Genomic DNA, 70603 nt, shown 5'->3' with positions numbered 1-70603 from the left:
TTATATATATCGGTACGGTATCCGGTATTTCTTTTTATAAATCAATAGATGCATAAAAAATATCGCAATATCGAAACCGCGGTACCCAAAATTTCTGTTTCGGTATATGGTAATTCAATATCTACGAAAGTATGCACACTAGGGTCTACAAGCCTACATGTGTATCATGCATTCACTAACTGACATCTCATTTGGTGCCCTCTACGGTAATCACAATGATGCAAGCTTTGTTCTGAGTAAAAAATCCATCGTAAGCAAGGAAACAATACAGTGGACATATTGAGCATGATGGTTGGTTTGCAGGTAAGTCTATCTCAGTAAATAAGCTTTTCCAATGCTTTGTATGTTGACGCACACATTGTTGAAGTTATTATCAATCATGAATGTTACTGCTCCCACTTTGATTACATTTTCTCTTGCTCATTTACCATGAACAAATCTTTTATGGTTAACAGTCTTCACACTTTCCCAAACTTACTGCCTGAATTCAAATTTTCTACTTGCTCTCTGCACATTTTATTGGCTATACATGTAAAATTCTAATAGAGAGGTGAGCATTTAATTCTTCACTTTTTGGTTTAAATCTCAAAGGTATAGGGTTCAATTTGGAACAGTTATTTTAATCTTCTTCTTCCAATTCTAAGAAAGTTTTTGTTGATCAAGACATGGTAAACCTGCCCTTTCTCTATGGCTGAACTTTGGAATAATATCATAAAGGACCACAGTCCAGAAGCCCACTTGATAAAAAAAAGAAACTCTGTTTGGGTACTTACACCAAACTAGTAATGACAAGGGACAAAGGAAGTAACAAGTAAAAAACTAATAAGGATGTGCGATACAGCCTCAAATGTATATTCCTAAGTAGAACATCAAAAAGCTTTCTGAAAAGCCATTATGAAGCAGCATGCCTATTAGTATAACAATATCCACCAAATGCATGTCAAAAGTTGCTTTACGGTTGAATGTCAAAAGCAAGATCACACAGAAAGGAGTGTTTATCCACACCAATGTCCTGTGCATCAACTTAGTCATCCTTTTTCAGTTTCAACTTTGCTTCGACATCGCCACTGTAAGGAGCTACGTGGTATGCATATTGCTGCAGAACAGAAAAGAAAACCATCTCCACGCAAATTAAAACATTCTGAATGGCTTCCTGAAGGTGCTCCACATCCAACCAAAAATGGTGAGATTTGATAACGCCCAACGCAACTAGAATTTTAACCACCAACCCCTGCAAAAGACCGAGATGAATAGTTTATTGCATAAGTGATGCTAAAAACATATTTCAGTCAAGCAAAACATCAAACGGAAAGAGGCTTCCTTACAGAAACAACACAATAAAGAACAAATACCACCTTTTCGAGAAGTTGAAAGAACTTTAATAGTAATGGCATGGAAGTAAAGAGGGTGTTAACAGGATTCAACTTTTTAATGGTGTAGTTTTTGTATCCTTTACTTGATGACTTGCTTGCTAGCAGGACTCTTTTTTTCTTTTTCTTTTTTTTTTTTGATAAACTAGAAATACCCAGAGCCAGTGGCTCATGATTTTGATACTCGGTGGATAATGGATCCGCCCTCACACAATGGGTATCCAGCAATCAAACTTCAGAGGAGATGACTGGTAAAAGAGTAAACAGTTATCTACTCCTAATGACGTAACCTTTTAGAGGAGGGTGGAGGCAGACATGTTGAAGACCTTTAATTCTCAATTGTTTGAACAGATAAAATGTGACAGCCCAATCCCAGAACCCTTCAGTGTGCCTTATAAACCCAAAAACTTCAAGGCATTTCGACATCTTGTTGTCGAAATAATGAAACCAAGTCCTCTATATAGAAAACATTTTCCCAAGCTACAGATAAACCTAAAAGTACATAGATGGTACAGTGTCCCTTGTTGTGTTTTGGTTCCATTACTGGGTTGCACACGCATAAAGAGGATAGCAGTAGAAGGTTTGGCATGAGGCGAAACCAAATGAAGGTGTTCCCAGCTAATAAGCAAACTCTATGCCCGTTGCCCATCCCACTCCCACATCACAAAGACACAGAATGAGGAAACAGCATTGGAGGAAGTATTCAAATAAAAAATGCACAAACTTCCACGTCGGTAAAACAAAATCTGAAATTAGTCAAAGTCCTTCGATATATAGCTGGTAAGAGAAGTCCCTTGATGGGTTTGGCTCCATTGCATATGGTTTCAATACATACAACTACAATGAGTAATCGAAAGCTTGCGAATAAAGCAAATGTATGTCCCCTAAACTTCCTGTAGGCAAATCCAAATCTTTAATACCAGCTAGAATTGCAGTAAACACTAATGTTTTTTCAAGCCTAACATACCAAACAACAAAGAAAATAACCTTCTCAAAAAACTCTTTCCAGGCATATCCTAACAACGTCCCTTGAAGATCATCGCGGCCTTGTGGGCTGCTGATCATGTGTATATTTTTAAATGACAAGTAGCTGAGTAAGCTTTCCCGCATCTTGATTAATCCAACTGGCAGTCTATCTGCTATAGTGCATAAGCACATGTACCGGCCCAACTGAGAAAGCAGATAAGCTTTGCACTTTGTACTGCGGATTCGAACCTAGAATCTCCAGCTTGTTACTCTTACACCTCAACCACTCAATCCTGCCCTTGGGACTACGGCTGCTATATCCTTATGCTGCGCCTTTAGATTACAAATATTTTCATCTTTTCTTTCAAATCACGCTTTTAAAAACGAAAAGCAAAGAAAGCGACAACTGACAGGACCGTAGAACTTAACACAAAATAAATATCATTAAATAATTTTATAATGCCATTAAAAGATAACTATGATAATCAAATTAAATTTCAATGTTTAGTTGATTAACCGTAAAAAGGAATTAATCTGCAGTAATCAAGTTTATCATTCAATTGCTTCAGCTACTGTACTTAGAAGGTAGAAAGATAAGTCCAAAGTGAACATTTCTGCAAACTGCATCGCTTCACCCACGAGCCAACAACCCCTCGTTTCATAGTAGAAGCAAATGAATCACATACTTCGAAGAAAAAGAACAACAACAACCCAGTGAAATCCCACAACGTGGGGTCTGGGGAGGGTAGAGTGTACGCAGACCTTACTCCTACCAAGGTAAGATGGCTGTTTCCGAAAGACCCTCGGCTCACTTCGAAGAAAAAGAAGAAAAAAGTAAATTTAAAAGAAAAATAGACATAGAAGTTGTAGAAGAGGAAGTGTTACAAATTCAAGAAGAAAAGAAGACAACAACGACAATGAATTGATCAAGCAGGGGCAACAAATAATCATAGCAGTCAAATACCAAATGACCCTATTTATTCCCTCCGTTTTCTCTTTTTACCCCGGTTTTTTATTCAAATTCAATAAATCAAGAGAGTTTGTAAAGCGCACATTTCTGCAAAATGCATCTTTGCTCCCACGAGCCAAACAACCCTCCATTCATATTAAAAGTAAATAATTAAATAAAAAGTAAATTAAGAAGAAGAATAGAAAGCAAAGTTGTAGAAGAAAAAGCAGTACAAATTCAAGAAAAGAAGACAACAACGAAAATGAATTGATGAAGCGTAGGTGAAGAATAATCTTAGTAGTCGAATACCAAATGATCCTATTTTTTCCCTCACGATCCTACAACATATGGCTCTAAGCAACGAAGTGATGGTTTTCAATAACATTACTTTCAAGCATAAAAACTGGTGGCCACCTTATCAAAAAAAAAAAAAAAAAAAAAAAAAAGGGAAAAAGCTGATGGCTCTTCTTCAAATAAAATATGAGAAATTGCTCTAAAGATTCTAGTGTGTCATATGCTTCTCAGCTAAATTTGCTAGACCTCATCTACTTTTCATATTTAATAAATTCATATTATGCCATCAAAAGATAACCTCCTCCAATACCTGTCTTGTCCCTTTTTTTTCTTTCCGATTTTCTGCTTCCAATTGTTCTAATTCAGTACGACTTTCTAAAGAAGAATTTCCAACATAGTCATATAAAATGAATATATGTAAAACAAACCCTTGACCAAAATTACAGGAGATGGGTGAGGAATTTTCTTTCGGCCGGGGGGTGGGGGATGAGTTGGACCTCTACCTGCCAAAAGCTGAAGAAAACAATCCCTTTGATGCAGATGAACTTTGAAACTGGTTTGTGTGGCTGCAGTTCCTTTGAAAAAACATGATAGAAAACAACCAAAGAGTACATGGCCACTGTGAATGAAATATTGAGAATGATGGTAAACGTCCAGCTGAGCCAACTCGGATATAACCCAAGAATCTGTAACGTGATCATCAAGATAGAGCATGCTGGACGGATGATAACAAATTGCCATGTCCAATGCTTCATAAGTTTCAGTGTCCGGTGATCTAAGTGGGCAGTACGAGGCTGCAATTGGCAGAAAGAATATTAGTTCAATTCACCATACCAATACTAATTTATCAATCATTCTAATGAAATAAAGTAAGAAAGGCATAAGCTCAATTGAACAACTGCCAAAATTAGGAAGACAAACTTCAACCTAATTTCTCACATCAGCCACATTATAAGAAAATTTACATAAGCTATCAGTACTTGAACTCCAAGCTTAGACAGCATATCAGTACTTAGACTGGATCTGATAAATAATTTCTTTAGGATTTGCAGTCATAATTATTAATCGGTTACATTAGGCTAATAACTCAAATAACTTGATAAAGTACATTAGGCTAATAACTCAAATAACTTGATTATCTATCTTAGACGACTAGAACCATGGGCTTCAAAACAAAAAATAAAAGATACTGGGGCATGGAGTTTTCCTTTCACTAAAGGAGGAAAGTGAAATAGTGACTAGATCCAAGCACAATGGTTATCAGATATAAATACATGAATGCATTATTATCTGGCACATATATTAAGAGAAAAGGTGAAGCATAAGTATAATCACACCTGAAATAGAGTCATTGGAAAGGAATGATGAATTTCCCTCCCTTTGATTTCATCAGGCACAATGTTTTTGCTGATGGATATATTCAAATAACTATACATCAGGGCCAAAAATTTGGCGATTGCCTGCAAATAAAACAACATCAAATTCTAGAAAACAAGCTGGAAACCTTTTTTGCTGTTAATGACACGATATAGCAACTTACCACAGCCTCATAGCATTCTTTAACTGAGTCTAGAAACATGAAAAATGCTTTGCTTCCACGAATATCTAACAAGCCCACAAACGAGTCAATGGCATAAAGGGGGGCCATAACTATAATCATGATTATCGCCTTTTGCTCCTTTGGATTTTTCCAATAGAAGAGGTGTTGTGACAAGAGCTGTATCGTGAAATGCATTGAAAGCAAAGCAGAAAATCCCGATCCCACCATAGTAAGCTGTGCACTGTCCATACTAGCGAAGTCCATATTTTATCAAGCCTTGCAAGAACACAGAACTCTTCCTGCATATATATTGGCGTGCACTTATTTTTCAATTATCCGATACTAGTAGGAAGTCGAGCCAGTTTGAAATGTAAATATATTGGCTGGTGCTAAAAACATGCATTGTTAGAGAATTTTTCAACTAGAGCTATATTCAGTGTTGCTAGTTCAAGGGCAATGAGAACAACAAATAAAGTTATCAACTTTATTATAATTAACATGCAACTGTTTAGCAGAATATCAAATTCAAGAAACCTAAGCTTGATATTTGAGCACCAATTTGATTTAAATATCAAAGGGACATATTATCCAAATTCAAAACCAAATCTTTAGTTAAAATACAGATTTTGCATTTCGGGAATCAAAATAAAATGCTTTCTTGAAAAACAAAAAACAACCCAAACCAATAATTAGCAAATTGAATCAATACAAAATACCCATATCCTCCAGGTCACCAGAAATTTAAGAAGACGACAAGAAAGTGATACAAAATTAAGATCCAGAGAACTTATTATCATGATAGCACACGAAAAGAAACAAGGAATTAAGCAAACATGACAGTAATCAAAGTTCTAAACAAAGAAATTGAGTGTTACAAGAGAAATTTTGCACTTACAGTGAATCAATCAAGATTAGTGAGTTGGCCGTAGTATTGTGAATCTACTTCTTATAATGTCACCTGCTTTTTAATTTACTCTCTACTTCATTCAATTTAGGCGTGTAGGATTTTTCAACTTTACTCTGGCCACTTGGCATCAAATATCATTTAAGTATTGATTTGGCCCCGGTTTGGATGAGATTATGGCTTTTGACTTATGAGATAAAACTTTTAAAATTTTTAGCTTATGACTTTTAATTTATTTTTGTTGTTTTGACTTAAAAATAAGTGTTTAAAAGTATATGTTTTTATTTTATTTAAATATTATAAAAGTGCTTAAAAATTATTTTGGCTTAAAAGTGCTTAAAATAAGCCAATCCAAACAGGCTCTTAAATATTGATTTTAAGAATGGAGTATAAATACGCGTGGTTCTGTTTTGTTGTGGCTTTTACCTTGTTACTTTGATTGGATTTATTTAACTTAAATAAATGGGTGATAATTTTATGATAACCTTAATTTGACTTCAAAAATAAAGTTCCTCAATTTTGACCAATAAATATTCTTAATATTTTAAGTTAATTGAGTTTTTAGATACCTATTTAATCTTTTACATTACAACTTTTGTTTTCTTACTTTTTTAATAGAATAACTTTTTTTATTTTGTTTCTAATCTAAATTATGAGCTTACTTATTGAACAAGAATTATTTTTGAAACGTATAAGTTAATGACGTCCAATAATGAAAAAAAATGAGCATAATGAAAAAATTTAGATTAAAAACTAATTTGGCCGTATCAATTGTAATAACAATCTAAACTCAAATTGTAGCTACACAACTGAGAATAAAAGAGAATGAAAACTTTGTAAAACATATACTCACTGCAAATAATATATAAAAAGTATTTATTAAAAGTGTAGGTGGATTTTATGACAAATCTTAAAATATTATCTATGCATACTTAAATGAATTACAATTGAGAAAAAATTTCATTGATGACAATTAAAAGTCAAAATTTCTTGTATGAGCTTTTAAAATTCTAGCAAAACACCTACGTACAAAAATAAAATATCACATAAAATATATAAATGTGTTACGAAAATTGATAGAAAATGTCAAGGAAAAAATATACATTGTGTAGGATATTAGGGGAAAATTGTCTATTGTGTAAGTTGAAGAGGAGTTTGATTTTTAATGCAAAATTAAGAGATATAAATAATTTTTACCCTAAATAAATTGACAGGACAAAAAACGTGTATATAGTTAGTGTAATTTGACATTTTCTACTAGCTTATGTGTTTCAGACTTTCAGTCTCTATGTCAACAATCACTTACTAGAAAATTACCCATAATTATCTTTTAAATAGTGTAACATTTTTTTGCAAAATCAATTTATAGAAGTTAATTTAACTCAATTGAGTTTGGTTTTAGCGTGATTGATTTTGATTAGGTCAAAATATAACTGGATGTGCTAAAGTCAATATACCTGCATTGTCAATCTAATATATATATATATATACACATTTCAATATACTTTAATTTGTAGTAGAATGTCAGTTACTAATATTAACAGGTTACATAAGTTTTTGTAATAGAAATTTACCTATAATCGCCTTATAAAAAGATCTTACACTTTCCTTGCATAAAACTTGTACCAATTTTTTTTTTTTTGGTCAAAATTTAAAACGATATGAATATGTATTCATGCTGACAAAGAAAAAGAGGTAAACATCCTACTATAATGTGTATAATTGCACTGATTGTTACATGGGAAAAATGGCTAGTATCCTAGTATAATGTATAAATTTGCACTGATTGTATTTAAAGAGTTTAACTAATATACATAACGCAATTTTTTTTTTTTTTTACACAATCGGGTAATATGTACCGTCAATAAAAATAGGTACCCCTTAATTTGTTACCATCCTATGTTCCTAATTTTTAGTTTCGTTTATTTTCTTCCTCTTTAACACTTCCTCTGTAATTTCCCCTCTCTACCCTTGACCCTTCTATAACTCAGAATGACAAGATCTTTAGATCTGCAGAATCAAGTCCTAACACAAGCTTAGTCAAATTTGGCGTTTTAAAAAAAAAAATATATGGGGTAGGTGAAGGGCAGATGAGGGAGAGAATTACAAGACGGGAATCGAACCCTCACCAACGAGGTCATAATTAAGGTAGCTTGGTAGAACGCTCACGTTGGGTACTGGATTTTGGTTATAATTTGATGACAAACCATCTTTGGATTAGAGCTTTTTGTTAAGCTTCTATGCGTGTACAATTAAATTAAAGGGATAAACTTATATAAAGAGGAGTATACCTTTTCCAATATGTATTTCTTTTGATGCCGATGTTAATAGAATTGCAGGAATCCAAGAGAATTCGAGTAATTCAATGCTAATACAGGAGTTACCTAGAGATAACTTGAGTTGATTAGCTATAGAAATGGAAGAAAAGAGATGGAATAGAAGTAGAATAGTATTTCTGTATTGTATTTTCATAAATGTCTCTAATAGAATGTATTACAAGTATTTATAGGAAAGGAATCAATGAACTAACAACTGATTACACCACCAAAGGATGTGGCGCAGCAGATGAGGCTGCTCCACCCTTAACTAGAGGTCTCGGGTTTGAGCCCTGGGAATGGAAAAATCCTGGGTAGGGAGCGCTTCCCTTAGAATGGGGCCCTACGCGGCGCGAATCCGAATATAGTCGGGCTTCAATGCGGGTACCAGACACCGGGTGGGAAACCACAAAAAAAAAAAAAGGAACTAACAACTGATTACAACTGTCTACAAGTCATTTGACTGAATTACCCAACTAATAATTCCTAACAACCTGCTGACATGGCTAACTAACTAATGGAAACAGTTAACTACCTTTTGAACTTCAACTACTAAAGACTGATTCATGCATCAGCCGATTGATGTATACTTTCAGTAAAAGATTCCTACGATTTCAATTAGTCTATCAGCTTTCTTGTATCCAATCTCAACCTCTTCACACATTGCAATGTTTTTATTTAAATCTTATTGATATACAGATAATAATCATAAACATACTCTTTCAACATGAATAAGGGGTCATAACGCTATAACTTTTTCTTCAACAAATGCTGGTTCTTGCTTTAATAGTTTGAAACAACAAATGAATTGTAAAAATGAATGTCATGAAAACAAAGAAAAGAGCTGATGAAATACTTGGATTTATTGGTAAATAAGATCATAATTCTAAACATATTCCGGTAGAATAAATACTAACATAGAGTTCAAGGTGCCTTATATTACTACTTTCCTTATGTAAAAATCAGATGTTAAAAAAGTGAAAATATTTGAAATTTATTGGTTATAGGCTTAAAAGTTGCCTGATTGTGTAAAAAAACTTTACACCGTCGGTGGATATTAGTTAAACTCATATTTAAAATAGTATATATACAACCTAAATTCTTTACATACTTGGTCCCCCATTTTCTCTGATTCAATAAAGCGTTATCCAACCGCATAGCTTCTTGAATTTTGACATTTCTCTTGTTTTATATCTTGTAGCCTAGTTCTTGAAATATACTGGGCTTTATCAGTACTAGAGACATCACTTGAATCCAATATTGGTACATAGTCATCATCACCTCTGGGTAAAAAACTAAGAAAGATTCATCATTTTCAATGCCAACACCTACTAAGGACAATATCATCCTTACAACAATTATTGGTCCAGAATAATAACTGGATGTTATAAAGTCAGTGCTCTGTTCTTGCTTGTGACCATCCAGCTGAATTATGGAAAGAAAGAAATTGTTAGTAATAGTTTTGTCTATGGTATTAGTTTTTGAAGGCTATTATATTGAAAGCGGGGCTTCAACGACAGTAACGTATGATCACAAGGCATTGGTTATTGATGGAAAGAGGAGAATTTTGCAATCAGGTTCAATACATTATCCAAGAACTACCCCTGAAGTGAGTATTATCTTCTTACTTCTTAGATTATACTAACATTACTATATGGCACATTATGTGATATGGTTTTAGGGTGTTTTCCTGTTGAATGTAGATATGGCCAGAGATCATTAGGAAGGCTAAGGAAGGAGGATTGAACGTGATTGAGAGTTATGTTTTCTGGAATTATCATGAACCTGTCAAAGGGGAGGTATGAACTTCTTTCAATTTTGGTAAACAGCTTTAAATGCAACTTTTCATTAATAAGAGATTACCTGTGTTGAAGTGTTAACAGAAAATCTGATTGTTCATTCTTATGATGCTCACAGTTGGTATTTACTGTACTTCAGTTTTGCTTCAAAGCTTCATATAATATTGGACAGAGATGAGCCTAAATGGAGCGCTATGGACAGTGAGGATTCATATAGTTGTTTAGTTTGATGTTTCACTACAAAAGAAATCGTTAAGTAGCTAGTAGAAAAGCTTTTCTGATGCATAAACTGCCACTAGGTTCATGTACTTCTTGGTTTATATTGTTTGCTTTTTCTTTATTGCTGCAAAAAATTGCTAGCTTGCTGCATAGATGATAAGGTTTTCATGGACATTTACATGCTATAGCATGTTATGTCTTTTTCAGCTTCTTATGATACTCTTGCTACTTGCCTTAGCTTTTACGAAATGTGATTTGGGTCTAGAATACTCGGTTTCTGGTGCTTCTTCATATTCAAACTTTTATTTTCTCATCTCTGAATGCAGAATATCTATCTATTTAGCAACTCATATAAAGTTGTGTTACCTCATCTGGGACAAAGCGGTTTGTTAGACATATAGAGCAGTGTATAGTAGTCTCGTGACTCGTTGCATATTGCTGTAGTTAAAAATTTCTCCTCTCATTTTCTCCATAAGTAATTATACTTCCAACTACTACAGTACTACTTCAAGGGCAGGTTTGACCTTGTACGGTTTGTGAAGACAGTGCAAGAAGCTGGCCTATACGTGCATCTCCGAATTGGTCCATATGCCTGTGCTGAATGGAACTATGGGTTAGTTCATCAAGGCAAACTCTATTTTTCCCGGTTCATTGAACTGTGATAGTAGCTAAAAACTTGTTATTCTCTAAAGTTGTCAGATTCATTTCATTAACTTATTTGTGCACTTCACGGCAAAGTTTCCATATATAGAAAAAAAGGCAGTGATTCATCTCCACCAGTGGATTAAGGACAAGTCATTTTCTTATTTTTATAATGCACATCTTAACGGGGTCTTAACCTTTTTGTTTAATAGCTCCGCTATTTTATCCGAGCAGGGGCTTTCCAATGTGGCTACATTTTATCCCTGGAATACAGTTTCGCACAACCAATGAACCTTTTAAGGAAAGTGTTGACTAGTTTTTTATATTTAGCTTTGGACAGCTATTCACCGTGTCCTCTTTTAGCTTTTCTGTTTTTTCTTTCAAATATTCAGTACTATTATATGTCATTAGTTGAAGAAACCTGTATTGATTTCAATGCAGAATGAAATGAAGCTCTTTCTTGCCAAGATTGTTAATCTTATGAAGGATGAGAACCTCTTTGCTACACAAGGAGGTCCAATTATTCTCGCTCAGGTTGTTTAATCCTCTCTTTTCTTTTTTGATATTTCACCATCACACTCTTTTCCAATTTTTGAATAATGGATATCTTTGTTGTATTTTACATCTTCCTCCTGGATTCTGAATAGTACACTCTTATTACTTGATAGTTAGCTATCCTCTTTTCCATTTCTTCTCTTTGCTCTTTTTTGGTGTTAATCAGTGATCTATCCACTTAACAGGTCGAAAATGAGTATGGAAATGTTGAGTGGGCATATGGAGTCAGTGGAGAACTGTATGTAAAATGGGCTGCAGAAACTGCTGTTAGTCTTAATACAACCGTTCCTTGGGTGATGTGTGCGCAAGAAGATGCACCTGATTCAGTTGTAAGTGTTTATGGTATTCATGATGGCATATTCCACCTACTACCTTACTATCCATTCCTCCGCAATCCATACTATTTGCAGTGTGTCAGAAGCATTTTCTTAGCTATTAGTAGGATATTGCTAAACTGCTGTTTAGAATAGATATTATAGTATGTTACAAAGTTCAGGCATCTCAAGACCTTTTGAACTAAATTTCCTGCTGATGTTAGTTCTGCATAAAATATCTGAGAGTAATTTCCTGATGATGTTACCATTAATAGTTTTGCTTCTTAAGCCAACAGTCAAAAGAAGGACATTTATAATTTAAGTAATAACTGCAAACATGTTGATTATGCAGATAAATACATGTAATGGATTCTATTGTGATCGCTTTACTCCAAATTCCCCGTCCAAGCCAAAGATGTGGACAGAAAACTATGTTGGATGGTAAATCTTCCTCCTTTTTACTATCCTCAGGAACTCTGACTGAGGATAGTAAAATTTCAAGGTGTTGTTTCGTTTGCAGGTTCCTTGCATTTGGTTATCCTGTTCCTTATCGACCTGTTGAAGACTTAGCTTTTGCCGTTGCACGCTTTTTTGAAACTGGTGGTACATTTCAAAATTATTACATGGTAAATGCCTCTTAATTTCCCCATGTTGTTCTTGACTCTTGTTACTTTTGGGATTTAATTCTGCCATCTTTTATATTTAGTACTTTGGTGGCACCAATTTTGGTCGAACGGCAGGAGGCCCTCTAGTAGCAACAAGCTACGACTATGATGCCCCCATAGATGAGTATGGTATGACCATGTCATAAAAATAAGAAGCAATTTGATATATATAAGCATCTCTTGAAGCTGCTTTTTAAGGTTCTCAATCTAATCAAACATACTTGATGCAGGTTTCATAAGTCAGCCAAAGTGGGGACACCTGCGCGACTTACACAAGGCGATAAAACATTGTGAAGAGTATTTGGTCAATGCAGATCCAATTCATTTGTCCCTTGGTCTGGAACTTGAGGTAAACAATACAGAGTGAGATGTCTTCCAGATTTCAGCTGTTTAATAGATTAAAGGTAGATAACACTAAAAATTGAATCTTAACCCAACTTCATTTCTACAAAACGTGAAGAAAATGGACCTGATGCCTAACTCAGCCCTAGAAGCTAGCTAAAAGAGAACATATAAGAAAACTTCAGCTCATACACTTAACCCTGGGATTCTAACACTTCCTGCACTGCTGTGGGCTGGATATATAATTTTTCATCATTAGAGTGATCTGAATTAGCTTTTTGCCAGCCAATGAATATATTCTTTAATGTTGGATAAATGTCACTTGTTCTTTTAATTGTGACACATCAGAAATGTCTGCCAGGCACATGTATATTACAAAACCTCCAATGACTGTGCAGCCTTCCTTGCTAACTATGGTAACAGTTCAGATGCAAATGTTACATTTAATGGGAAGTCATATTTTCTTCCTGCTTGGTCTGTTAGCATTCTTCCAGACTGCAAGAATGTCATATTCAACACGGCAAAGGTACTGCTTTCACATATGTACATTAATTTTTCCTACTCACAATGTCGCGTTTTATCTGTTTGGAGCATCCCCTCTATGATTTGGGTGCTATTATGGCATCGTATGAGCAATGATATATTTCCACGGTTAACCTTTATCTATTATCTGGTCCACTAGAAATGCATAGAATATCCTGATCACCTTGCTTATAACATGAAACTATGAAAAAATAACTCATGCTTAAGAAGCTTTATTGAAGTGTATCTATCTTACAAAAGTTTTTCCCTTTGCTCATAATGGAGAAAGGTTGTTTCACAAAAAACAACTGGAAGTGCAGAATTTACTCACAACACAGTTACAATTGAAAATTCCATGGAGTCAGATCCTTGGGGCTGGTACAAAGAAAAAGTTGGTATTGGGAATAATAATTCATTTGCAGCATCACACTTACTGGAGCAGATAAATACAACAAAAGATACCAGTGATTTCCTTTGGTATACTACAAGGTAATTAATTAGTTTTCCTTCACCTATCGGTGCTATTTTATATTTCTATACTAAAGAATCTGATTGGGGGATTGATAGTCAGTGAAGATGATAATATTTGGCTTCCACGAGAAACTAAAGGGCATACCCATATTCTTCATTTGTTAAAATAAATTGATAATCTTGGTAGAGCGGTTTATTTTATTTTGTTAAGATCCCAAGCTTGGTTTCTCTGGTTTAGTCATTTGTCCGATACAATAAGCTCTTTACTTCATTGATGTAATATCCCTACGTTGTTTTTTCTTTCTGTTGCCAGTATAAATGTGGAGGAGAACATTGAGAAGAGAAAAGTAAAAGAATTGCAGTTAATTATTGGAAGCTTAGGACATGCAGCTCTTGTTTTTGTAAACAAGAAATCTGTGGGTAACTATCTCATCTAATTTCTACTTCCTCAACCGTGTTTAATAACTTAGAAATTCCAACGTGATCTTAACAGCAACGTGAAAGTGTACTTTTCTGATAGATTGAGTTTTTTGATGGAGCTGTTCATACATGGTATTAGAGCATGTAAAAGTCCTAGTTCACCTATATGATAGATAAAGCTCTGGATGAGGTGGTTCATGCAACTCAACAGAACCAAGAAGAAGACTAATATACCTAATTTTACCTTCAGCATTCCATTAAGACTACATAGAAGTGCTTCTTATATAAAGATTATTCTGTGATTTGAGATGGTATCTCAGACACGATTTTGATTTTCTATCCGGAATTGGAATATGGTTCCATTATGAGTGCTAAGATAGCTGACCATTAAATCTCTTTTGTATTCAGCATCTGCAAGCCTCCATGTCTATCATGCATTCACTAACTGACATCTATTTGGTGCCTTCTTCAGGATTTGGCTACGGTAATCACGATGATGCAAGCTTTGTTCTAAGTAAAAAGATCCATCTTAAGCAAGGAAACAACACAGTGGACATATTGAGCATGATGGTTGGTTTGCAGGTAAGTCTATCTCAGTAAATAGGCTTTTCCAATACTTTGCATGTGGAAACTCATATTATTTGCTTGGTTACATTTTTTCTTACTCATTTATTATGTGATTCACCAGAACTATGGGCCGTGGTTTGACATCTCTGGAGCAGGGGTATTTTCTGTTATCTTCAGCGATTTGAAGAATTCCAAGAACTTTTCTTCTACAGAATGGATCTACCAGGTTCTTGATGATTATTTTAACATAAATCTTTTTTATTTTGCCATGCTATCCCGTCTTAATAATTTAACTTTCTTGTTTAAATATGATTTCAGCTTCCTAACTATTATTCTAGAGGTACAAGTAATTCAAATGCCAAACAGAAAATCTATTTGAGTACTTAAACCAAACTAGGTAATATGATAAGGGACAAAAGAAGTACAAGTGAAAATCTAATAAAGATGCGTGACAGTGCCTCAAAGGTATCTTCTAACAAGAACATTAGAAATATTTTTGAAAAGGCATAATGAAGCAGCATAACATTATCCACAAAATTCATGTCAAAAGTACGATGTGATTACACTCAGACTACTTGGAAGTCCAGTACAAACAGTTGTGCTTTACAGGAAGAAAGTCTATAATTTTAGCTTCTGATAACTGAGAGTTCTCCTTACATACTAGCTGAGGTCAGCACATCTGCTGCAACCAAAAAGATAGAAAGGGCAATAGTTGAGTTATATTTTGTCAACTGATTGTGGAAATACGTCCTACAATTTCATGGTCATCCTATATTTGCAAAAACAAGCTTACTAAGGACAGAATAGATGTTGATTGCAGGCTTTCTTTTTCTTTTTGCGGATTCTCTTGGGGGTGGAGGGGGTGCTTTATATTCTTCTCTGTAAATTTCGAAAGGTTATGACTTTGTTCTAATAAGATCCTAGGATAACTCGAGACTTTGCTTATTTTTCAGGTAGGACTTGAAGGTGAGTATCTTGGACTTGATAAAGTTAGCCGTGCAAATAGCTCGCTGTGGATTCAGGGGAATTCTGTCCCAATAAATCAGAGTTTGATATGGTACAAGGTGTGTAGAATTGCTTGTATTTCTGCTTCACTAGTCCTTATGTCAACTGCTTATTATTAGGTACCTTATGAGGAGTAGAGTGATAGTTAATGCCTATGCTGGTGTGTCTCTCCATTCCCCACTTCCCATTATAGAAGGCAAGGGTGGTCATTAGTTCCTTCTTGTATATGTCCTCAATGCTATTTTTGCCTTTAATCTCTTGCATGTAGTCCCTTTATTTGCAATTAGCATCTGATGAACATAGGTAATATGTTACATCTGTTGTATCTTTTGTCTTGATCTCTTATATCCAGGTTAGATTTTCTCCTCCAGAAGGAACAGGTCCTGTATCACTAAATCTCTCCAGTATGGGTAAAGGTCAAGCATGGGTAAATGGGCAGCATGTAGGGAGATACTGGTCGTCTTATCGTTCACCCTCAACTGGTTGTTCCGATAATTGTGACTATAGAGAGCTTATGATTCATGGAAATGTCTGAAGAAATGTGGTCAACCTGCTCAAGTGTTGTGAGTAGATAGAAGCGGCTAGTGCATTTTACTCTTGATGCCTTGCATCGTCATGATCCTTCTTGCAAATTGATCTGACTAAGTACTAACCATTAACGCTTCATATAGGTACCATGTACCGCGCAGTTGGGTGTGTGTGCCTGGAAAGAACCTGCTTGTGCTGCATGAAGAGCTTGGCGGTAACCCTTCAAAAATATCTTTCTCTACAAGATCTGGGCAAACAATTTGTGCTCATGTATCTGAGTCGGATCTTCCACCCGTTGATATTTGGAGGCCAGATAAAGATCTTACATCTCAAGAACCTTCATTGCGACTGAATTGTGAACAAGGATGGACTATTGCTGCAGTTAACTTTGCTAGCTTTGGAACTCCTCAAGGAGATTGTGGCGCATTCATTCAAGGGAGTTGTCATTTAGATGTGTTATCAATAGTTCATCAGGTAATATTACTAGCATTTCTTCATTTTTTTTTTTGCATCTATTAGTGATGACCACAGAAATTTCCCATGTACCACTCAAGCATTGTCATTAGAGCTCGAACTAAGCCAATGTTATGTAAACCTTATCACTGAATTGTTAAATACCACCTTAATTGAGGGAATGAGTTGTAATCTCCTTATATTAACTTGGACAATCCTCCTCTCATGACCTAGAATTTGGGGTTAAGTCCCAAGGTTCATTTTCTTCACATGCCAGATTCAAGCTAGATTTAGGATTGGGTTAAAACCCAAGGTCCATTTCTTCACAAGAATACATCACCTAACCCTTGGGGGGTCGCATAATGGTTTCTATCGGGTTTTTGGGATGCCCAATCCATAGCTTGGATGCTCGGATTCTTTTACACACCTCAATTTTGTTTTAAGTGTCAAAAGTAATCACCATTCTCGTATGTTTGGCTCTGAAATTCTTGAATGACTATGCAGGGGTGTTTTGGCAAATCAGGATGTTCCATTCCTATCACCATGGCTAAACTTGGTGACCCATGTCCTGGAGTACTAAAAAGTCTGGCTGTCGAAGCTTTCTGCAGTGCTGAATCATAAAATTCCATGGTCCTGGTAGGTGGTGAAATCATTGCCTTCTTGTCATTTTTTTCTGTTTCTGGCAATCAAAGGTAAAGGTCTGTATTATAAACCAGAGCCAGCTAGAGTGTGCAACTTGTAATCTATAATACTTCAGTATTCCACTTGTCTGATGATCCAAAAAAGTAATAAATGAAAACCTTTGCCCCCATTTTTCAGCTATACGTTCATGGCTTTTGTTCTCTTACTGGAATGACACGCACATTCATTCTGCAATCTGTATTTCGTACTTTAAACTTCGAAATAGACAGGAAATTGGAAACTACGGGGTTAAAATGGACTTGAACTAAATGTTGTAGTTGGAATTCTACTTTGAGATCTCCAGATTAAGTACTCAGCCATCCATCCCCACAGGGACCAGTAAAACACACACATCTATTTCACACGGAAAAAAGAAATTGGAAAGCAGGAGATAATAAAAAGATTTTGTCTTATTGGAATTTTACAAGTATAAAATACAAGGCGTATATGTGTCGCGGGATGCAGGGCTTTTACAGCTTATTTAACATTAAGAACAAGAACATATCTCTTTTACACATTTAGACAGTAAGCAGAATCTTCCCAATATGCTTGCTGCTTTCCATCAACTGATGAGCCTCAGCTGCTTCTGCTAAAGGGAAGTACTTGTACACCACCGGTTTCACCTTGCCTGCTGCTATTGCTGGCCAAACATTCTTCTCCACTTCTCTCACAATTTGAGCTTTGTTTTTTGCACTTCTACTACGCAAGCCAGCAGCGACAGAAAAGTCACAGATACACATAAAATCTACTGAGCGAGATCCAAAATGAGGTCCATGTCATTCATTCAAAGAAAAACTCCATGAAATTAAATTGCTTCGTGTCTTGAGCTTATTCTTAGAACTGCAGCTGCAACTGAGAACTATTGCATACCCATTAACCAACAGAATCTACATGCTAAGTCCAAGTGAATACTAGACCTTAAAGTCATCTAATGGCATGTGCAACTATATGAGTACATTCTCCGCCCACTCATTGAGCTAGTTGGGGGGAAATAGAAAGAAAGTGGAATTACAGTAGAGCGTTTTGAAATTTCCCTCTTCCAGTTCACTAACGGCATTCTTGTTTGAGTATTTGGTCAAACAAGTTCCATATCAAGCTTAAGAATATATTTCACAACAAAGTTCTAACTTTAGATATATCAGAGCACATCTATACTTACCCTGCACTGTCAGGCGTCTTGCTAACACACAGCCAAGATTTACTTGTGTCACTGTTCCTCCCATAAAGCCAATAATGAAGAGCCTACCATCAACATTAAGACTGTCAAGGTTTCGTTGGAAGTATGGACCTCCTATATTATCTAGTATGACATCAACACCTGCGTTGAACATTGATATTAGAATATGATCAATGTAAGACATGAAACGAAATTAAGTATATGATAACCATTGTACTATTCGACAGAAAAACAAATGATGCCTACGAGAAATGATTACCTTTGCCTCCTGTTTCTTCCTTGATGCGTGTGACAAAGTCTTCAGTCTTGTAATTGATGCAAACGTCAGCTCCAAGTTCTTTGCATGCAGCAAGTTTCTCCTCGCTTCCTGGTTAACAAGATTTGACATGGTTAGCTGGATGATTTCAGTTCCATAATGAGATAAGATATCATCATGAACCTGCTGTGATGAAAACTTTGACCCCAAAGCACTTAGCCATTTGAATGGCAAAGGTACCAATTCCACTAGAGCCTCCATGTATCTGAAAGTAACCCATGTAGCTATTAGTCATTTCATGTCCTTGAGCTTATTCCACGGGAATCAAGGATTTTGTGAAGATACTACCAAACGATTGTGCCAATTGACTAAATGGCTGATAATCTACAAAAAGGAACTACAGCTAACAAGAAATCGTATTAAAGAGTAGCTTTGGTCTGTCTAATCACCAGAAACGTTTCACCCGAGGAAAGCCTGCTCGTCATGAAAACTGTCGACCAAACAGTGCAAGCCACTTCAGGAAAACTAGCAGCATCTTGTAAAGAAATGCCTGATGGAACAGGTAGAACTTGTCCAGTAGGTACAGCTACTTTCTCTGCATAACCTCCTCCACCAACGAGAGCACATACCTATCAGGTGAATATTGTACATCATCAATGCACTAAATAAAATTTCCTTTAAACCAATTCATAGAAATGTGCTCTCCTAATCCACGAAAAAAAAAACATAAGAGAATAAACCTTACTCTTACTCCAGAGCAGAGGTCGTTGAGCACTCTACTCCTACTCCAGAGCCCTTACTCTTATCAAGATATAAAACTTATTTCCCCTCCTCGATACTTAATTATCTCCACTTCCACCACTACTTAATTTTACCAAATTTATGTTAAACCAAACACCACAAAATTAATAGAATATTACCCCATGGAAATATTCTACACCATACAACAACAACAATAACTACCCCATAATCCCAAACTAGGTGGAGTCGTCTATATGAATCATCTATATCCATTATGCTCTACTGGGGCTCATTTTATTTTCCAATTCTCATAAAAGGTTCTCTAATTCATAAATAATCCCTACACTGACATACAAAACTCTTAACGAAAATAAATAAATTCAAGTGCACCAACAAATGACTCAGCCTTAATCTAAAACTAGTTGGTATTTCCTTTATGGCTTTGGCTTCCTTCCTGTTCTGATCTTAGCCAAGTCCGCATAGGTTCCAAAAAATTGTAAGTAATTTAGACAATCTCAATGTTACATTATGCCATACCAAGAGCAAAACTACCAATTCAACAATACCAAATAGCAATTAGGCCTCAACCCTAGACTAGTTAGGTCTGCTACATAAATTCTTAACATCCATTCCACTCTATTTGAGCCCAAATTCAGAAGAAGAAAAAAAAAACTGACAATTTCACTAGACAAATCTTATACATTCAAGAATAAAGCTGACATCTTTTTTAAATAGAAATGTAATCAGACAAACCTGGTCACCAATTTTCCAGCGAGTAACATCCTTGCCAACAGCTTCAACAGTGCCAGAACATTCAAGACCAGGGTATTCACTATCACCTTTAGGGGGTGGGTATTTACCTTGGCGTTGAAGGGTGTCAGCTCTATTAAGTGCAGTAGCTGCTACTTTAATCAACACTTCATCTTCTTTAATTTGTGGATCTTCCACTTGTTGTAGCTTCAACACCTCTGGATCACCGGGACTTGTGATTACTACAGCCTTCATCCTTGATCACAAATTAATTTTACAGAGAGTTAACTCACTGAATTAACAAGGTTTTTGGGGTTGCTGAGAAAGTGATAATGACTATGAAGTGTGTGAGTACTTATTCGTGTCGAATTGGAGAGGCTTACACGACTTTCTTGCATACATACATACATACATATCCTTCAAGACAAATGCAAAAATCCAACCAAACCAAAAGATAACACTAAGGGTCGTTTGGTTCGAAGACACTGGGATTAGTTATGAGATTAGTTATTTTGGTATTATTTTTATTGATTGTTTAATTTGTTATATTAAAAGTAATACGCATCGCATAATCTTTAAGAAAAAGTCATTTGTTTACAAAAATACCATCCACCTTATTTAGTAGAAAAGAGATTTGAGGCACCTCAGGGCTATATTTGTCATTTTCATTGTTTTATCCTGGATAATTGATGTTGGATTGTTATTCCAGGGATAACTTATCCTTGTATTATTTTTAATATTGGGATAACTTACCTCAAAGATCTTAACCAATTAAGGGATAAGTTAGTCCTAAATATTTATCCCATGACTATTTTTCCTTACCTATCGTACCAAACGACCCCTAATAATGTTTTGGTTTGATTTGCTTTTCATTTTTCATTTTAAAACTTTAGCAAATAATTAATTACTCCATCGATCTTCTTTTTTGCGGCATTGTTTGTCTTTGCACAAAGTTTAAGAAATAATTAAAGACTTTTAAAGTTTGTGGTCTAAAACAAATCTTAAATATTTGTGCAGTTATAAATTATTTTATTAAGGGACGAGGAAAATTTTAAAGTTAAGTTATTTCTAATTATAGAATGTAACACTCTTTTTTTGACAGACTAAAAAGAATAGTTAGTTGCATAAATTGGAACAAAGAGAGTTGTACATATATATTTGAAATAGTCAATTTTGTCCCTTGAACTATTTGAAATGGTGTAACTTTACCCTCTATTTAAAATTCGTGATAAGTGCTTTTACTTGTAAGGACTTGAGCACAATTTATCTAAGACATTATAAATTACTTTAACTATTTTATGTGATAATTTTTATACTATGTCAATTTGTATAATATAAAGTCAATTTATGATATTAACTTTTCAAATTGAACATTTACTCTACAATTTCCTTCAAAACTACTATACGATCGAAATTTGAGATGACTTAAAGTTATTATAAGTAATATAACGTGCCTATTTATAATTAAATTTGATTTATTTTATTGCATCATTCTTAGAGTTAGTAAAATAAATTCATTATTATTGATATAAAAACTAATTTTTAAAATAATTATGTAAGAGATGAGAAGGTATATGATTTTATGTTTTAATGTAAAAAGTCAGTGTAAGGAACGAGAGAAAAAAAAAAGCTATATGTCATCGTTTTTTATTTGTTAAAATAGGAAGTCTAATACTAATTTTCTTATTTGTTATTATATCACTTACACATTCAAAGCAACTCCTACCCCCAAAAATAAAAATAAAACAATTCCCATTTTCAATACTTCAAGAGTAAAATTGGCTCTTTTTTTTTTTTTTTGGAACAACCATTAGTAAGAAGAATTTTTGAAGCTTTGGCTAGTTGATCGGTATTTTTGAGCTAGTTGACTAACAACAAGGATATTTTTAAGAGAGTGTTATTCGGATTTCGAGATTCAAATAATTTTACCATAATTTTTTAATGTCTTTTAAATATTTTGAATTATCAATTATTGTGCCTTATTGTACTTTTTATGTAGTTTTTAAATATGTAAATTTTATTTCAAAAAACTTAAAGCACCATGTTCGAATTCACGATAAAAATAAAACAATTTAACTCTCAAAATGCAAATTGAGCCACATAAATTATAACATGGTCCCAATACCCGACATTTATTAGTTAAACGCCTTAATTCCCGTATTTATACAAAACAAAAAGGGAAAATAACCGTCTATTACTATTTAGAAAAAATAATTACCCGAAATAGCCCATGTTTGGAATAGTACACGAAATGGCCCTATTTGTACCCCTACTTCAAAAGCCTATAAATGTGATTCCATCAGGCTGGGGTACTGTTACACCTCGTAGTTTTATACGTGAAATCTATTAGGCATTAGTTGTTTTAAGTGTAGACCTGGAGAACTTCCTAGGATATGTGAGATTGTATGCACCTATCTCATGATTACGAGGGTTTAAGTTCATATAATAAGCTATGGAAGGCTCCGGAACCAAGCAAATCAAAGAAAATAAGTTTGTCGAAAATTTGGAAAAAGTTGACAGAATTTTGGGTCAACTTTAGAGGGGTATATCTTCAGGTATATTAGGGGTTTTAAGGTGTTTCAAAAGCCTAAAATGAAGTTCGTCGAGTCTAGTTTCCAACGCAACAAACCCTCATCGATACGACGTCGGAGTAGAGAATTATGGACGTTACGAGTTAGGCGGGAAGAGCAGGGGACTACACCGCGCGAACGCACAGTGTCGCGCGCTGCTACATGCTACAGTGCCAACCGACTCTAATCCACTATATAAGGGCTAAAACCCCTCTTTTCTCCATAATAGCTTCTAAAAATATTCTAAAAAGCTCAGTAACATATGAGAGCTTACATATAACATAAAAGTGGGGATTTTCAGAGATTTCAAGTGACGGAATACTAATCGAGGTCCGGGTGACATGTAGTCACGCTTATAGTTTTGTTTTGCGTTGGAGTTGGCTTGGATCCAAAGTAATTATTGAAAAATATTGCTATTCTAACAAAGATAAGGTATGAATCTCTCTTTAATAATATTGATTTAGGAATATTTACGAGAATAAGAGTTATAATTATTGTGTCGGTGTTGTTGGCTTATAGATTGAGGTTTGAAGAAAGTTTTGGACGAAATTGTACATATTTGTCTTGTAGAATCTTGATGATGTTATTGTTGATATTGTTGGTATTGTTTGAGCCTTGTTTGGTATTTGGAGGAAGTAGATAATACAAGGAAGATGCTGCCCAAATTTTCGTAACCCCAAATTAGTCTTCGATAACTAGTACATATAAGTTGATGGGAAATATGGTGAAGGCATGATTAAAGGTGTATTTCTCAATATGTAGGTTTAGGTGAAGGGCAAGCATCGAAGTAAGGGATCCTTTGAGTGGAGGCTTGACGAATAAGGTATGTAAGGTGTTCGTTACCCTCTTTCTTTAGCACGAATCCAACTAGAACATAAAAACGAGCATTCCATAACAAATCCACTCCATTCCCATGCTTTATATTTCAATTCTTAATGTCTTGTTATTTGATTGAGTCTTAAAATATTATTTTACTTATCATCATCGATTACTTCTTTGGACTCGATACAAATTCCATACCTTATTCGGAGGCTACCGACCTTATGTCACTCCGAAAGGCCAAGGTCAGTTTATTGACTCCTCATGCATTGTATACATATATATGTATGTATTACACTATTTTACTACACCGTGCCGCGCGATAGTCTTCCGGGCATGGCGCGTAGATGCGCACACCACTACATTGGGCATGTTATGATATTGCCCCGGACGCGGGCTAATGATGATAACACCGAGCCTTAATGGCCGGGCCTGCTTCTATATATATAATCCCGAGCCTTAAAGGTCAGCCTTAAAATCATTTTTATGCATAAAAATGATTTTTATCATGCATTGCATTCGTACTACTTCTAGAGTTTCAGGTTTCGCTTATCCTTATTAATGTTACATTATATCTTACTTTGTTGTTGCTTCCTGCCTTACATACTCAGTACTTTTATCCGTCATCGTTGTCCCATTGCGCGGGACGCTCGTATTTCGTCGTTGGTGCCCCGATAGGATTATTGAGGAGCAACCGCATGGGAGCTTCCAGCCAAGCGGTGTTAGCAAGTGCCACTATTCCGGACTTGCTATCTTTTGGTACTTTTCTGCTTATGTAATATATGTTCATATGTATACTCTTAGAGGCTCATAGACATAGTGGGGTATGTAAATATTATGTATGGCCTTGTCGGCCTTGTTTTAGGTTCTTGATATTTTTCTGATAGCCTTGCCGACTTTATGATACTCGTGATGTTGTAGTGACCTTGTCGGTTCGCATTTGTACATATATGTTGGATTATCAGACATTTCTATGTTGGGCCTTTTCTGCGTGCAGGTGTTCTTTGAGTTACGGTATATGATGTTCACAGTAACCGCTAAGTCAGGTGGTTCCCGGCCAATGGGTCGGAGCCCGTCATACTCCTCGTTGGGGTGTGTTACTGGTACCTTAGATATAACAGAAGTGATAATACAATTTAAAAATGTCGTATATTGTTGTATACAAATGAATTTTCTTGGATATAAACACCTCTTATACATTATTATAAACTCTATACATTGTTATACACTTTTATACAAGGTTGATACATTGTGTACTCTAGATGTATAAAATTGTATATTGTTGTATGATATTGTATATTGTGAAAAAGTGGCTATGCGAGATGTAATTTAAAAATATGACTATGTAAATATAATTTTATATGCTAGATCTTACGTTATTAAAATTTCCCCAAACAAAAATAGTCCATCACCTCACCGCAAACTCAAGTGCTACTTAATTTGGGCTCATAACAGTTCCCTACTTTCCTTGTCCAAGTGCAATAGGGAATCTGCCACTATATATGTATCAATGGAGTTGGAGCAGCATTATCAATGGCAGATTCAAAGAGCAGAAAACGCAAGTTGCTGCGGGTTCCTCGCAAGAAGGGTTCGCTATCTATTTTCAATAATCTGACTGACGAACTCCTTAATGAAATCCTCATTAGACTACCAAGTTGCAAACAAGCAATTCGATGCAAATTGGTTTGCAAACGCTGGTTTTCCCTAATCACCTCCGATTACTTCGTGACTACCTCTGTCCACCACCATCGAAATAAGGATGAAACTATTCTCCCCTTTACTCTTCTTTTACATGATCGGGAAAATAATAGTGTAGAGTATGTAGAGTGCCCCAAACGGAAACGTGGTTTATCATCAAGCCATGTGGATTTAGGGTTTCTGCCGGATAAAATATGCTTAGAAGCATCCTATGGTGACTTAATTTTATGCTATGATGGAAGAAATTACTCTATCTGTAATATTCTGACTAGGCAATGGATTATTCTTCCCCCTTCCCGTTTAGGTATTAGTGGTGGTATTGGTTTCTTGGTTGAGCCTAATTGTGTGGATAATGTTCCATACAAGGTGTTAAAATATTCTTTTCGTGATGAATATAGGATTGACGTTGAGATTTTTTCGTCTGAGCAAGGAAGATGGACCAGATTTGTTGTTACATCTCCGCGCCGTTTGAATTACTTAAAGAGCAACACTCCACTTATTGCTTGTGGACGGATGTTATATAGATTGCCTTATAGGAGTTGTGACCATATGCCGGCTAACTTTGTTATGGCATTTGATCCATTCACAAATGATCCTGCACAAATTGTACACATTATTGATTTACCATTTGAGACTCGTGATGAACGTACCTTATTGTTATGCGGTCAATATGATTTCTTAGTGTCTTCTACATTGGGGGTGTGTCGAGGTCGTCTACGGTTTGCTCAAGTAGCTGAAAAATATGGTTTATTCCTAAGTGTATGGGAGCTTGAGGATTACAGAATGGGGAAATGGACATTGGTGCACAAGAGCTTAAGCAGACAACGACTAGGATCTGTGCTAGCTTTTCACCCAAATAATGAGGATCTTATATGTTCTCGTATAGGTGATTATCGCGTTGTCGTGTACAATTTACGAACGGGTAAAGTGGAAAGCTTTACCTACCCTCGTATACTCAAGCTGCCGAATTCGCCAAGCAGTGATGCATTACAAGTATTACCAATTACACAAAAATGGTGGCCAACACCAGTAAGAGGAGCTTCCTATCAGGAGTGAGTCTTGGTCCTTTGGATTGGAGTTGTTGATCGTTCGTATCGTTTTCTTTTTATTGTCCATATTTAGTTCTTCCAGGCCTATGATATAGTGCTGAACTCCAAACATGCTAACTTAGAATTGTTTTTTGTTTTGCTTGATAGTTAGCAAAGACCTTTATTTCAGGTTATTGTATTCATAGTTTTTAACTCCTCAGTTATCCCCACTGCTCAATATTTTTAATGCCTATGACTTTTATACTGTCAGTATATTACCATCTCGTTTTTGAACCAACGTTGCTCTCACTATTTCTCCACAATTTACTATATTAATTCTTAAGTTCCTTGCTCGTCTTGTACAAAAAAGTTAACAAAACTAGGGGAAGAATCACGATGCAGTATTTTTTTGATGAAAAGAATCACTATACACTAGTTTCCCCTACAAACCTACCATATATTTGTTCGATAGGTCCAGCTTATTTAAGTTTTTCAGCAGCAACCTGCAATCCATTATCATATGAGAATTTATGAATATTATTTTGTGCAACCAGCAATAACGGTTTTGTGACTAAATGTTAATTTAAACCAGAGTAAGATTAAGTACTCGATCTTGTGATTCTCGGTCCTTGTTTTAATCCTGGAGTTTGAGCTTCTAGGCATAAACTAGCATTGTTTGTGGTTCTAGGGAATCCTATTATCGGTTTCCCTTAGAAGTTTCTTATAGTGCTTCCTATGCCACTTTTTCTTGTTTCGCGCTTATTTACGCATTCCCATTGAAGTTCCGATTTTTGTGTTTTCTGATTTTACCAATAATCAAAAATAAATGATTGAACTTTATGTATATATTACTAAATTTATTAGCATTGCCATATAGTATTGTTAGATGTGATCATCCGCCATGGACCTGGTCAATATAGAGAGTAGGCATGAACATCTCAACAGTATCATCAGCTGGGGAACCTTTAACCCCTTTTGAACATTTGACTTGTTCTAAATCACTATCTTTTTAATCGGATACATGACCAGATCTACTTCAACAAAACTTGTGTCAATGTTGGAGAATACGATCACGGCTGCTAACACTAACAATAGTAAGCAGAACATACCAAAGTGTTAAATGAGAGCCACGTAACAGAGGTTCCTATGAACTTAAAATTGATAGGTCCTCTCTAGGGAACCTACACCCAAGGTGTATTGGTGGAGTGATTAGAAATATCATTGGATTATTTGATTCATGAAGGGAATTTCTAACACCCACAGATACTCTACAACTCTTCTGGAAACTGCTACTCATTCTATCGAGGTAATTAGAATGCTCAATAATGATCATCTACCTTACAGTTCTATTATCCTTGAATGAAGGTATCTGATACAAAGGCTAAAAAAATTGGCGATAAAGCTTGGCCCCTGGGAGCAGAATAGAGTTGTTGACCTTCTCGCAAAGGAAGGAGCTAAGGAAAACCTTTCAATAGAGTTAGATTTTTTATAGTTCTTTCAGTGTTTGCCAATGAAATGATTTGGACATATATTCTGGGGACTATTTTTGATCGGCGAATAATAACTTGTAATGATAATTCGGTAGTCAATACTGTAGAGCTACAGAGAACTCTAACGCTCCAATTGTCACGTAAAATTTGCTATCTTTATATATTATTTATCATCCAATTTACCAAAAAGGAGAAGTTGTTAAACACCTTCCTTGTTTGTTAAACTGCCTTTCTATGACAATTCAAACAGAAAACAAAGGAAATCCGGAGGAATCGAGAGTAAGGATGGTCTGAACAGATTTTTTGGTAGACTGTCGGCGTTAGTCAATAACAAGAACGAAAAAAAAAAAAAAAACATATCTAGTGTGTCTCACGAAAATGTACCATGCGTAACGTACGTCTGCATCTTACCCCTAACTCGGAGCAGTAGAAGAGAAAAAAATCAATTTCTGTATTAATACGGACATGTAATTTAATATTATCCGGACGTATCAATTACACGCCCTAATTCACCTATCAATTACACCCCCCCCCCCCCGCCACACACACACCAAAAAACCTAGTGAAATCCCACAATGTGGGGTTCGGGAAAGGTAAAGTGTACGCGGACCTTAATTACTCCTACCTTGGAAGGTATGGAGGTTGTTTTCGAAAGAATCTCGGCTCAAGAGAAAGCATGACAAAAAAAAGTCAGATAAGGACAAGCAATTCAAAACAGTATGAAAATGAAATAACGAAAGCGAAAAAATCATGGTCAAACAATTCATTTTACTAGACCCTTGTACTAAAAATAGATTTTTCTTTTTTACTTATCTATTTTAACAAATAAAGAAAAAATTATTATTTTCTGCCAATACTAGCCTTATCATTAAATAATTAATAAGATTCATTCATTAAATAAAACCCTAAGGACGTTGTAATTACAAAACAATCCCTCGCACCTCACACACAACTCACGTGAGCTCATAACACTTTCCTCCTCCTATATGCTACTCTCTCTATTTCAATTTATGTGAACCTATTTTATTTTTAATTCATGCCAAAATAAAGGACCTTTTTCCTAATATGAAAACAAATTCAATTTATAAAATAATTTACAGCCACATAAATATTCAAGACTCATTTTATATCATAAGTTTCAAAAGTCTTCGCTCTTTTAAATGTTGTTGCCAATCAAATTCATTCACATAAATCAACGGAGTGAGTATTGCGGAGGTAGGGCTATTACCTCACACCTCACTAGCTGTGGGCAGTGTCAATGGCAGGTTCAAAGAGTAGAACACGCAAGTTGGTGCAGGTTCCTCGCCAGAAGGGTTCGCTATCTAATTTCAACAATCTGCCAGACAACCTCCTTATTGAAATCCTCATTAGACTACCAAGCAGCAAACAAGCAATTCGATGCAAATTGGTTTGCAGACGCTGGTTTTCCCAGATCTCCTCCGGTAAATTCGTGACCGCCTCTGTCATTCACCATCGAAATAAGGATAAGACTCTTCTCCCCTTCACTTTTCTTTTACATGATCGGAAAAATAATTATGTAGAATACATAGAGTGCCTCCACCCTAAACAACGAGTGGATTTAGGGTTTCTCCCGGGTCGACCCGATCACTTTGCATAGTAGCATCCTGTGATGACCTTATTTTATGCTCTGATAGAAGTAATTACTTCATCTGTAATATCCTCACTAGGCAATGGACTGTTCTTCCCCCTAATTGCCCGCGAAAATTGGGTATTGGTTTCTTGATTGAGCCTAATTGTGTGGATAATGCTCGATACCAGGTGTTACAATATTTTTATAATGATAATTCTGGGATTTATGGTGAGATTTTTTCGTCTGAGCAAGGACAATGGACCAGGTTTGTTGTTGCATCTCCGCGCACTTTGAATTACTTAGGGAGAATTACTTCACTTATTGCTTGTGGACGGATGTTATATGGATTGAATTATAAGAGTAACGTTCGAGCTGACTTTGTTCTGGCATTTGATCCATTCACAAATGATCCTGCACAAATTCTACACATTATTGATTTACCACTTGAGGCTCGTGATATTCATGGCTTGTTGTGTTCTAAATTGGGAGTGTGTCAAGGTCGTCTACTGTTTGCTCAAGTAATTGATCAACCAAGCCGATACCCTTGTATAAGTGTATGGGAGCTTGAGGATTACACAATGGGGAAATGGACGTTGGTGCACAAGAGAATCCCTACAATCAAAGCGTCAAGAGTCCCAAAATTACGTCGTGATACCAAACATTTGGTTTCTGTACTAGCTTTTCACCCATATAATGAGGATCTTGTATGTCTTCGTGTAGGTAATTATCACGTTGTGATGTACAATATACGAACAGATAAAGTGGAAAGCTCTACTCATACATTGAAGCTGCCGGGTTTGCCACAAGTAATAGGAACAAACAATGATGGGTTACTAATGTTACCAATTACCCAAAAATGGTGGCCAACACCAGTAAGAAAATCCCTTTAATCTCATAGCTTCCTATCAGGAGTAAGTCGTGGTCACATGGATTAGAGTTGTTGATCGTTCTTATCGTTTTCTTATGTTGTCCATATATAGTTCATTCAGGATGTTTTAGCATATGATATAGTCTGAAATCCAACATGCTTAGTAGTAGTAAGCAAAGTCCTTTCTTTCAGGTTATTGTGTTCATATTTTAACTCCACAGTTGCCCAGCTGTTCAATATTTTTACTGTCAATATATATTATCATCTTTATCTTGAACCAAAGCTGCTCTCACTATTTCTCCACAAATTTACTACTGTATATTAAGTCTTAAGTTCCTTTCAAGTCTTGTACAGAAAAGTTCACTCACAAAACTAGGGAAAGAATCATATGATGTAATATTTTTTCCTACAAAACTTAGTATATGCGCTAAACTGATTGCGAGTTGATTCCCTTCAGGAAGACGATCAATAAGTCCAACTTGTTGAAGCTTTCCAGCAGCTACGTGCAATCCATTATCATATGAGAATTTATGAATATTATTTTGTGAGTAGATGTTAATTTGTAGCAGAGTTAGATTAGGTACTCTTGCGATTTTCGGTCCTGGTTTTAATCCCGGACTTTTAGCTTCTAGGCATGAAGTAGCATTTGTTGTAGTCTTAAAGAATCTATCATCGATTTCCCTTTGAGGTTTCTTATAATGCCTCCTATTCCACTTTTTCTTGTTTCACAGACAGCCTATTTGCACATCGCCATTTAAGGCGGAACTACCTTTTCAAATTTTTGGCTTCATAGCCTGTTAAGGGGTTTCAACACTAAAATCACCATTATTGCAAGCTTGAAATTGACTTTGAATTTCGAATATGAAAATTTAAGGCCCCGTTTATCCATAGATGATTTTTTTTTTTTTTTGAAATTTTGGAGTCGGAGTTGTCCATAGTTTTCGAAATTATAGTTTTTGGTAAAACTAATTGTAAAAAAGTGAATTTTTTTTTTGAAAAACAAGTTTTTTGAGTTTTTGATATTCCGAATACATAGAAGTTGTATTCCTAAGCCTCCACCCCAAACAACGATTGGAAAAAGTGAAAAAAATTCGGAATAAAGTCGAATAATCCGATGGCAAACGGGCATGTAAATCCTGTTGTTGAAAAAGCTTGAAAATATTGCAGGGATGAAGATTGGGGAAAAGGGTCAAATTTACCCCTGTAATTTGAACTAAGGGGCAAATTTACCCCTAATACTTCAAACTTTTCACACACACCCCTACCCCTACCATTATCAAACTTTGCAAAAATATCCCCCATTTCACCCGATGCCGAGCCTTTTTAAAAAGTATGACGGGATAAGTTTTAATGTCCCAATAGGCCGTTCATTACAATGGAATTCCCCGATGAAAATCTTGAATTTAAAGGACCTCCGCAACATACAGTAAGAGTAATTCAAGAAATAGTGGAAATGGACCAGGTGTTGTTCCCGTTGCATCTCCGCGATACATAGTTATGAATACCTTAGTATGATAGTTTTGCTCACTTAAGTTCAATTGTGTTCTTTGATTTGTCTCCAAAAGTCAAGGAACTTTTGGCAGACATACTAGCCAATTTGAATCCACCAAGCCTTTCAATGAGGTTGTTACAGAGATTCTACACATTGATTTACCACTTGCCCAAGATCGTTACTAAGATGATATTCATGGCTTGTTGTGTTCTAAATTGGGAGTGTGTCAATCGTCTTGAATGACTTTCAATAATTGATCAAGAAATGTACAAGATCATCCCTATTTATAAGTATGGATGATTCTAGAGGACTTACACATCTACAAGAAAATGGACCTTTATCTTCTAGTAATACTCTAGAACATCTAGATATTTCTATAAGATAATTATCTAAGATGCTACACTAGACCATTTGGATATTCTTCTAAATATCTATGATATTTATTCTTCCAAAAAATTAACTTTAATTTTTCACACTATATAAAGTAATTTTTTGGAAGCTATCTCATAACTTGTCGTGGAAGAACTCGCCGAAGTTTGAGCGTGCCATGGTGAAGATCTCAACAATATTTTCTCAACACTTCTTCCTTCTTCAAATGATGATGATTTTCCGCTAATAATGGGCCACAAAGAAACATGAATACATCTTGATAAAATTTTCATCTCCGTTATCAGGACTACAATATTTCTTTTTGGCCTTTGCGAACCACGTTAACCATCTTTGAGTTTCACATTCTTATTTCCCGTACTTTCTTTCTGTTAGGTCCATATATAATTGTGTTATTCAGAGAAGTTTTAGGCATATGATATAGTGTTGAACTCCGCGAGGACTTAAGACTACCGTAGGATCCACCACCCTTTCTTTCAGGTCCTCAATGAACTCATATTTAACTCCACAGTTGCCATCCGAGAACCATATTATCTTCTCTCCATATGAAATCGGGCCTATCAAGGTCAACCTCTTCATTTATTTGACCGTCTGCTCTCCGCTTCCGCATTTCTCCGAGCTAGTGATTGACTACGATATGGCGATGATTGATCGAGACTTCAACTTCCACTACAACTCCCTCAATGCTTTCTCTAGAATGGTCACCATTGTCATATATAGTTTCAAACTATGATGTATCTTTTTCAACATCCTCCATGTCTTACTTTTATTACTAATGTTAAGATCTGCTTCGTTGATTTCCTCAGCAGCTACCACGTCACTAGTCTGAACATCTTTGGAATTTGCTTGCTTTTTATTGATGACACCAATGCCTTCCTTCTCCATGTAATGGACCATATTATCTTTGAATCCATTAATTTGTAGCTCTTTCGAAATTAGATTAGGTACTCTTGGATCTACTTCGAGTCGCCTACAAGCACCTTCCCGCTTCTTCTTCCGGACTTTTTTTCAACTTAAGCATGAAGTAGCATTTGTTTGGCAATATCTTTTTACGTGTCCTATTTTACCACACCCGTAACATTTGAGAGTCTTCTTAGTTATTATAGACTTCTCTCCTTTTTCTAGTTCTAGAAACACTTTTGCATCGAGAGTGTGGCGTATCTCTAAATGTTTTTCCTTTCAAGTTCTTTTGCCTTCATAGCCTCTTCCCTTTTTAAAACATACACTAGCCATCCGTTTGGCTAGTAGCCTCCGTGATGACAACAAATTCTCAAACTCCTTCAAGGATGGTTGTCGAGCCCATCTTTGAATTGATGTAACAAAAGGAATATATTCGACTTCAAACCACGAATGATAGTTCTTCTCATTCGTGGAATTTTGATAGCCTCATCCGGATTTAATAAAGAGATCTTTGAACATAAGTTCTTAGTCCTCAAAAAGTACTTGTAGAAAGATTACCTGAGTGGTTTCGCCAATTCATTCTCCAATATTTGTAGTTCATCTTTCTTATTGAACAAACGATCAAGGGTCCTCCAAATTTCATGAGTCGATTTGCACCTTATAATATGATCAAACAAGTTGTGAGATGGACCTCTTTAGGATGAACTCCGCCTTCGCATTAATCAAGTGGACTGTTGTATGCAGCTTGCTATTTTGCAGGGATCCGAAGAGGAGGAAAAGGTAACTACTATTAACAACATCCCACAAATCCTCTCCCACAAATTTACTCCATAATATCTTCCATACCTTGTAATCGGGACCGACGCAACAACTCCATCCCCTACCATTAACACGCTTAAATCCATTTAGAGAAACCACGGCATGAATCTACCTCTAACCCGATCTTGAAATAAAATCCGTGTAGCCAACTACGGCTATAAGGCTCGATACCCAGAGAAATATTCATCTGTAAAAGTAAATCGGAGAAACCTTCCCTAGCCTAAGATCGTTGAAGATTGGAAGATTCAACTAACAAACAGTTTGTAAAGGAGAATTCAATGAAATAGTGGAATCTCAGCCAATGTTTCAATCCTTGACAGAGAAATGTACAAGATCATCCCTATTTATAGTTATCTATGATAGTTCTAGATACTCTTCTAGATACATCTACAAGAAAATTCAAGTTATCTTCTGAATTGTAACATCTAGATATTTCTATAAGATAATTATCTAAGATGCTACACTGACCATTCTAGATATTCTTCTAAATATCTATGATATTTATTCTTTCAAAAAATTAACTTTAATTTTTCACAGTTGATGATGATGACAAGTACAAGACTAGTTAACTTCAATCAGCTGATTGCAGTTCTTGTGTTTTTACTCATGAGAGAAATGGAATAGTGTGCAAGAAGTGATCTTTGGTCTTTCTAATAACATGATAAAAGAAAGGACGCAATCAATAAGTTCAATTCCTAGAGGGTGTTTGGATTGGCTTATTTTAAGTACTTATTGGCTTTTAAGCTCTTTTCTAGTCTTTGTGGTGTTTAAGAAAGATAAAAAGTATTTTTAAACACTTACTTTTAGGCTTAAAAAGTACAAAAATAAGTCAAAAGTCAAAAGTTAGTTTATTCTCAATTATGGCTTTTGGCTTTTAGCTTATAAGCTACTTTTAAAAGTTAATCCAAACACGTAACTATAGTAGTTATACCAGATTTGGTAGTAGAAGCTTTGTATCCGCATTGTTTGTTCCCATGAATGCGTTTTATCTAATGTTACTTTGTTTTGAATAATGACTCCATTTGACTCATGATAATCAAAGGAGCATTGTAAAACTCATTAGGGATTAATAAATAATTGATCTGCCGAAGCTGATCACTTTTTTTTTCTTTTTCCCACTGGGGACACGAACACAGTTCTTACATATATCCTACTTGTTTGGGTAAGTCTGATATAAAGGAAAACTGAGACATTGAGTACCAAATATGTGCCACGGCATCAAATTTCTTTTTACTAACCTCTCAACAAGTATTTTTTTTTTTTAAATATCAACTGAGCATTTTATTCATCTTCCAAAGAGAGTAAAGAGGATTTGAAGGACTGAAACTAAGTTCAACTTTCTCTATTACATTAGACTATCTTTAATACAAAGAGAGATAAGGAAAATTCTATTGGTAATTGGGTACACGGTCCATTTAGCCTTAACGTACGAGGTAACAAATCTATACATAAAGTAGGATCCCTCCAAAAAAAATAGCTCTAAAATTGGATAAAAATTCATGATTCAAGGTGGTTCAAATGTGATCCCTCTTTTTCCCTGTTGGAATTTTGATGACGCATGCCCCATTTGTCTACGGTCATGAGCCCCTTAACGTGTGCTGGTAATGCAGTGAAACCATAGAACATGAGACTGAGGAGAATCATAAAACATGAGACTGAGGAGAATCATAACTCAGATTAACTAGTTTGTCAGCAATTTGATTAGCTTTGTTAGTTAAACTTGGAACAATATTGACCAAGGACTAGTAAAACAGAAAACAACTTATCGAATCACTGTTCAAGCCGCGGACAAGCCATCGCTTAAAGCGATTTTTGACCGATTGCGCGCATATCACCCTGTTGATTGGTCCCACAAAGACTTCCAAACACTTGCACGAATGACTGAAAGTTTGGAGTTTGCACAAACAATAGCCTAGAAAACAGAATTAAAAGAATAACTTTGAAGAAGAGGAAGACATGTTTTTCGATGTGTCAATGAGAGAACTCTCTACCGGTATATATGGGTAGAAGGTAAGATCTCAGAGGAGATCAGAAATGTCCCCCAACGTTTGGAGAATAAAGATCACCATTAAGTCGGTAATGGACAAATATTTAATTATGGATAGAAGATGAAAACAACGTTGCACTGAATTAACTCTGGAGTAAGCGAAGCCACTCTCTTATTCTAGTCAATCTACTAGCCCAATAAAGGACTTCTCATTATAAAGAGGAAGGAAAGACTTTCCACTACCAATGAATGAGGGAAAGACTTTCCGCTATCAACGAATGAGGGACATTTGCAATTCAGAGAGGATAAAAAAAGAAGTAAGATAAAATGAACCCATGAGGAATACATAAGGGATAAATAATTCCCACAAGCTTCCGTTTACTCATGCTTCCCTTAGTTCCATAGTTTCCTGAGCACATGTTTAACATGTTTCAACAAGATTAGCTCATTTTTATGTTCATATTAGTTGGGTTTTGAGCCGTTGACCCTACAGAAGACTTCTTTTACCTTTGTAGACTGTAGTAGTAAAAATTAGTCCTACTGAAGTAGATTATTATAATGGGAGTTAAGAATTGTTGCTCTAAACAATTATATAATCATGACACGAATCATATATCACATGATACTCTTTCTTTATAATCTTAGGTTAGTGTACCTAATTGCATATTTTATACTAGTCCTTTTGACAAGTAATAAAGGATTTAGACACATCTTAAAAATACAAACTTTCACCATATCCACACTGACAAGTGTAGTGTTGCAAAAACACAATTTAGAATATATACTTTTCACATTCTTATCTTAAATTTATAATTTGAAATTGATTACCCAATTCACATTATCTTACTATTAAAATAATAGAAGTTTGAAATTACCGCGTTTCTTAATTTTTTTTGTATTCTTAATATATATCACTTACTCTTCAGTTCAATACCATTTCTCAGGTTTATTCCACCTCAAAATCTTGTACCATTTCTTTTTCCTTTACTTATTTACCCTTTTTCTTCACTGTATAAGTACCTTTACATTTCTTTTCTTGATTTTTTACAGCTTGTGGAATTTGATTGGAAGAGATGGGTGGGTTTGAGCTCAAATGGTTTGTAAGAGTAGTTGTTGTTCTAATGATGGTTCCAAATATTCTTGGCTGGGGCAAAGATGGACACTATGTTATCTGTAAAATTGCTGAGGTAAATGAAGTATTTTTTATTTAAAAAAATAAAAAATAAAATTGGTCACCATTATTTTTGTTCTGCTAATCTGTGTACTTTCTGAGTCAAATCTTGAAGAGAGTGATTGTTTGGATAAATGGGGTGTTTAATCTTGCTCCTTTTTTATGAGTTTGTTCATAAAAGTTGAATCTTTATGTACTTGGAGGTATTTGCGTTGACTTGTTTGATTTCTATTTGGCATTGACCTGAAGTAATTAGTCTTTTGAGGGATTTTATGGGTGTGCATCCATTGTTGCAGATGGTAGTTTGTAGCATATAGCTATTTGTTAACCAATCCAAAATGGAATGAAAGTAACCAAACCAAAGATTGAAGGAAATATAGAGAAGAAAATAACAAAATAGCGAGAAAAAAAAAAGATAGAGTTTCCTTCATTGATTAATGCTTTAATATTGTGGCTACAGCTGAATATGAAGATTGTAGTAGTAATCTGGAACAGCAGGACATTGTAGACATCACCATCTTAACAAACTGAATTGGGAACTACACTGTTGTTTATGAAACTCAAACATACTAACTTTGGAAGCTCATGGTACTATCCGTTACATAGTTCTCTTCTCGATAGAATCATCTGATCTGGGTAACTTGATCTGGCAATTATGTGGTGTCTATGTGAGAGAATTTGGGGCCTCCCTTTGCTTTTGTCTTTCATACTACCCCCCTTGTAATGTGCTTTCATTGATGTTTTAAATAGGTAGTCTTCATGTGCTTCAAATAAGTCTTGAGTTCTTTTGAGACATTCCCATAAACTTGTTATGGTGGACACCCTTATGCTTTTGACCGATTTTATCTAAAGTTTGTCCCTGCACTTCAAATTAGGCAAAGTCTTTAGTTTTTTTCTTTGAGTGGAAGCAAGCATATGGAAAAGAATTGACAAAATAACAAAATAAAATAAAATTGGTCGAGCTCTTCTTAATGTGAATCTCTTGGGTCTTTCAGGAATATCTAACAGCAGATGCTTTGGCTGCTGTCAAAGCATTACTCCCAGAGCAAGCCGAAGGTGATCTTGCAGCTGTCTGCTCGTGGGCTGATCATGTTCGCTTCCACTACCACTGGAGTTCTCCATTACACTATGTAGATACACCTGATTTCTTCTGCAATTACAAATATTGCCGTAAGTTGCACTACATAGTTGACATTTTTTCTGTTATAATGATAAACCCTGATATGACAAATTAAGGTAAATCTTTTAATGCACAGCTTTGAGCCATTAATAACCTTGGTCTACTTTCTGACAGGAGACTGCCATGACGGGTATGGTCGCATGGACAGGTGTGTTACAGGAGCAATATACAACTACTCAATGCAACTATCACAGGGATACTATGATTTGAATTCAGAAAAATGTGAGGAAGACTGTCCCCTGTGTTATTGGTGCATTTATTGGATCAGAACTAATTATTTCTAGTGACAGACAACTTGACTGAAGCACTTATGTTCTTGTCTCATTTTGTTGGTGACGTACATCAGGTCAGCTCACCTTTCCTGAAACCTTGGTGTATTTAACTGTAAATAAACACAAATGTATGTGTCTGCATATAAACGCTCGGAACTACTTCGATAAGTTTCTTTTAGTTGTAAATACTTGATTAAAGGATAAGTTTCTTTTAGTCTTAAAAAATAATAACGTCCGTTCAATGACACCTGAACCTTGTAATCAAGTGACCAGCTACTTTTATTAGAACTTCCATAAACAATTGTTTTGGACCTTGTTTCGATCATCTACTGGTCTTGTAAAAGTTGGTTGTCTGGGGGAAACTTTAGCATGTGACTTATACGCCTGATTTTTGAGAAAAAAAATTCCAAGCCTGTGGGTCACGCAACAAGTTTATGTTTTTTTTTTTTTTTGTGTGTGTGTGTGTGTCTCACAGATTATCTTCTTATAAACGAGTTGCATCTTTGCCTTCTGTCGTGTGAATGTCTGAATTATGATCTTGAGACGGGATTACTGATTAAAAGACAATTATGATCATGAGACAGATTTCATTGAATCTGAAGCTTGTACACATATATTTGATGTTTCTTAACTATCCGAATTTGAGTGGTGATCAGGAAAAGAAAATGGAAGTCCTGAAAAGTAAATTTAATTTTATCTTGTTTTGTTTTCTGTGCGCAGCCTCTTCATTGTGGTTTCATTGGAGATCTTGGTGGAAACACTATAATAGTTCGTTGGTACAGGAGGAAGACTAATTTGCACCATGTAGGTTGTGAGTTTCTTTTGAGTATCAATTCATTCTGATCTCATTTTTTTGGATCACTAAATAAAATTGTTGAAGTGTAACACCTTCGAGCAGACTTATTCGCTTCATGTTACCATTAATTATACAAAGTGTCTATTATTTATAGTCCTTTTCATTTGAAATATATTTAGATAGAGACCCTCTTTCTAACTCTCAAATTATGTATTCACTTTTCTCTACTTTGAAAAAAAAGGCAAGTTTTGAGCATTCTTCTTGGCTTTTAACTGTCAAATAATACTAGACAAGTAGTATATGCATCTTAAACTGCATGAGTACAAGAGAAGGGGTGTATTTTGAAACTTTAAATTATTTAATGTGAACCATGCACAAATCAGATATCTATTTAGAAACAGTCAGTGTAACTTCTTGACTTAACTTCATTCAGGTATGGGATACCATGATTATTGAATCTGCATTAAAGACATACTACAAACGTGACCTCATGTTAATGACACAAGCTCTTCTGAGAAACATCACTGTAAGTTTTTCCTAGCTTATGGAGAAAATCTTTCTTCAATAATATGTAAATTCAGATAGTTTAGGAGAAAAAGTTAAATTAAAAAACTCTTTCTTTCCAAATGATGTTTCATTGTCAAGAAATAAGAGGAAGGTTATATAATGGATGTTCAAAAGGTTATAAGGATGTTCAACCACTGTCTCTAAGCGGAGTTGCTTCCATGACTCTGCAAGTTTGTGCAATTTTCTTGTTGTTTCGGATGTTTAGATTGCTCTAACACTTGAACTTGTTAAGCTCAAAACTTAGCAGTTTGAGTATGTCTCTTTCACTAGATTCTCAAGACCTGGAGAAAACATCGTGTTCTTGATACTTGTTAAAGGAAAAGAGACAGTTTAATCGTTGATCCTGTCATTTCTTCTATTCTCTTTATTTCCGTCATCACTTCTAATTTATGTACTTGTATCTGGAAATAGCATGAATGGTCCGATGATGTTCCATCTTGGGAAAATTGCACGAAGATGGTTTGTCCTGACCCGTAAGTTTCCATTTCGTTTTTGTCCCTTATAACCTTCATCCCATTCTCCCTCATTTTTTTTCTTTGCCTTGCGGGTTAAGGTGTTTTTATCTTTGACTTTGCTTGAGATATATTCAGCTCACTAGCTCAGGGCTAGGTGATTTTATTTCATGTTGGAGAGAATATAGTATGCAATATAAAATCTGTTAGTCAAGTGCATATGAATTAAGTTGCCATTAGAACATTGTAGAGTTTAAACTCACCCAGAGCACGAGGTCCCTAGTTGAACTCCATGTAATCCAAGTGTTGCAGTGTGTGTTACTTCCCCACTGCCTTTCCACTTGCTCTGTTACCATATGTGCATCTATCATTTTCCATGCTTTCTGTAAAATTGAATAGAACAAAGTAAAGCTCCTAGGACTATAAGTACGCCATGCTGTATGTACATTTTCTTTTTGATCGAGATTCCTTGTGATTCATGGAAGTAACGATTGTGAGGAACGAGTAGCTCAAAGGATTGTTAAGGATCAATACAAAATCTACTTTGTCAGGAAACTCAAGAAAAGGGCCCTAGGTTTTGACTCAATTGGCAAAGTTTAAGGGACTTGTATACTAGGTCCCAAGTCATAGCATGTCCAGTATTTAAGTGGAGAAGGTAGAGGGACTGGCCTATCATTCTCAAGTTCTTAAGGCTGCGGTTGGCTCCAGACAGATTTCTCAGTTATCCAAATAAAAAAAATTAAAAAAAAAAGCTAAAGATAAGGTGGAGAATTGTCAAGATTTTATGTCTTGAATTACTATTTGAGATGATCTTAATTCAAATATTTTCATCTTTCTGAGAATTTCTAAAGATTCAATATATTGCATGTTGAAATGAAAAGGGAAAATAAAATTACTTGTAAGGGATCTCCGAAAGTCTTGAAAGGTTTGCTAATCCCGTCCTATAAATAGATGAACTTTTGCTCATTTTGGATCATCAATTCCAGAGGCAATCCATCCTTGTATAGAAGGAGTTTCAGAGAGAATATTAGGGGCATTTAGTTACATGGATCGGGGGGGTTATCCCAGTATAGAATTTGGAATTAAATTTGTCCAGTGTTTGGTTGTGGGTATTGGCTAAAACCTGAAAAGTTTTATACCAAAATCTTGGGATTACCTATCCCATATAGAAGGTGGAATTATAATTGGGATAACCTTGTTTTGAACCAAACAATCTCTAGGAGTATTAAGTACTAGAAAACATACTGAGTGAATATCTTTGCGAGCGTATATGTGTCTCTTTGGTTATTTTTTGGATTAATTTAAGATACTCTAGCTTTTATCTGTAGTTTGGTGAATTGCTCTTATCTTGTCATGGACATAGGTATAACTGACTAAACCATGTCAATATGTGTTTCCTTATATTAATGAGTAATTGTATTTTTTGTAAGTATTTTATTAATGAGTTATTGTCTTCAAGGATTAATGAATCTCGCACTAAGGGGGTGCGATCCATATATAAAAGAATGCACTATATAAAACAATGCACTTTTTTGAGGAACTCGCTTTTACAGGTATGCTTCTGAAAGTATCCGCTTGGCCTGCAAATTTGCCTACAGAAATGCAACCCCGGGAAGCACTTTAACAGGTAAGAGCTGATTCTCTGTGGTCTTCTTTTACTTTCTAGCTTTTATGTGAACTCTGTGCTTGGCATTCACAAAGATTTTGTATTGGAAGTCCCTCTTAATCGTCCAATTAGATCAGGAAAAGGATAAAACTGAAATTGCTTTATGAACAAGTTTCACTTCTTAATCAGGGGAAGCTTTTCCTTTGTGGCTCATGATGTGTAAATGTTATTCAGTTTTTATCCTAAAAAATTAGTACAATTTTTTTTTTTTTGTCCTCATCTCTTCATTATTATTACATGATCTTGCTTTGCCTTTAGATAGATCCATTTTCTTAACATTTTTTCCCTACAAATCAACTACCTATAAAATATACCAATATATACGTGGAAAGCCAAGCTATGTACATCTATGTTCTTTCTGTAACGGTTATTAGCTGACATTGAGAAAGCCAAGCTATGTGCATCATAAGATATTACACAAGATTGTATTCAATATATTGCCATGTCTCATAGTTCACTAATCTTTCTTTGTCTGTTGTTGCCCAGATGATTACTTCCTCTCTCGGCTTCCTGTTGTGGAGAAGAGGTTGGCTCAAAGTGGGGTCCGCTTGGCTGAAGTTCTCAACCGAATTTTCACTAAAAAACCATCAGTTGCTGCACAATGAAGATAAACTGCAGAAGGAAGTCACAGATAGGGACCCACTCTATGCAACTTCCTTCATTACTTGGAGTTTCCCTCACTCCAAGAACTGAAACTACCTAAAATGCCTTACAAGTCAATCATCATTTAAAAAGGTGTAATAAATTGTACCTTTAAATGTACAACTAGTCATCACATGTGACGGATGCTGCTGTCATATTAGAATCTGCTGTATGTTGCTTTTATGGATAATCTACTTCTTTTTACTTAAGATAGGAGGAATCTTCAGCTTGTACACAATAACCATTTGAACATTTATATATATAGAACAAATCCCATTTTGGTGGGACATTTCTGGTTTTCAATACTTGTCAAGTCATTGAACTTCATTTTACTTCTTTGAGGATGTTGAGATTAACTTCATTAAGCATTATTTTCTTTCTCTGTCTTGCTTTTATTAACCAATCTGGTGTTGAAGCATGGAGCAAAGAGGGTCATATGATGACTTGTCGGATCGCCCAGGTATATATTTTATATATATAATTCTTGATATTCATTAAGCAAGAAGCAAATGTTTTGGTTTTTAAAATAAGAAGAATTATTGCATGTGGAAATAGGACCTGTTGAATGATGAGGCAGCTCATGCAGTTAAAATGTTGTTGCCGGAATATGTTAACGGCAACTTGTCGGCCCTCTGCGCGTGGCCGGACCAAGTCCGGCATTGGTATAAGTATAGGTGGACAAGCCCTCTACACTTCATTGATACCCCAGATAAAGCTTGCAACTTTGATTATGAAAGTAAGTCAAATGCATAAAAAATAATAATAAAAAAAGAGAGCTGTCGTTCTCTTTTTTCACATATTATTGATCCTATAATATTATGATCGACTTGAGCAATGAATTCATATTGTTGTTTTACATGGTGAGAAGGGGATTGTCACGATCAACATGGAGTGAAGGATATGTGTGTTGCTGGTGCAATTCAGAACTTTACCACTCAACTCTCCCATTACCAAGAGGGAACTTCTGATCGCCGATGTAAGAATCAAAACAGTAAATCTTTTTACACTGTCAGTGAATAAACTGAAACATGAGAGAAACACATATAAATAACTAACTTAACACCATGGAGATTGATCTTCCTTTTTCTCTTATTGTTTGGGTTGATTCACTTATGCTGCATTTTAATTCAACTTTTGGGGTTGATAATTACAGATAATATGACAGAGGCCTTGTTATTCTTGTCACATTTCATGGGAGATATCCATCAAGTATGCAGTCACTCTTTTTTTCTTTTTTTGCATTGGGAACTTCATTCTGAACATTGCATATATAATAGGAACGTATGATAGAAAGTAAAACTTGTTAATTTCCTCGTGGTTTTGGTGATTTCAGCCAATGCATGTTGGCTTTACAAGTGATGCAGGAGGAAATAGTATTGATTTGCGCTGGTTTAGGCACAAGTCAAACTTGCACCATGTAAGTATATCTATAGCTAGTAGTATATCCATGATTTAAAGTTATTGAGTTCATAGTGGATCGATGTGATTTATTATGTACATAAATTTATGTGTAGAGTGATCTGAAGTCATTAATTATCATAATTCATAAGCTTAATGAGATATGATAATGAGAAAGATTATTATCGGCTTATATTTCTTCTTAAAACGAAAATAAAAATAACAATAGGTATGGGACAGAGAGATCATTCTAACAGCTGCAAAAGACTACTATGCAAAGGATGTAAACCTCCTTGAAGAAGACATTGAAGGAAACTTCACTGACGTAAGAGTTGTATTAATTTTCTCTAAGATTAAAATTATTTTTGTCATATATACAGTTAATTTCTATGATTAATGGGGTTAATGCACATACTTCAGGGAATTTGGTCTGATGATCTTGCTTCTTGGAGGGAATGTGGCAGTCTCTTTTCTTGTGTGAACAAGTGAGTTATTCTTTTTTCCCTTATTGTTTTACCATTCATCTAAAAAATAATTTACTTTCTAATATTAAGAAGTATGGTGAAAGTTTAGAATTCCTCCTCCCTTAATCAGGAGACCTCATGTTCGAATCATAATGGAGTGATTTACTTCCCTTAGTGGATCCATTTGACATGAATTCAAATTAGTCGGGTTAGTAGGCTTCAGACACCAAATGATTAGACCAAAAAAATATGGGCCATTTGCACGATTGCCCTTCAAAGGCAGTGGTCTTTAATTTTTGCTCCTCAAATTGGTGGTCTTTAATTTTTGCCCTTCGCCTAATACCCCGGGATCCTGGGTTCAAACTCCAGCTCAATTAAAAAAATATCATAAGGCAGAGTTTCGTAGCAAAATTTAGACCTATTCGGGCAAAAGTTAAGCCTTAAGGCAGAGTCTTGCAAAATTTGAACTGAATTAAAAAAAAAATTGCGTTAATGCAAACCTCTACCTCAAGGAAACTCTCCCTTAAGGCAAAACTTGTCTCAAACTCTGCCTGATCACGTAGAGCTTTAAACTTTGTCTTAACTCTGTCTGAAGGCAGCAAAACTCTACCTGATCAGGTAGAATTTGAGGCAAAACTCTGCCTTGCGAATCCAAATTATAACTTGCAATTTTTTAAAACAATTTTTTACTAAGCGGGAGTTCGAACCCTGAATTAAGAGATTTTTAGCGAAAGGCAAAATTTAAAGACCATCAATTTGAGGGGCAAAAATTAAAGACCAGTGCCTTTAAAGGGCATAACGCACAAAAAAATGAAAAAAAAATATAGTACAACTTTTCTTGTACTAGCATACCACGTCATTTTATTTTAGTATAAATTATACAATAGGATTGACTAGGTGTCACTACTAGAATGAATAAAAAAGGAAGGTTCGTTTTAAAAACGTTCTAAAGATTTTATAACAATAATAATATTATGGTCAAAAGTTAAGAAATTGGTCGCAGAAATCACAGAAGGAATTGCTATTGAGGATTAATCTTATACGCACTGATAATGTAAATGTACACAATCATTGCAATTTAATTTAGCGTAAAAAAAAAAAAAAAATCCTTGAAAAATGGAAAATGATTGTTGATGTGATTTTCCAGGTTTGCAACGGAAAGTATAAATATAGCTTGCAAATGGGGATACAAAGATGTTGAAGCTGGGGAAACTTTATCAGGTATTCACAAAAAAATTGGAAAATAATTTACTATAAAATACGCATAGAATATGTTAGTACTGAAAAAAGAAAAAATGCAGTTTCATTAACGTTTCCATTTACTTATTTTAAAATTTTCTTTTATGCAGATGATTACTTCAATTCAAGACTCCCAATTGTGATGAAACGCATAGCACAAGGTGGAGTGCGATTAGCCATGCTTCTGAACAAGGTTTTTGGAGATTTTCAAGAAGATTCAGTTGCAGCAACTTAATTGATTAGCAAATGAATTTTAATAAAATAAATAAAAATCTTATAGCAGTTAAAAAGTGTCATTTTTAGGCATCATAGGAATGCCCTCCGTATAACTCGAGATGACACACATCTTGTGTTCTGATTTAACCAGTCTGACAATTCATGGTTGTATTTAAATTCCTGTAATTACCCACAGTGATGTTACTAAAAGTGTAATTGTATTTAGCTTGTTTTATCTTTCATACAAATGGCAAAATATAAATTTATAAATTTGCGTTCTTGGCTCATATATATGGTCAATTGGCTTTGTAGGTTGCTCTTTACAATTTTATTTTAATTTTATGTGTTTTTTTTTTATAAGAAATCTAAAAGTAAAACACGAGAGAGATTTTAGTAGAATTATTTTTTCTATTCAAATTGTAAAAGCTATGTTCGCTCACTTTCTCCATATATATTGGAGCTAATTATATTACTAATTTGTGATACTCTAACACCCACTTAGAGAGGCAGTTCTCATAACAGTAAAGTTTAGGTCAACGAGATAGCTCGGAGCTAGTCTCTCAACCAATCAACAAGTTTTTTTTTTTTTTTTTTTTTTAGTGACATAATATACAAGAAATTTTTCGGAATTTGTATGGCAAGAGAAAAACTAATTTTTTGTATGTCAGAATCGAGAACATTCAACTAAAGGAATTCAAAATTACTGTCATTTTAATTAGTTTTGAGAATACTTAAGAAGAGGCTAAAGAATTCTTAAATTATATTTGATTAATATTCTCTTCAAACTAATAGCTGAGTAATAGATACAAGAAAATGATTAGGAAATCGTCATGGATCAAGTCATGGCAAGAATAAATAAAGAAACCAAGAAGCCCATATCATGTTCTCTTACGTGTGAGATTCATTTCATTAGCACAAAAAATGGGAAATAGAAGTCAAAGAAAGAAAGGACTTGGATAGAAGAAACAAAAATAGTAAACGTCGGCTCCTAATATATTGGGAACAAAGTAAATTAAACGTGAAGGAACTATTTTTGGCCGTTGAGAGATGTTATGAGTGGAGAAGGTGACAAATGCCTTTGACACGAAACAACTAATTACGTAGGCCCATACTTAACACGTTTACAGCATTTACAGACCTGTCTTGCTTTAATGCACCACTTAAACATTGAAAGCTTAAGTTCTATGAAATGATATTGTATTAAAAAAAAAATCACACAATTAAGTTATTTATAAGATAAGTTTAAATAAATTGATAGAACTTTTAATAAAGAATTGAAAAGTTTGAAACTTGTAGTTTTACAAATTCATACTAATATTTATATGACCATAAAACTTTTGAAATATTAGAACTTTGTATTAAGAAAATATAAAGCTAATCACTCTTTTTTAAGATGGACTACTAAGAAAAAAGTATCAATAAAGCGGACCAAAGGGAGTAATTAATGATATTCTCATTGTCCCAATCTATATGGTGGTGTTCGACAAATGAGTTTTTGTTTGATCATAATTTTTTCATATGCCGTTTAAATATTTTAAATTGTTATTATTGTGAATTTTGTTTCAAAAAACTTAAAAAATTTATGTCTGAATTTATGATCAAAATTAAGAAGTTTAACTCTCGTAATTCAAACTATGACACAGAAATTGGGACTGAGGGAGTAACTGATTTGCTACTTATTATATAGTATTAGAATTAAATTACGCCGTCTGTAGTATAATTTACTTTTTACCTTAATAGTGTGTGAAACTTAGCCTTAATCCTTATTATTTTATTCTTTAATTACCCTTTTTACTCCTATTTTCTATGGTGTGTTCTAGTTATTCAAGATCAATTGAATTTTCAAGGCCAGATTCTTATAGGTGTTTGAAAACAAACTTTTCTTTTTGATTAGTTCTAGAACAAAAAATAAGAAATAAATATGCATTTAGAATCCTGTGGGAGAAATTTTTGCACATTTTACAATTCTGTTCTCGAGGGTTTTGATTCTTCTCAGTAATAATATTAAAAACCAATTAATTAAAGCCATTCATGTGCGCAATAAGACAGGTCCTCTCCCTTTCTGTTAAATACTTGAACCAATTCTAAGAGGTCCCTAACTATAGTAAGCCAATTATTAATTAATAAAATATGCATCATATGCTATGTATTATGTACAATATCCTGACTGGTTAAACATATATTACGTACACAATTAAATAAAATGACAAAAATATTCCTGAGTAACAAATCTAATTTTAAACTTTTCATTTTTACCCCTTAATGAGACAATTTATGGTCATACAAATATTTATGACTCATTTTAGACCACAAGTTTCAAAAATCTTCTTTTCATTCTTAAATTTTTTGTCTAGTCAAATAACATCACATAAATTGAAAGGGAGTAAGTACTTACTAAACATCAGCATATACGCTTTTGGCAACTGCTTCTTCCATTTAATTTATGTGGAGCAGTTTGACTGAAACAAAGACCGAAAAAATTAGAAAGATTTTAAAATTTGTGCTGTTAAACAAAACAAAAGATTTATGTAACGGTAAAAGCAAGATGTTAATAATACAGTAGAAAATTTAAAATCTAATTTTTTAAAAATATATAAAGGTGTTTTTTTTTTTTTTAAACATAACATATACTATCTAATAAAAAAACACATTATTCTTTTTAAGACGGATTATGAAAGAAATAGTATCACATATGAAGGAAGTACTAATTAGGAATGTTTTTTAAAACCTAAAAACCTAATGACGGCCATGAAATGATCATATTCGCTAAGCAGCCCTTGTTTGACCTAAGAAAAGAAGAAATCAGAACGTGGTCGTTTTGATGGCAGAATATTCCCGTGTTGTTTACGAAATGGCAAAGAGTCAAAGAACCGCCTCTCTTTCCTTTTGCATTTGCATGCTTTATATATATAATATATATTATATATTATATATATATGTATATATATTTGCATTGAGCACCCAAATGCCAAATACTACTAGTAAAGTATTTTAATTATAGCAACAGACCACTTGTATTTCTGATACCACCATACCCTTTTTGTTTTTACATTAAGGAAAAAAAAAAAAAAAAAGCGGCATGTGAAGCTGTAATATTGTGACCAATATTTTCTTGCGGCTTAAGGTTTTGTGTATAGAATAAAGGGTGCCTTTTTTTTCTTTCCTTTTTGAGTATAAAAGCATACTGTTAACTCCTGATATCCTGGAAAGCTGCTGAAAACAAAATCTTTGGTTTCTTCTGCGGTTCATTGTCTTCTTTAAACTCTTAAAGGTAATCTTTTTCGTTGTTCTTCTGATTTTTCAGGCATTTCTTTGTATATCTATGCTTGATTTTGATTGTACGTGTGTAGTTTCATCATTGTTGAAGCTTATGTTGTGACCCTCTTGAGTTTTCTGAACTCAAAATGCTTAATTAGTCATTTGCAAGGTGTTTCTGACATTCAGTTATGAATATGATGTTACAAACAGAGCAGCCATAACAAAAATGGGATTTCTTTCCCTTTTTTTTCCCCTTGTTTAAATGTGATAAAAATTCATGGTACCTGCTGATATGGTTCTTCAATGTGTTATATGTAATGGTGTTCAGATTACTTTCCTTTTGGTTTTGTTTGATATTTGGTGTCTGCACCTGATAGCCCCTAATTGCCTCAACCAAAAGAAAGACAGATGGCGGCTTATGGTTCATGATGCGCGTAAAGGAGCTTCTTGATCCACGGGTGGATTCAAGATATGAACTTTATGGGTTTGGGATGTCAATGAAAACATTAACTATTGAATTACTAGGTTAAAAATTTAACATTGGACATATTTAGTAGATTTCTAAACTCATTTTGGGTTCAGCCCATAACTTATACTGTAAATCCGCTTCCGTCTTGATCTAGCTCCAAATGTGCCGAAAGCTAACTCAACCCGAAAATGTAGCTCATGAGGGCATGATTGTCCAAGAACATAGAAGTAGATAGCAAATCATTTTCTCAAGCAACATGTGGGACACTTAACAATAATAATCTTTTGTGAATAGTTAAAGATACTGTTTTTCTTTTTGTCCAGATTTGGTTGTGGAATTTTGAAAGTTAAATTATCTGTAGTAGAACTTGGTAGGCTGATGTTGACATTCTTTTTTATTTCCGTGATGTTGTCATTCTTTTCTTTGTCTGATTTTCTCAATCGACGTCTTGATTTTTGCTTTTATTTTTCTTTGTGCATAATAACTGGAATCTTCTTTTGATGATTCAAGCTAATCAATTTGTGCAACTATATATTTTCTGGAAACAAGATTGAACCTAGTCTGCCCTTACTGACTTTTAGTTGTTAACCATCTTATGGGTTAGAGAGATTGTCAGATTGATGTTGCTTACCTTTCTTGATAGATTGCTTGCATTGATGGTGATCACATTTCTTCCATTGCTAGACATGTTCTGTCATTCCAAATTCAACTTAAGTATGTAATGTTCAGAAATTTAATCCAATGGAACTTTGCTGATAGTTTGCAACATTATGTCAACCAACAGTTTGTTCTGAGGTCTGAAGTAATGAATATCAAAACCTAAAAATTTATATCAGGTAATAACATTGACCAAATGAACTTTAAATTGAAATTTGCATAGTAAGTCTGGTTGCACTCTTCATTTTCTTGCCCTTTCCTCCATCTCAAAACAAGAAGAGGCAACCTGGTTCTTGTAAAATATGTTACCAATTTTATAAGTTGGCACTAACTGGTCATATTTTTCTGGACTGAGATTGTAGTGAGTGCCAGCAAGAATCACAGAATATTGTAAATCCGGTTGTTTTATATCTGGATCCATTCTAAGAATTTTACAAGAACTCTTCACATTGAAACTGCCACCATGAACAAATGCAATTTTTGTCTTTCCTGTTTCTGCTCTGGTAATCCTAGGAACTCTCTTTGTCTTGCTTTTGTCTTGCCCTTGACTGATCGCATAACTTCAATGCTCATTGTCTTTACTTCTCCAAACTTCTGGGATCTTATATATAAGTGTACTGCAGCTTCCTATTGAAAGCTCACATCTACTTTCTTCCTTTTTTCAGTGTGACTTAAATATTGCATACCATCTAAAGTCCAAACAGTAATTGCCTTCATAAAAAATTCAAGAGTATCAGCTTCGGCAAGGGGTACTCTGAACATGGCATTGGTAAGGGCTGCAAGGAGTAGCTTAAGGCGTTCCGGAGGTGCAATTGGCAACTATGCAAGTGATAGAAACATATTCTATGAAGGCATTTCACCATTGAGACACCCCGCACCTGTTCTTGAAAATGCTGCAGCAGGTTTCAATTCATCATATATTCCAAGCATGCAGATGATAAATCAATTAAGTTGTGGGAACAGAGGAATGAAGTTTACCCCTCAACATCAGCTTGCACATGCACAAGCTCAAATGGTTGAGGATTCTGATTCAGAGTGTGCAAGCTCCAAGTATCCAACACTTGAAGCAACAAAAGAGGGCGAAAAGCCTAGAGTGGTTGTTCTTGGCTCTGGTTGGGCCGCTTGCAGGTTCCTCAAAGGGCTCGACACTAAGTTGTATGATGTTGTTTGTATAGCACCAAGAAATCATATGGTCTTTACACCTTTGCTTGCATCTACTTGTGTTGGAACATTGGAGTTTCGATCAGTTGCTGAACCAGTTAGCCAGATACAGAAAGCACTGTCAAAGGATCCAAATTCATATTTCTTCCTAGCATCCTGCACCAGTATTGACTCTGATAAACATGAAGTGAGTGGACTTTGTTTATACTGCATTCAACTTGTTATTTTGTTCCGTCTATTGTGTTAGTCTGTGCTTTAATTTGAGAAGACACAATACTAGGAACTTGATTTGATGGGAAAATTTATCTGTTTTTATAACTTAATCAGGTGTGCTGTGAAACTGTTGACGATCATGGAGTCTCTCACAAGCCTTACAGATTTAAAGTTGCATATGACAAGCTTGTCATTGCTTCTGGAGCTGAACCTTTGACCTTCGGCATAAAGGGGGTGAAGGAACATGCCTTCTTTCTCCGTGAAGTACATCATGCCCAAGAAATCAGGAAGAAGCTTCTTTTGAACTTGATGCTCTCAGAAAATCCAGGTGATTCATCCATATTCCAGTCTTATACTCTTGTCATACCGAACTTATTTGGTAGCTCTGTAGGATAATATATATGACATCAAGGTTATAATAGTTAACTGAATGTAGTATAAATTTTGTACATGTGTAAAATTACAGGCATTTCAGAAGAAGAGAAAGAGCGCTTGTTGCACTGTGTTGTGATTGGAGGTGGCCCTACAGGGGTTGAATTCAGTGGGGAACTAAGTGATTTTATCATGAGAGATGTACGCCAACGTTATGCTCATGTCAAAAACTACATTCAAGTAACCCTCATTGAGGTAATTATTACTCCAGCTGTATATTGTAAACCTAAAATTGCAGAGGAAATAGCATTATGTTGAGTATGGTCTACTAACACCTTTCCTTGGACAGGCTAATGAGATTTTGTCTTCATTTGATGTTGGATTGCGGGAATATGCCACAAAGCATTTGACCAAGGTAATGAATCAATCAATTGCTTTATTGCGTTAAGAAAGAGGTTTCTTCAGTGTTTGTTGAATTTGTGAATGATTGCAAAACTTCATATATATCAGGTTGGTGTCCGACTTGTTAGAGGTGTTGTAAAAGAAGTACATCCAGATAAAATAGTTCTCAGTGATGGAAGTGATGTTCCATATGGCCTTCTCGTATGGTCTACTGGGGTTGGTCCTTCTGAATTTGTTAAATCACTAAATCTTCCCAAGTCTCCTGGTGGAAGGTACAGAGTCTTAATTTCTCCATCAATTTAGCTACTTCTTGGTTCCCTTTCATGTTTCCAACAAACTAATCTTTAAGGCATGTTACAGGGTTGGAATCGATGAATGGTTGCGAGTTCCTTCTGTAGAAGATGTGTTTGCACTAGGAGATTGTGCTGGTTTTCTTGAACAGACTGGAAAGCCGGTGCTTCCGGCTCTTGCTCAGGTCAGTATAATTTCCTGATACGTCCTTCATTTCTCCAGGCGTGTTATTCTTATTCACCTGCATTTCTCCTGCTTTCTTTTTCCTATAGTAATTTGCGTGTTTCTTTCTTATTGATCCTGATTAGTTTTATGTGAATGGCCTCGATTGCAACCGTTTATGAACTTACCTAAGGCCTAAAGTTTTTATGAACAATCTTAAAGTTGCATGCTGTCAAGGATTACACTGATACATGACTTGAAAGTTGACCAGTATCCTTTTCTCTACAAGAACACAAGAAGCTGTCTTGTTATCCTGTCTTAAGACATAACTAGGAGTAGAAACTTACCCCTATCCTTCTTCTTGGGTTGCAAAAACCAAGTTTTCTTTGGAAACTACTACAATTGCTTGATCTTGATTGTGGATTATAAACTTTTCTCAATGCAATTTTGTTTTTGTACAGGTTGCTGAAAGGCAAGGGAAGTATCTTGTTCAAGTGTTCAACAACATTGGGAAACAGAATGGAGGCAAAGCTCTCTCTGCCAAAGACATCTCTTTAGGAGATCCATTTGTTTACAAGCATCTTGGAAGCATGGCAACTGTGGGGCGTTACAAGGCTCTCGTTGATCTCCGCCAATCTAAGGTAACATTATATATTCTTATCATTTCTAAAGTTACCGACCCTAAAAAACCTGGATTACCCTCTGCATATAGTATCAATCAAGAAAGAGCAAGCTTGTCCCATGTACCTTTTCATACTATGTTCTGATGTTTATTTTGTTTGTCAGAATGAGAAGGGCGTCTCGTTAGCAGGCTTCCTGAGCTGGTTTATTTGGCGCTCTGCATATCTTACTCGAGTTATCAGCTGGAGGAACAGGTTTTATGTGGCTATGAACTGGGGAACAACGTTAGTATTTGGCAGAGATAATACTAGGATAGGATAAACTAGCATTTCTAGTCGGGATTTTCATGTTTTTGATCCATTTTTGAACACTTAATAACTTAAGTGTGTGTAAAAATTTATTAATGATGTTACGTTTTTAAGTGTTGAAAAAAAAGTGGCAAAAGGCTAAGGAATGAAGAAAGGGATTGTCAAGTGTAAGAATATTTGAATCTCCACAATGCTACCAATCCTAATATATACGTTATAGGCATAAGCCCCTCGAATTTAATGTATTTTACATACATTAAGCATAATCATTATAATTGGTATGTGATTTTACTAAAATTAAGTGAAGAACTTCCCAAGTTACCATTTTATTCCCAATATTCTATGAGGTTTTCACTTTATAGCATTATCAAAAAAAAATATAGGCTTCATAACCGCTGAAGATTTTTGAACAACTAGCTAAAATAGCTAACTTAAGAATACAACTTTCATTGCAACTTGGGAGTTGGATGTTAAGAGATTCGTTGATAACAATAAATTCAGTAATTACACTTCAATTCCAAGTTAGTCCAGTTCAGCTAAGACACCTCACCGTTGATTTGGTTGCATTGGGAATCTTTTCATTCTAAATTTCTAACATTCAATAATTTACGTTCTCTAACTAAAATTCTCTACATTTTCAATTAATATCAACATTTCTAATAAGGTTAAAAAGACTACTGATAAATAATGGCCTTAAAACAGAATAAGAGATTCATACATACAGGAATCAGCACTAAAATAAGGTCATGAGCTCAGTTTACATTCTTTAAGAAGTTGAAGAATCCTATTATCTTTTGTTAAGACTAAGATATTTATCTAATTTATTTGCATTTTAAACTAAAAATTCCAAATTTATGGTCTTTATGTTACTCTCTTGTTTTGTTTTACATAACATTTTATTGAGTGCCGGATTTTACAAAGTGTTTGGTTTGGCAGTTGATAGAGGCAATAGGACCTGACACTAGTTGTTCCCTTCCCTTCGCTTCCGACTCTTTTCTTTTTTAATTGGATTTGGTGCAATTATGAGGGTAATAATTACATAACCTAATGCTTATTCGTCATAAGGTGATTATAATGTAATTTCATGTATTATATTTCCTTGCATAAGTACAATTACATAGCTAGATATCTCTCATTTTAAGATAAAGTTAATAGTAATATATCTTTATTACACTAAATTTGAAAGAAGTGAAGTACATATGATATGTAAAACCATAGGAGATATGTGCATCACATGCCAAAATCGCAGCGGAAGACTGTGAAGTTATCCTACATATTTATTATTTAATAACTAATATTCATTATTTCAAAGTACTTGAAATATTATCTAACGTACTATTCTGGTCAGGTTTTCATAACATTATTTAAAAGAATGTGCAACATTGTAGTGACTCTTTATTAATCCTAAATTTCAAAGGAATTTAGGCGTTAGATTCAAGTTTGTGTATGTATTTAAATCTATGCAAAAAAAAAAGCGAGTGAGGATACAACTAGGTCTAGCAGAGAAGTTTAAAAATATTAGCATCGCAACTCTATATGTATAACATTTCATAATTTACTATAATAATACTTTTCACAGAGCAAAAACTATACGAAATAGAAGCTATAATTTTCCGTAAAATGTGCCCCATGACTAAATTTTTAACATTTCCATAGTAGTTAGTAGCATGTTAAAATCAACTTCAAATAAGAGATTTGGCAACAACTAAAAGGTGGAATTCTAATGTGGATAACTTTTTTAACAGGCCTTTAAAAAAAATTAAGCAAATTAAATTTCACCAGATACCACTTTAACGTGTATGCTCTTTTTTAAAGAAAATAAATCATGTGTCGGTCATATTCCATCCCAACATAAGTAAACAAATTTACAAAGAAAAAATATTAAAGAAGAAAAAAAAACAAAGAAATAGCCAAAAATGGTAACAGAGTTCTCAAAAGGCTACAAGTGGAGAGCTACACAGGAAATGAAAAAAAATTCACGTGGCCACAAAAGTAATACAGCAAAGTAAAGAGTTGCACCGGGTGAAATCAAAGTTCATGTCAGGGTCCACACGTTCAGTAAACTAAGGAGAGGTTCTACAGAACGAATATCAAATTATAACTGCAATGGTTGATTCAGAATTTTTTGACCGTGTGTTTAGCTTGTCCCCTATGATGAAGTCTCGAAGGAAGAGGTCTATCAATCCTAAGAGAATCAACTTTGCTTGCAATAAGTCTAGAACCATTAAGTCTTGCTTTGATTTTGTCTCCACTTGTCACATCCAAAAGAAAAAGATCTAAAAATACCAAAGATCAATTGCTATTCCAGATTCCCTCTGCCTTAAGTCAGAAATAAGTGCAATGAGATTGAATCTTTTATAGATGAGACAACTTGCAATAAAATTCAAGAATGCTCGCAACATGAAGATCTATGGCCTGGAACCGATAAATCAGCAGTAATGAAATTTAAGAATGCCCTAATATGAAGAACTATGGCCTAGAATAGATAAATCAGCTTGCAAATGAAATTCAAGAATGTCCACATGAAGATCTGTGGCCTAAAACAGGAATAATCTATTTGAGGCCTGCTTTTATCCTTTTTGCACTTAGCATAATACATGTACTGTATAACCTTGAGTACAATTTCGCAGGTTCAGTGGACTTGGAATCCTTGATTTCATCACTGTTCAGAGATTAGAGAATATAAGAATTCGTGGTAAGAGAATAATCATCAGTAAGAAGAAAAGTAGTAACAAAGCTGGCCAGCTTGTCTCGTGGAATCCTTTTGGTCCAATAATTGTTAAAGAAGGGAAGGCACAAACCCTTGAGACAAAAACTGTCCAAGGTTAGATATTGATGCAGAGTGATTGCGAGTGTGGAAATTACTCAATAAAAAAAGAAGATGAAATTGATGAAGACCTGTATAAAGAGAAGAAATTATGTTGGAAGCTAGCAGCAAAGAAAAATATTTTAAGGGCGGGCGGCGTCATTCATTGCCTGTATGCGTATTGTCTTAGGTACACCTTAAACGTTTCTGCCTTACAAGTAATTCAATGCTTCAATTCTTTCGCTAAAGGGTGTCACAACTAACTATGAGCACACTTATATGCTACATATAAAATTTTAATCTTTATCCGTCTCCTTTTACCATGAGGAAGAAGTAGCAAGGAACCATGTACAATAAAAATACGAGGAAATATAAAGAGAAATTATCACTCTTAACAAAAATGTTTAGAAAATCTCAAGAAAATGAGTTTATATATTTAGTTGGAACGTGCTTCTTGCAAACTGTCTAGAAATGCATTGTTAAGACTAGTTAATTGTGTAATCTAATTGGTATGACAAGTTAATTGCGTAATCCAGTGTACTTGATAATTTTTTGATATTTTAGAAATTCAATACTGAGATTAAGTGTTCTCTTTATTTAGACTTCCGATATATTCGATGAATATATACCTGAAGTACCCATAAAATTTATAATTTTAAATGAATTTAAATTTTTGGCACTATCGGTGTTCAAAGTTTTTATACTATCAGGTGAAATTACCTACCTGTTACCCATTCTTTCCAACTTATTTTTTCACCTTTCCTAAATGTACTGGCTTTCCCCTCCAAACCATGCTTCCATTTTTTATTTCATTGACTTTCTTTCCAATCTATGCGGTATACATTAATAATGAACCCTCAAAGCAAAAGAAACTCGTAAAGGTTAGCCATGGCTGAAGCGTGCAAGAATCACTTTTGGCAAAATGCACAATGTCTAAGGGATTGATGAATTACTTCAATAATAATGACGATCTTGTTGAGATAAAAATCATGGAACTTAAGGTCCCGTTTGGCCATAAGAATTATACATTTTTTTCAAAACTTAGTGTTTGGCCATGAAAATTCCAAATACAAGAAGTTGTAATTGAAATTTGAAAAATAAGAAAAACTACAAATTTTTCACTTTTTTCACAACCAAAACAAGTACATTTCAACAAAAAATACAATTTTAAAAACTATGATCAAACACAACTCGAACTCCAAAGTTCCAAAAAAAAGTGAATTTTATTTTTATTTTTATGGCCAAATGCCTACTTAAACTTTTAATTTAACACTAAAAAGGGATACAAATTTTAGCTGCGCCAGAAAAAGAAATACAAATTTGATTAGCGCACTAATAGCACTATACTTATTTTTAGTATTTTTTTTTCCTAAATTTTAATCACGAAAGTTACCTTTATTGTCTTTTAATTTACATGATTGGTGTCGAGAATTATATGCACTGATACTCCTTTATTGTCTTTTAATTTACATGATTGGTGTCGAGAATTATATGCACTGATACTGCACAGAATTTACACTCGTTTTAAGTACAGTATTAAGAACATCATGATTTCACTGTTGCACATGCATCTAAAACAACATGTTATTTGGATAAATTAGAAAGTTTAAACTTTAAAAGCTTTAAAATATAAAAAGATATTAAAAATTGTACTCCATAAATAAAGTTAAAAATCAAAGGAAGCTCAGCCCTATGGAAGATGATTGAAAATGAACTTCCAAAACTATACAGGACAGAGCTAACATGTACAGAACAAAAGAAAGAGTAAGCTCATCAAGCTCAAGATCCTAAATCTACCAAAACTGATAGTCTCTCTCTTGACTCAATCTCTATCGGCGATTGTTGGAGAAAATAGAAGAGAAAGAGTGGGCTAAACCCAAAACTATGGTTGCCTTTACTTGCCCTCTTTTTGGAATTGGTCTCCCATATTCCTCCCTTCTTGACATGTTTGTTCCGTTCATCCTCTCTTTTCTTGCTCCGGCCATCTTTCTATTTCTCCGATGTAATTTTACTGGTAGTGATGTACTGACTATTGGTTCGCTGACTGTTGCTTCACAGCTTGGGTTTGCTCTGCTTTGCTGGTTTGAAGGATGTGAATGGCCATGTACTATATATATACTCGAATGGTTAATAATGGCCCTGGAATTTAGTAAATTTACATTATGTGCCATTCATTATCTCAATTATTAAAGCTTATCAAGTACTGTTGACGTTTTGTTGACGATATTGACCTTGTCGCCATGTAGATGTAGTGTTCACAAACTTTTTTCAATCACCATATATGAGTAAGTTGCAATATATTATTGGGTCAGTAATCAGTCCACTTTCTTTCTTTTAATCTATTAAGGGAAATGAAAAAGAAAAAAAAAGAGTAGGGGTATTTCCGTCTTTAAAGCTAAATTTTTTAATTGCAAGCCGTATAGTGGAGACTGGAGAGTACAGTAGCACGTAGCCAATTATGCATAAAGTTTTTTTTTTTGTGTGCAAATTATGCATAAAGTTTTATGTTAAGTGGAAGCAAAAGAAAAGACGCCACTAAAGCTATCAGAAAGCAATTTTTATAAATCATGTTGCATAAAAATCACGTGGGGATTGATATTATTGGCTCAAGATCCACTCAGCAAAAGCATCCATTATTGGTAAAAAGAATTAATTTGGGCCCCGATGGCTTTCTATCATTGTCTTTTCTTTATTGTCAAAAAACCAACACTATAGAGTCGTGCATTGAACAAAGACTCATGTTTCTTTTACTCACAGTAAATGTTCCTCGTACTCGTGTCACATGCAATGTCAATATGACTATCAATTTAGTTTTTTTTTTTTTTTTTTTTTTTTTTAATGTGAAATGCCTTAAGGTCTCAATCTTTCTTTTGAAATAATGTATCTGCATTAAAAGTGAGACCTACAGATGACATTTAGGATTGTTAATTTTTACTGATCTAATATTGCCACAAACTATACCCCATTCGACTTCCTACTTACTAAGTAATTGATTCAAATCTAGATATATGAAACTATAGTAATATGATATTCTGGCTTAAAAGAGGCCTTTCTTCTAAATTTACTATTTTCTGCATTGCATTTAATATCGCATTCTCAGTTATTTTCTTCTTATTTTACAGGCACGCGTTGTTACTTAACTAATAAAGATTTTGGGCTAATTATAACTGGTTATTGTCTTAGTTGCATAAAGTAAGCTTAAGTAGAAGCAGAAATGGTGGCACATGATAGAGTGCCAGCAAATGACAAAGTTAGAAATTTCGTTAATGATATTCAAAAGTTAGAAATTTCGTTAATGATATTCAAAATTTAATACATTTAATATATTAAAAATAATAAGTAATCTATAGGCATTCTCCAATTTTTCATGTGAAGAATGGTCAGGTGATCACCTGTAGGTTTTTTTTTTAATGTGGGGTTCAATCTTTTCTCGTCTTTTCCCCCTCTTTTGACGGGTATGAGTCAAACCTACTACTATCAAAATATTTTCTATTTAACTTTAAAAATGCATATATACATTTTTTTCAATTCAACCAAATACTCCACTGTCCAAATGTTAACCTACATAAAAATTAGAGCATTAGCTTGACTAGATCTTGACTTGTATTTTCATTTGAAAAAGTTGCGTTCACACCTGCACCATTCCTATTATTTAATGAAGCAAACAAGGCGTTTCATCTAATATATATGTCAAACTTTTTCACGGATGGCTTTTCCACGTTCAAGCGTCAAACTTGACCTCCTCATGTCTGCTTCTTTTTATTTTTTATTCTATAATTATCACGAAAGATGATACTTAAAGAACTTAGCCGTAAGGGCACGGTTAAGTCCTTTAACGCAGTAAAATACTGCGTTAAAGGACATCCCTTCTCTCCTTTAGGAACCCAACATAAACCATCGGGTTCCACCACTAGTCCCCCACTTTCCCTTAAAAAAAAAAAAAAAAAATCAAAACCGCCATTGAAGGAGAAAAACCAAGCCGGCCCACTTCCAAAAACATCATTTTCTATTCAAATTTCGTTTGGAAAGTTTAGATTCTTGGTATATGCAAGTCAAGGAGCAAGATTCTAAGGTCGAATTTTGAAAAAAAGCGACGTACAACTCTATTAAAACAACCCTACAAGATGTTTCGATCAAGGTATTTTACTATAAACTTTTTTATTATTTTGTTAAATACATTATAATCCTAAGCATATTTAACGTTTCATAGTTTTGAATTTCGAAAAAACATTTTTTTTTGGCTGTTGGGCAGTAGCCGTTTTGCTACTATTTTAAGAACCAGATCATCCTAAGATTCTGAGCGTACCAGCGGGACTAGATCCCAAGAAGAAGCACGTTATGCTGAAGGGCACAAGGACGAGGGATGATCATGGCTTAGAGCGCCCTCTTATTAAGAGGAAAAAGAGGGGATAGAGACGATGGCGAGGGCGGTGGGTATGGTATGAGCCTTAGGCCTAAGAATAGTCTCAGGCATACCACATGTGGGACCCATCCACGATAGTGTATATACAATTAAGATGTACAGTTTAAGTAAATATTACATATTTTTTGCGTATCTATTTATATTTATAAATATTATCTTAATCTTTCTTATCGTTGATAGAGTGACATCCTAAATTGATAATAAAAAAAATCATGACATATTCGAAATAAAGTTACGCATTAATTTAAAAATAACACGAAACCCTAAAACATAAATAACTTAAAGCTAATGACAACAAGTCTTAAAACAAAAACTTAATTCGAGCACTTTTTAACCACTCAAACGACAATCCGAAGTTTTGTGTATCCTTGATGTATTGAGCTTACCTTATTAAAAAATAAGTTGGCTTTTATATTAAATATTGAAGTTCCGCAATCTCAAAGCATGATTAATCTATGGCTAAAGTACGTAAAAAAGTGTGAAAATGTAAAAGAAAGAGAGTTTAACCAAAAAAAAAAAAAAAAAAAAAAAAAAGGTGATTTGATTGTATTTTGAGTCATGACAGATGATCGACTAAGTCACTATGCACTAAATCGAGTGATCAATATAGTGATTTGATGTTAACTACTTAATTCACCCATATTTAGTGATGAACAAAGGAAATCAATGATATTTAGTGATCAATATATGTATTTAATCAATTTGATGGTATTTTGAGTCGGGACAGATGATCAACTAAGTCATTATGCACTAAATTGATTGATCATTAGAGCGATTTTTGATTCACCCATATTTAGTCATAAACAAAGGAAATCAATGATATTTAGTGATCAATATATATATACTTAATCAATTTGATGGTGTTTTGAGTAAAAAAACAGATGATCAACTTAGTTACTATGCACTAAATCGAGTTATCATTAGAGTGATTTCATGTGAACTATTTGATTCACCCATATTTAGTGATAAACAAAGAAAATCAATGATATTTAGTGATCAATATATATACTTAGTCAATTTGATGGTATTTAGAGTCAGGACAGGTGATCAACAAAGTTATTATACACTAAATCGGGAGATCACTAGAGTGATTTAATGTGAACTACTAGATTCACCCATATTTAGTGATAAACAAAGAAAATCAATAATATTTACTTATCAATATATATACTTAATTAATTTGATGGTATTTTGAGCCAGGACATTGCTGATATTTAGTAATCAATAGAGTGAATATTTTACAACAACTAAGCACATTTTTGCAACAGATGAGCTATCTGTTGTAACAAATGAGTAACTTGTTGCAACATTTGAGTCATCTATTACAACATATTAGTAACTTATTGCAAAAGCTTCAGCAACTGTTTGATTTGTTGCAACAGCTGAGCCATTTGTTGCAACAGATTACTCAGCTGTTGCAATAATTTACTCAGTTGTTTGATTTTTACCTACAAGATCAGAAATCTGTTGCAACAGATTACTCAGCTGTTGTAACCATTTACTCAAAGCAACTTTTTGATTATTTCCAACAGTTGTTTGATCTGTTGCAACATCTGCAACAACTGTTTGATTATTACCAACAGATTTGAAATCTGTTGCAACAAATTTGGAACTTGTTGCAACAAATTTGGAACTTGTTGCAACAGATTTGTAACTTGTTTGAAAATGCGAGGAAGCTGCAACGGGTGAACAACCTCAACAACTTTTTGATTTTTTCCAACATGCGAGGAATCTGTTGCAACAACTTCCTTAATTATTGCAATGACTTTATGACTTGTTTGAAACTACTGAACATAATTTGAACAACTGAAATACATACTGAACATATAATATAATGATACTGAACACACACACACACACACACATATATATATATATAACAAAAATTGCATAATGTTCATCATCCACCATAATCTACCAAGAACATAAAATACAAACTTATAAATAATTGCTCGTCAGCCCCCCTTAGGGCTCCAAAAGTACAAATTAACAGTTGTGATATGTTCAATAACTAACTAGTTGTTGCAACATATTTATTACTTGTTGGAAACTTTTCAGCAATTTATTAACAACAGAACATACATTTGTGATTTGAACTAGATCAACATATCATTTAGGTGAGGTGTTGCAACTGATCACTTAATTGTTGGTGACAGTTTCGGTTGTCTCTGTTTCAACCAACAGATATATGTCCAAAAACTAATGTAGTTGTTGTAACAAGAAGTCTACTTGTTGTGACAAGTCAGTGAGTTGTTGGAAAGAGTAGAAGCTATCCAACAGCTTTCACAGTTGTTGCAACAAGTAAGCTAAATTATTTATACACATTTTAACAGTTGTTGCAACAAATCAGTACAGAAGTTACAACAATTGCATAAATTGTTGCAAGTGTTGCAAAAATTACAACAGCTGTTGCAATAAATTCAGAAGCTCTTATACAAAATCTTTAGCACTTGTTGCAACAATCAGAATCGCTATTTCCGTAAAATTGTTGGAAAATCAAGAAGTATACCCAGATGAATAATTGAAATAAAACAATATTGTTTTACTTACCAAATGAGCGGAAATAACCCATGAAGTAATGCCCAGTACTACACAAATGAAATTCGGTCTAAAAATTACGTAAATTTGGTGAGTTTTTTTTTTCTTGAGCAACTTTTTTCTAAATAAAAGAAGAAAGCAATAGCAGCAAAAGAGGCTGAGGAGGAGGAAGAGGGGGAGGGGGGGGGTGGCAGGGTGGAGTAAGAAACAAAAAAAAAAAATTCAAACTTCTTTTCAAGATTCTTTTTTTGGGGTGGGTGGTGCAAAAAATCAAAAACAAAATTAAAACCAAAATTAATTTTTTTTTTTTTTTAGGGTGGAGGTGATGGAGTATTGGGTCACGAGGGGTGGAGGGGAGGAGGGTGAGGAGGAGAGGAGGGGGGGGGGGGGGTGGCGAAAAAAAAAAAAAATCTTTTTTTTTGGGGGGGGGGGGAGGGGGCACGGAGAGGGGGGTGAGGGGTGGGAGGAGGAGGGGGGGAGGGACTGCAAAATAATAAAAAAATAAAAATTTAGGGGAGGGGCTGAGGGTGCGGTTAGGGGTGGGAGGAAGGGGGGGCTGGTGTAAAAACAAAAAAAAATATCAAAACTTAAAAAAAAAAAAAAAATTGGGGGGGGGGGGGGGGGGGGGTGGGAGGAGGAGGAGGAGTGGCTGGTGGGTGTTTTGGGATTAAGTTGGGATTTCTTTGTATTTTGCAAAAGTTTAACAAGTTTTAAAAATTACATTTCAGACCCTCATTAACTTAATCAGATTTTTAATTGGGCTTTGACTTGGGCTGATCAAATGTGTCGCCTGTAGTAATTACAAGACTTTTTATTCACCTATAGTTAAAAAAAATTTGTAACTATCATACTTTGTCATGTTTATAGAGTATCAAATTACTTACGTCCCTTTGATATTTGCTAATTTTCATACCAAATTTGCTTTCTCATAAATAATTTTTTCTTTAAATTATCCCAAAACACCTTCCGGCTCTTACATTTTGAGGTAACTTAAGGCCATGATGCAATATGAGATTATGGTTATATTTCCATGTCTTCAGCTTAGTCGTGTATTTACAGGTGGAAGGAGCTTGAGATTGGGAAGTTGGGCATGGAATATGGTCTTTTGCGGCTTCCTTCTTTGCCTGATGTGAAGCATCATTCTCTTTCTACAAAGGGATTTGCTGCTGTTGAAGAAATCAACCTAGACGAGATCAAGTTTAATTAAGTTTATTCATTATTCAGCCTGCAAACAATCATGTTAGAATCATACAGATTAGGGAGTTTCAGTATGTCTTGTCAGTATCATTATATTTTTATCGGAGCAGTTTCAATGTGTGACTAAAGTACTGCTCACTAAATGTTTTGATCTGTTGTGAAGTCTTGATCTTGGATATTTAGCCGTTATCTTTTCCACTCAGGGACATGTCCCGGGAGAAGCAAAGAAAGAAGAATTTGCAAGCGAAAAAGGCTGCAATGGCACAACAAGAAGAACAGAAGACACCGAGACTTAAAAAAGAAGCAAATTCTACAGCAACTGCCACGAGAAAGAAAACTGCCAATCAGAGACGTGCTACCCAGTTAGTTGAACATGAAGATGAGATTACAAGGGAGTACCGCCTATTGAAGAAGCTAAAAAGGGAGCTCTCGATGAGAACGAATTTGCAAAATTGACTGGCACCGAAGACTTGCTTTCTGACACATGATTACATCGAGGCACAAATTCTGTTGGTCAAATACATTCATACGGGGTGGTTGCAGTTGCAGATGTTATACCAGTTACCTAGCAAGAAAGATAAGTATCGCCCAGAAACTGAAGTTGATCAAGCAATAATTTTGGATAACGAGCACAATCATTCATCAGTTGCCTATGTCCCACCTTACATTGGATTGCAGATCCATGGATGAGCGACCAAATTTTGTGCTATCTGATCTTTTCTTTTGAATTTATTTATCTTTCTCACCACCTCTTTTTATGATTCTAACCACCAGTGGCTGGGTCTCTTGTTCTGATGTGTAATTCTACTTCATATATCATGATAAATATGAGATTTATAATATTCTTTTTCGTTTTTCTGCTAAGTAGTACTTAGTATTTATTAATTTGATTATTATTGTGATTTTTCATTGAAAAGTTTATTTTTTCTCATATTTGATTAATCTTGCATTACATTCACAATTAAAGCTTGTGTACAGTTTCCTTCAACCCCAGAGACAAGTTTGAAGAATGTACAGAAACTTGACATACTTAAATACTTATCCAAAAGACAAAAAATATACTTAATTTTTTTTTTTAACACCAAAACCATGTCCTTCAACAACTTTTATAAAGAAATATTTCAGTGGAAGCTCAAACTGACATTTAATCTCTTAGGCATCTTCAGTTAAATAAAAAATAGTGCATAAATCAGCGAGAAGTCGAAAATCAAGAATGTTTTAGCTGAGGGAAAAGGATTGAAAATTAAGTTCCAAAACTATACAATGGGAGCCGGAATTAGCAAAATCACCAGCCATGTACGTACAAAATACAAGAAACACCAAGCTCAAGATCCTAAAGAAGGACAATAATAGCCTCCAACACTCACTAAATCTACCAAAACTGGGTACTGTCTCTTCACCGAATCTCTATCGGCGATTGTTGGAAAAAATAGAAGACAAAGAATGAGCTAATCCCAAAACTATGGTGACCTTTACTTGCCCTCTTTTTGGAATAGGTCTCCCATATTCTTCCCTTCTTGACATGTTTGTTCCGTTCATAATCATCATCTCTTTTCTTGCTCCGGCCATTTTTGTAATTGTCTGATGTGCTTTTAGTAGTACAAGATTCCTGTGGTAGCTAGGCACTCTGTTTCTGCTCTGCTTTGCTTTGCTTTGCTTGTTGGAAGTGAAATGAATGGGGCGGGGTATAAATAGTTAAGCAGCTGGTAATGGCCCCTGATTTTGGTGAATTTTACGTGTTATGCCATTGTTTAATTTTATCTCAATTATTTGAGCTAATATTTATGAAATACTGTGTACATTTTGGATGACGATATTGAACCTTGTTGTGTTTACATTATTCTTTTTATTTAAAATTATAATATACTACTCCACTACTTGTTTTTTCCTAAAGCCAAAAGAAAAGAATTTTGTTGGTACAATGGAATTTCTTTTATGTCATAGGATATGTTTGATATAGGAGAAAACATGGGTTCAATTATTTTGCTCAAATAAAAACTTGAATATAGTGTTTTGTAGTTAACAAGTCTTATTTAAAAGTGTTTTCTTTTTTTCTCAAAATAAGAACACGTTTTATGTTTATTAAAATTCGGAAAGCTTAGAGAGAATCCATATAAGTTTAGAATGTATCTATCGTCTCAACCTATTTGTCGTGATACTCTCTTTTACACACCCCTTAAGAAATTAATTAGGAGGACTTATCGATTTTACCCTCATTTATGTCTTAAGAAATAATTTCTTCATTAAATAATCTCTTCATTAACATTCTTAAAGAATAACTACTACTAAGGATAAAATGAATAAAAATAATTAATTTTGTATTGAACTTTTAAAATTATAAATAATTTGAGACAACTATTTTTAGTAATTATGACAAAGAAATAATCTCTTCATTAAACATTCTTAAGGAATAATTACTACCAAGGATAAAATGAATAAAAATAATAAATTTTGTGTTGAACTTTTAAAATTATAAATAATTTGAGACAACTATTTTTAATAATTATGACAGATAATTTGAGATGAAGAAGTAGTGGTCTGAAAGCAGATTATTCAGTGCAGAATCTATCTCTCTTTTATGAAAGATAATTCTATAGATTAAAAATCAAATATGTACTGATCATGTATTATTGCATAATTCACATTCTTTTTATTTAAAATGTTCATCTGCCTCAAATAATTATTTGTTTTACATATTCTTATTCTTCGTGAATGGAATAGATTACCAAACATAAAAACAATAGCATAATGAAATGCTTAAACAAATGGTGAAATTATACTTCAATTGCTAGGACACGTCAGTTCAAGCGATAAATAATCAGTAAGTGTGACACGCTATGTGTTCCTTTCCCTTTCTTTATTTCTTTTATTTTCTTCTTCTTTGTCTTTTATTCCAATATATAAGGGAAAAAAATAAAGGAGATAAGTTCTGTGTTTAAAAGGATAATATTTTAAACTAACCTGATATTTTTAATTGCAAGTTGATAATGGTGGGCTCACTGCCAGTTAAGCATAAAATATGTCTGGTAGAAGCAAAATAAAAAAATGTCACTAAAGTTATTTGAAAGCAATATTTTAATAGTCGTGTTGAATAAAGATCACGTGGGAATTTTAATATTATTGGTACCAATACCGTTTAGCAAAAGTCATCATTAGAAAGGAAAATTGGGACCCGATGGCTTTCGTCATTTTCTATTATTTTCACGACGACCCAAATCATGGACTCGTGCATTATTAACACTCGCTTTACTTTTAATTAGGCTGATTAATGTGTTCCACGTATCTGATGCTGCAATAATGACTATCAATTTTTATATTTCGTCCATTAAGTAACTAGTGAATATGTTCACGCTTCGCGCGGTCATAAAAATTTCGTTGAAATTTACAATTTACTTCATCTAATATGAAATGAAAGCAACATAAACCATCAATCATCATGAGCATGAACATAAGATTAAAAGTGCGTGAAGCAGAACTAATAACAACAATTTGTAATGTGGAGACCCTGCTTTTTATTGCTCATACAACAACCTTAGATATGACCTATTGATGAGAAATTGTAATAACAAGAGCAACAAGAAGAATGGACTCGTTGATAAGATTATTTCGGAAATGCTCACTTTCTTTTTTATGGAGAGTAAATAGCTCGTGAATAATCCTTTTTTTGGTGAATCTTTCCTAGTATAGCCATAGTCGCAAGTGCCCCTATTTTCAATAATAAACGCATTTTAATCACATTGGTAACACATACCGCATCAAAGAATGGTAGTAACATATTAAAATTTTTATTATAATGAAAATTATATATTTTCAGCACATATCAAAGTATTATTACTTAGTGCAGGAAAACTTCAAGTTTCTAATACAAGAAATTATAGTTTTTTTTTTAACAATGATTTATGAATTTTTTTAACATAAGTAGAGTGAAAGAATGGGAAATCGAGAAGAAAAAAAAACTACCAAAATAATAGTTCGAAAGGGGAAAACAATTTGGTCTAAGGGTAATCGTTATCACTAACAAGATGTACCTCAAGTTAAAATATTAAATTCTTGTTAAATAATAATTGTATAAAACTAATAAAAATACTTCATCTCTCACCATTTAAGGATTCTACTTTTTTTTTTTCATACCCAACAGGCCGAGATCTTGCGGCAAAATAAATTGTACACAATATAAAATGAAAGGAAAACAAAAAAAACAATTAAAATACCAAATTGTATGTTTAAATAGAATAACTAATTCATCTGGTGTAAACATATGGTCCAATTCTCAAACTGCATATGAATAAAGCTCTTCATTTTGTATTAACTTGAGAACCTTATAAATTTCAATACCTAAAATCATAAAAAAGGTAAAAGAATTATAACTACAAAATAACGAAAGTGAGTGTCCAAAAATGTTTGAAATTGACTATAAAATACCGATCTCGATCATTATCGTAGAGAATAAAGAAGCGCGTACTAAAAAATGCTTAAATTCGACTATAGAACCTAATGATAAAACAATCCCTCGAGCATCCCAAAAAACGTAGACCTCTCGTTACCTTCTCCAAATCATAATTGCAATACCTAAAAACCAAAATAATTTGAAAGCAAGAACATATCAATAAAGGTCTACTAAGAAATGAAAAAAAGAACTGACTATTTAAAATAATACCATACAATGATCACAAAAATATTCTCAAAGTTCCAGCAAAAAAGGGGGGAAAACGGAGAATTTACCTCATCATTGCTTTCATGGAAAAGAAAAAATAATGAGTAACAAAAATTCGTGAACAATACGTAGATAAACAGGAATAGATGCATGAAAGGATCCCTACCCAAAAAAAAAAAAAAAAAGGATAAAGGAACTGGAGATTGTCAAGCACACGGGAAAATAACATGAACTTGATAAAGAAGTTTTTGCCCAAAAATGGAGAGCGTAAAGCAACTGTTATAGCATAAGAGGATACCAGTTATCAAATTAAATGAATACCACATTCATCCACATTGAATGGGATACCACGTTCATCCACATTGAATGGATACCATAATCATCCACGTCCATGAGTAAGTTGGCAGATGACTTTTTAGGTTTCTAACATCATACAAATTAATGTGTTGTTCTTAATTTGTTCTTAAATGCCTTTTCCATTTAATTGAGCAATGAATGTGTACAATTATAGAATTATTGATAGAGTGACTTTAATTTTCAGCAAATATTTTGATGGAAATATAAGAGAAAAAATGTCAAAAAATTGACAAAAAAGATAAATAGCAATGGTGGCCATAGAGAGGTGCCACATCACCTTGTCTATGCTTAGCTTTATATTATATATAGATTGTTCCTTTAGGGTCTCCATCATTCTTCATCTTTTAATTAAATATATCGAAAATGACATGGTTTTTAATTTATAGACGATGTTTAGGATTGATTGTTACTCTCTCTGTCCCATTTTAACTCTAGTTTTAGCTCAAATAAATTCTTTCAAAGAAATTGTCCCCGTAGAAATTCAAGAAGTATGCATAATATTTAAGATGAAAAATTAGTCTACACTTATTAAATTGGAGTAACTTTATAACTATACC

At 34.3% G+C, this 70603-nt stretch overlaps 8 protein-coding genes, 1 long non-coding RNA gene and 1 pseudogene across 13 annotated transcripts; 7 read left to right on the top strand and 3 right to left on the bottom strand.

Moving 5' to 3' along the window:
- Positions 1-594: 594 nt before the first annotated feature.
- Positions 595-6157, bottom strand: LOC132045915 (uncharacterized). Its single transcript, XM_059436488.1, has 5 exons — positions 6015-6157; positions 5120-5418; positions 4917-5039; positions 4083-4373; positions 595-1231 (listed from the first exon to the last, which is right to left on the bottom strand). The coding sequence occupies exons 2-5, from the start codon at positions 5381-5383 to the stop codon at positions 1025-1027; spliced, it is 885 nt and encodes a 294-aa protein (XP_059292471.1). The 5' UTR covers positions 5384-5418; positions 6015-6157; the 3' UTR covers positions 595-1024.
- Positions 6158-9563: 3406 nt separating this feature from the next.
- LOC132045899 (beta-galactosidase 6-like) lies at positions 9564-17489 on the top strand (annotated as a pseudogene).
- A 426-nt stretch (positions 17490-17915) lies between these two features.
- Positions 17916-20825, bottom strand: LOC132045908 (uncharacterized). Its single transcript, XM_059436480.1, has 6 exons — positions 20449-20825; positions 19404-19583; positions 19138-19219; positions 18958-19065; positions 18682-18839; positions 17916-18237 (listed from the first exon to the last, which is right to left on the bottom strand). Exons 1-6 carry the CDS (start codon positions 20698-20700, stop codon positions 18040-18042), a joined length of 978 nt encoding a protein of 325 aa, XP_059292463.1. The 5' UTR covers positions 20701-20825; the 3' UTR covers positions 17916-18039.
- A 4542-nt stretch (positions 20826-25367) lies between these two features.
- LOC132048215 (uncharacterized) lies at positions 25368-26824 on the top strand. The gene has a single exon (XM_059439125.1). It carries the CDS (start codon positions 25368-25370, stop codon positions 26586-26588), a length of 1221 nt encoding a protein of 406 aa, XP_059295108.1. The 3' UTR covers positions 26589-26824.
- A 2484-nt stretch (positions 26825-29308) lies between these two features.
- On the top strand, positions 29309-30791 carry LOC132047772 (uncharacterized). The gene is made up of 2 exons (XM_059438768.1): positions 29309-29458; positions 29617-30791. The coding sequence occupies exons 1-2, from the start codon at positions 29309-29311 to the stop codon at positions 30529-30531; spliced, it is 1065 nt and encodes a 354-aa protein (XP_059294751.1). The 3' UTR covers positions 30532-30791.
- Positions 30792-36874: 6083 nt separating this feature from the next.
- On the top strand, positions 36875-43143 carry LOC132045875 (endonuclease 4-like). Of its 4 annotated transcripts, none has more exons than XM_059436455.1 (10): positions 36880-37038; positions 37145-37281; positions 38261-38435; positions 38560-38667; positions 38736-38791; positions 39438-39521; positions 39947-40039; positions 40492-40553; positions 42086-42159; positions 42685-43143. In XM_059436455.1, the coding sequence occupies exons 2-10, from the start codon at positions 37168-37170 to the stop codon at positions 42801-42803; spliced, it is 885 nt and encodes a 294-aa protein (XP_059292438.1). In that variant the 5' UTR covers positions 36880-37038; positions 37145-37167; the 3' UTR covers positions 42804-43143. The 4 variants fall into 4 exon arrangements, with proteins under 4 accessions (XP_059292448.1, XP_059292438.1, XP_059292436.1 ...); XM_059436453.1 differs by having other exon boundaries at positions 36889-37060; XM_059436465.1 differs by lacking the exon at positions 39947-40039 and having other exon boundaries at positions 36875-37060.
- A 22-nt stretch (positions 43144-43165) lies between these two features.
- Positions 43166-46444, top strand: LOC132045866 (endonuclease 1). The gene is made up of 9 exons (XM_059436446.1): positions 43166-43300; positions 43396-43576; positions 43709-43816; positions 43994-44049; positions 44174-44257; positions 44468-44563; positions 44659-44723; positions 45850-45923; positions 46052-46444. Exons 1-9 carry the CDS (start codon positions 43184-43186, stop codon positions 46174-46176), a joined length of 906 nt encoding a protein of 301 aa, XP_059292429.1. The 5' UTR covers positions 43166-43183; the 3' UTR covers positions 46177-46444.
- A 2668-nt stretch (positions 46445-49112) lies between these two features.
- Positions 49113-54117, top strand: LOC132045856 (internal alternative NAD(P)H-ubiquinone oxidoreductase A2, mitochondrial-like). 2 transcript variants are annotated; one of them, XM_059436434.1, is made up of 9 exons: positions 49113-49428; positions 51207-51889; positions 52030-52243; positions 52382-52542; positions 52637-52702; positions 52798-52961; positions 53050-53164; positions 53604-53783; positions 53929-54117. In XM_059436434.1, the coding sequence occupies exons 2-9, from the start codon at positions 51302-51304 to the stop codon at positions 54082-54084; spliced, it is 1644 nt and encodes a 547-aa protein (XP_059292417.1). In that variant the 5' UTR covers positions 49113-49428; positions 51207-51301; the 3' UTR covers positions 54085-54117. The 2 variants fall into 2 exon arrangements, with proteins under 2 accessions (XP_059292417.1, XP_059292423.1); XM_059436440.1 differs by lacking the exon at positions 49113-49428 and adding an exon at positions 50388-50720.
- Positions 54118-58515: 4398 nt separating this feature from the next.
- LOC132047771 (uncharacterized) lies at positions 58516-66715 on the bottom strand (the record flags this gene model as incomplete). The annotated part of the gene is made up of 2 exons (XM_059438767.1): positions 58516-58810; positions 66546-66715. Coding segments are annotated over 2 exons (324 nt in total), but the record flags the coding sequence as incomplete, so codon positions are not given.
- Positions 64680-66083, top strand: LOC132045852 (uncharacterized). Its single transcript, XR_009412543.1, has 2 exons — positions 64680-64823; positions 64898-66083. It is a non-coding gene; the product is annotated as an uncharacterized LOC132045852 (long non-coding RNA).
- Positions 66716-70603: the final 3888 nt, after the last annotated feature.

The sequence above is a fragment of the Lycium ferocissimum genome, chromosome 2 (assembly GCF_029784015.1).
Source record: "Lycium ferocissimum isolate CSIRO_LF1 chromosome 2, AGI_CSIRO_Lferr_CH_V1, whole genome shotgun sequence".
In the NCBI taxonomy this organism is placed as follows: Eukaryota; Viridiplantae; Streptophyta; class Magnoliopsida; order Solanales; family Solanaceae; genus Lycium; species Lycium ferocissimum.
Note: the sequence above shows the minus strand (reverse complement) of the source record. Positions and strands in the feature narration are given on the sequence as shown.

Excerpts from the sequence above, each read along its gene's own strand:
- LOC132045866 (XM_059436446.1), top strand. The coding sequence starts at position 43,184 with ATGTTGAGATTAACTTCATTAAGCATTATTTTCTTTCTCTGTCTTGCT. Across the intron at positions 44,564-44,658 it reads TTGAAGGAAACTTCACTGAC|GGAATTTGGTCTGATGATCT; the intron begins GTAAGAGTTGTA and ends CACATACTTCAG. Across the intron at positions 44,724-45,849 it reads CTCTTTTCTTGTGTGAACAA|GTTTGCAACGGAAAGTATAA; the intron begins GTGAGTTATTCT and ends GTGATTTTCCAG.
- LOC132045875 (XM_059436455.1), top strand. The coding sequence starts at position 37,168 with ATGGGTGGGTTTGAGCTCAAATGGTTTGTAAGAGTAGTTGTTGTTCTA. Across the intron at positions 40,554-42,085 it reads AAGATGGTTTGTCCTGACCC|GTATGCTTCTGAAAGTATCC; the intron begins GTAAGTTTCCAT and ends TCGCTTTTACAG. Across the intron at positions 42,160-42,684 it reads CCCGGGAAGCACTTTAACAG|ATGATTACTTCCTCTCTCGG; the intron begins GTAAGAGCTGAT and ends GTTGTTGCCCAG.
- LOC132045915 (XM_059436488.1), bottom strand. The coding sequence starts at position 5,383 with ATGGACTTCGCTAGTATGGACAGTGCACAGCTTACTATGGTGGGATCG. Across the intron at positions 5,040-5,119 it reads AAGAATGCTATGAGGCTGTG|GCAATCGCCAAATTTTTGGC; the intron begins GTAAGTTGCTAT and ends TTTTATTTGCAG. Across the intron at positions 1,232-4,082 it reads TTTTCTTCAGCTTTTGGCAG|GGGTTGGTGGTTAAAATTCT; the intron begins GTAGAGGTCCAA and ends GGTCTTTTGCAG.
- LOC132045856 (XM_059436434.1), top strand. The coding sequence starts at position 51,302 with ATGGCATTGGTAAGGGCTGCAAGGAGTAGCTTAAGGCGTTCCGGAGGT. Across the intron at positions 52,543-52,636 it reads TTCAAGTAACCCTCATTGAG|GCTAATGAGATTTTGTCTTC; the intron begins GTAATTATTACT and ends TTCCTTGGACAG. Across the intron at positions 52,962-53,049 it reads CCCAAGTCTCCTGGTGGAAG|GGTTGGAATCGATGAATGGT; the intron begins GTACAGAGTCTT and ends GGCATGTTACAG.
- LOC132045908 (XM_059436480.1), bottom strand. The coding sequence starts at position 20,700 with ATGAAGGCTGTAGTAATCACAAGTCCCGGTGATCCAGAGGTGTTGAAG. Across the intron at positions 19,584-20,448 it reads GCTGGAAAATTGGTGACCAG|GTATGTGCTCTCGTTGGTGG; the intron begins GTTTGTCTGATT and ends TTCACCTGATAG. Across the intron at positions 19,066-19,137 it reads CAAAGTTTTCATCACAGCAG|GAAGCGAGGAGAAACTTGCT; the intron begins GTTCATGATGAT and ends CTTGTTAACCAG.
- LOC132047772 (XM_059438768.1), top strand. The coding sequence starts at position 29,309 with ATGGCAGGTTCAAAGAGTAGAACACGCAAGTTGGTGCAGGTTCCTCGC. Across the intron at positions 29,459-29,616 it reads AAGCAATTCGATGCAAATTG|ACAACGAGTGGATTTAGGGT; the intron begins GTTTGCAGACGC and ends CCTCCACCCTAA.
- LOC132048215 (XM_059439125.1), top strand. The coding sequence starts at position 25,368 with ATGGCAGATTCAAAGAGCAGAAAACGCAAGTTGCTGCGGGTTCCTCGC.